The sequence below is a fragment of the Coregonus lavaretus genome (genome assembly GCF_964263955.1).
Source record: "Coregonus lavaretus genome assembly, contig: HAP1_SCAFFOLD_1039, whole genome shotgun sequence".
NCBI classification, from domain to species: domain Eukaryota; kingdom Metazoa; phylum Chordata; class Actinopteri; order Salmoniformes; family Salmonidae; genus Coregonus; species Coregonus lavaretus.
The window spans coordinates 4990-77078 of NW_028164876.1; the positions used below are offsets into that span (position 1 = coordinate 4990).

A 72089-nucleotide genomic window follows, 5' to 3' on the forward strand; every position below is an offset into this window, starting at 1 on the left:
TCATTCATTATTTTCACCATTGTTCTCATCCACACACTAAGGGGACTTCCTGACTTTTCCCCTGAGCAAATAAAATAAAATCCAACCAGCAACCATAACATGTCCACACTCATTCAAACATCATGGAGTGGTTTGTTGATTAAAAATGTTTGTTTAATTTAAACAGAATTGTCACATACAGAAAGGCACATAATACATGAGAACAAAATAACAGGTCAATCATATTATGATGCACTGAAGATGAATAAGAGTCTGTAATAAATCCAATCCATGTTCATTGCATGTACATTTTCAGGTGTATCAAAACAGAGAAACAAAGAATCTCGGTAATGCTTCATTTTACAACCCACTGTTTAGCAGGAACTGTAGTTACTTACAAATTAAAACGGTAATTACGTGATAATTGCATATAACACTTCGGTTTCGTTGAGATTCATTGAACCAAGCAAGTACCATCTAGGATTGCAAAATTCCGCTTCTGGAAAACCAGGGAATTTTGGTTAAGTGACCTGAATATTGTAACCCTAGCACCATATTAAACCGGGTTGTAAAAAAAAGCGATACCAGAATCCCATATTGTAAATAGTAAGCAGCAGGTAAACAACAACTAACCTGTCTGAGGTCAACACAAACAAACTAACTAGAGGTGAAAGGTTATTAAAACAAACAAACGTTAGATATGGTCCGTATTTGTAATGTGAAGTCCTCACACAGATACCAATTAAGATACTAGTCCTCATACCAGTCTCTCTCTCTCTCTCTCTCTCTCCGGTCCTCAGACTCATAATCACACATCAGTCCATAAAATAGACTACTTTCAAGGCTCATCTTGAAGCACGCCTGTACAATGTCCTCTGTCCACTGTGGAGTATGTAAGGCTGCTCAATGCTCAGTTGTTTCTCATTGTAATAGTGTAGCTGGGCCCTTCCATGAAATGAGCGCCTTATGCGTCCCTTTTAAGTAGGAATTGTGCACTAATATAGAATATTAAAATCCTGTTACATTAAATGAAGTGTGCTTTAATATAGACCACATGGAGAATTCAATAAAACTTGAAAATTCAGCATTTTCACGTCCCTCTGTCAACCCTGTGTCACTTCGAGGAAGATTTTAACCCACTTAATCCCAACATGTATCCAAGTTTCCACCATCATTTTAAAGCCCTAGTTATTTTGTTGCTTTGACAAAGTCATTTCTGAAGATTATTATTTATTTCGTGTGATTAGTGATTCATTTAGGTCTGTCCCTCATTTTAATGTCAACCCTGTTACGTGAACTGAACTCGTTTTAATATTGTGGAACTATTCCTTTTTTTAAATATTATTTTCAAAAGAAACATTGAACATCTAATTGTCAAATCATAGAGTAAAAGCAGGTGAGCTGGTTCTAGTATTTCTGGCCATTTTATGGTGTTTTGTGGTAGAAAACTGAGCGTGAAGCTTGCATTCAATTGCCACTCCCTGTTGGACACAACAAGCTTCCATTCCCCCTGGGATTTATGGCTGATTTAAGATGAAATCGTCAACCCTGTTATGGTCAACATTGTTACTTTATTTGACACTTAATAGGCACTATAGTCATTTTTTTTATTTAACCTCTTGAGATAGGAAAACTTTTTTTTCTTCTGAAGTTGAACAAGTGCTCTTTATGAGAGAATGCCAACATTTTGTGAAATCAATGTATTTATTTATTTTACCAAGTTACACTTCTCAAAAGGCACCGAATTTGTGGAATGACCCAGCTATCATAGAAAAAGTGTTTCTCAGTGGGATAGTCAAATAACCCTCATATCACAGTGTTGTAGATAGTCCAGTATTTCCTCTTGAAGGACTACAAACATCATCAATCAATAAATCGATCATCAATCAATCAATCAGTCCCTCCTCCTCTCTGAGAAATCCTTTCTCAATCACATTAATTATTACCATTGGAATTCTGTAAAACCGCAAAAATAAAATCCCATAAGATATTTGAGTATTGTAAGAGAATTGAAGAAGTGACACCGTGCATGTCTCTCTGCTGTTTCAGTGTGGTTGTGGGCTTTGAGGGCAGGTGAAAAATATTGCTTGATGTTTAAAGAGCGATAATCTGGTGGGAAAACAAAGCGATAACCACATTGGATTGATTTTGTCTCAGGCAGAAGAGACAGCTCATCTTATCACAAACCCTCAGTGGCCTTAGTGGGTATGAATTCATCAGGCAACCATAAATTGACATCCCCCCCCCCCCACCCCCCAACCTTCAGACAGCACCCCGTCACTTCTCTATCTAGACAGGTCAACAGATACAATTATGTTCTAAATAAAAACAACAACAAACAAGAAGTGGTAAAAAAATAACATACAACATATTGCACTTTTAAAAATGGATCCAATAAAAGAAGCAAACAAAACAAGTCAGTTTTAAACGATGACAAACATGTGACTGCAGGCAATAAGGAAGAAATGAGGAACGTCTGTCTGTAAGACATGAAACAAAGTCCATAGGGTACGTCCCAAATGGCACCTTCGCTATATGCATTACAGGCCCCATAGGGTCCTAGTCAAAAGTAGTGCACTATATAGGGAATAGGGTGCCGTTTGGGACACAGTCATAAAATAACATTAAAACAAGATGTCCGTGTGTGTGTGTGGTGTGGTGTGGTGTGTGTCCATGAAGACCCATGAACCTCTCCGACCATAAGACGACAGTGAGGCGACAGAACTGCGCGCTCTGATAATTATGTGCCATGACCAATCCACCAATCCCATCAGAGACTAGGGAGATTGAGATCCTATAGTATAATAAACAGTCAGTTAGTAACCATACTTTAACCAAGTCCCCTGTCTAAACCCATCAGGCTCTATCACACTTCTTCTGCACTGTGCACCTTCTGATCTTCATCACATAGAAATATACTGTTCTGACGGAGTTCTGACTGAGTCCGGAGATCATTTGTTGCCGTGTGCAATTGTGGACCGCATCATCCACTTCTGACCAATGGAAATCTTAAGAGTGAACAGGCAGTAGTCTCTCGTGATGGACTTAACATTGCGAGAACCAGCATTAATCAAGGATTACAACATTCTCAGCAGTCTGTTGTTATGATGTCTGTCCTTATGTGTTCTTGCACCTCACATTGACTTGATATTCAGTGTTATTCTGGGTGGTGAGATTAACCAGTCAGTGATCATGCTTTGACAGCTCCATTCTCCCCCACCAGGCAGGCACGAGGACCCACAGTGCACTGTAGAATCTCACCACTGTACGTTCTAATCACTTATAAATATACTATTTTGATGTTCTGCGCTCTGAGAACCGTCCGGAGATCATTTGTTGCAGTGTGTGGTTGTGGACAGCATTAGACTATTCTCCCCAATCAGGCTGACACCAGTACACTCTCCACAGCACACTGAAGATTCTCCCAGTTCTTCCAGAACAGCGCCAGCAGACACATGCCCAGGAAGGTGCCCATCACGTGGCGTCGGCTCCTCAGGAGGGGCGCGGCGAACTTGGCGGCCGTGGAGACGCACACGAGGATCACGGTGACGAGGGCGAGCATGATGTTGATGCTCTTACCCAGAAGCACCCTGGCGTCACTGGACTCGAGCTGGACAGTTTGTTGTTGCTGCTGCTGGAGCTCTAGTTTAGAGACTCGAGTCTGACATGACTCTAGAGCTTCCTGTAGAGGGAGAGAGAGAGAGAGAGATAGAGAGAGAGAGAGGGGGAGAGAGGGAGAGAGAGAGAGAGAGAGAGAGGGGGAGCGAGTGAGAGAGTGAGAGAGAGAGAGAGAGAGAGAGAGAGAGAGAGAGAGAGAGAGAGAGAGAGAGAGAGAGAGAGAGAGAGAGAGAGAGAGAGAGAGAGAGAGAGAGGGAGAGAGAGAGAGAGAGACAGAGAGAGAGAGAGAGAGAGAGAGAGGAGGGGGAGCGAGTGAGAGAGAGAGTGTGAGAGAGAGAGAGAGAGAGAGAGAGAGAGAGAGAAGAGAGAGAGAGAGAGAGAGAGAGAGAGAGAGAGAGAGAGAGAGAGAGAGAGAGAGAGAGAGAGAGAGAGGGAGCGAGAGAGAAAGAGAGAGGGAGCGAGAGAGAAAGAGAGAGGGAGCGAGAGAGAGTGAGAGAGAGAGAGAATGAAACAGTGGTCAATAAAGCCTGTCTAGCAAACATAGCCTTGGGTTTAAACAGAGGAGCAATGGGATTGGTTTCATATTAAAATTTATAAACCCCTTTAATATGACCAGTCCAGTTCTCCTTCTCCTAGAATAGATTACTACTTTATTGTTCATCTTGCAAAGGAAATTATTTTGCTCCCAAACCTCCTAGACACACTCATGACACATTTTGTGAGGAGGAGCACAGTGCAGAGGCTCTGCTGCAGTTTAGCCTTGCTCAAGGGCACAATGGTAGTTAAGTAAGTAGTAACTTGTCTCGGCCAGAATGGCCCATAACAATGGCCCATAACGCAGGAGCTGTTTCTGTAGTGGGAGGCAGCTTGATGTACAAGTACACCCCCTGGACAGGATGCTATCTATCGTTTATTACCAGACCTTGGTAAAGGATTGTATGTAGCAATTATCCAGGGTGAAAGTAGATGTCATTTCTTCCAGGTACGAGACCTCCTATGTGAAAAATGTTGGGCAGCCTAATCATAGAATGACATATAGAATCCCTATTTGACCTTTTGTGGCATAACCACAACCAGTCATGATGTTTTTATCTGATTGTCAAACCATCACTTCAAAAGGCTCCTGTAAGGCTGGCTGCCTGCGCACATTCGTCCACTCTAAAATAATTTGATGAATGAAAAGAGACATCTCCATGATTATCGCAAGCCCTCTCGTAGGCCCGGATGGCCACCCTCTCCTCCTCTCTCCTCCCCTCTCCTCCTCTCTCCTCCCCTCTCCTCCTCTCTCCTCCTCTCTCCTCATCCCCTCTTCTCCTCTCTCCTCCTCCTCCTCTCTCCTCCCCTCTCCTCCCTCTCCTCCTCCTCTCTCCTCTCCTCTCTCCTTCCCTCTCCTCCTCTCTCCTCCCCTCTCCTCCCCTCTCCTCCCCTCTCCTCCCTCTCCTCCTCCTCTCTCCTCTCCTCTCCTCTCCTCTCCTCTCCTCTCCTCTCCTCTCCTCTCCTCTCCTCTCCTCTCCTCTCCTCTCCTCTCCTCTCCTCCTCCTCTCTCCTCCCCTCTCCTCTCCTCTCCTCCTCTCCCCACCCCTCCTACAGTACCTGTATATCTCTGGCTCTCTCGTAGGCCTGGTAGGCTACTCTCTCCTCGATGCTTGCCAGCTCCTGTTTCAGGTCGGCTGTTTCCGCCTGGTGGAGCTCTGTCAGGTCATTCAGCTGGTCCTCCAACCGCTCATACCTACAAGGAAATAGAAGAAGAATTGGTAATTCACTCATACCTACCTGGAAATAGGAATGTATATACAATGGTGATTGGTCATTCACTCATACCTACCAGGATATACAAATGTATACACAATGGTGATTGGTCATTCACTGGCAATTTAGGTACATAGAGCCACTGAAGACAAGCAAAACAAAACAGCCAAATAAACAGCTTGGCAGATAGAGGCCTAACACCATCTGAAGGTGCTCAGCATGCCAGCCATGTTGTTCCTTTAATGGAGGTTCACAATGCTGTGTGTTCTGACCTGTAGCTCACCTCCTGTAACATTCCTATAACATTCCTACAACATTCCTATAACACTCTGTAATGTGATCCAATTGCTGCCATGTAAACATACCTGTATCTCTCCTCCTGTAACGTTTGGGTGATGAAGCCGTAGTCTTTCTTGAACTGGGTCCTTAGTGCCTCCATGTCCTCCTCCAGCTGCCCCTGGGCCTCCCTGATCTCCCTCGCCTCCTCCATGGTCAGGCCAAGCCTCCCCTGGCCGTCCCCAGCCTCCAGGCTCTGTCCAGGGGTCACTGCAGCCCCCAAACCCCCTTCTACGCCCAGGCCAACCCCAAGAGCCACGGTGTTCCCGTTGCTGTCCGCAGACAGGGATGTGCCAGAGGAACACTCGTCGTCGCTGGTGTACTTGGGGGTCGTTGTGGCTGCGGGGGTCACGGTCTTCCCATCCACTATGGTGGCACTGCCGCTCAGGCCCCGCCCAGCGCCTTCAGAGTGGAAGGAAGAGGGCGTATCCAGGGAGGTCTTGAGGTGGGCGATGTTGTCGGCACTGCCAAACTTGTTCCTGAAGAAGAAAATGAACTTTTATTATCTATCGTCAATGTATGGTGACATGATGAATCCATATCCACTAAGGCCACTGAGGGCTTGGTAAGACGGTAAGACAAGCTGTCTCTTCTGTCTGAGACCCAGAATCAATCCCAGGGGGTTATCACTTTGTTAGCTCTCACACACACGCACACACAGATGTCAATGTATGGTGGCCTGATAAATCTGTATCCCCACACACCACACACACACACACACACACACACACACACACACACACACACACACACACACACACACACACACACACACACACACACACACACACACACACACACACACGGTTGGGGCACATTGAAAGCATGCGGCAGCCCTGCATCAGTACCTAAGGAGGTTGGCAAAGTCCCGGGGCTTGCTGAAGAAGAACGGAGGTGAGAGTGAGACGCCGGGCCCCACAGTCTTGATCTTGTCCGTGGGATGTCGTCCACTACCACTGCTCACGTTGCTCATAGTGAGGCTCAGCCTGTCCTTGGAGGTGTCCTTGGGGCTGCTGTGGTGTTTGGAGCTGGCATCCTTCTCACTGCTGTCCTTCATCTTCTTATGATACTGCTCCAACTTCTTTTGCATGTTGGCAATGCTGTGGGTGAGGTCTTCATGTTTATTTGCATTTTAAAGTGCATTTTACACAGTGTCACAACACAATCCACAAAAAAAAGGGTATAAAATGTATGGTCGGGTATGGTTAAAAAAGAGGTATCGAGAAGCTGGGAATGTTTTCAAGTGTATTGGTGTGATTGCTTCTGCAAGACCACTGTAAGTATTCAACATACTTCTGACATATAGTTATTTAAGCAATAAGGCCTGAGGGGGTGTGATATATTGCACAACGCAACGCGGAGTGCCTGGATACAGCCCTTAGCCGTGGTATATTGGCCATATACCACAAACCCCAGAGGTGCCTTATTGCTATTATAAACTGGTTACCAACGTAATTAGAACAGTAAAAACACATGTTTTGTTGTAAGGTTCTGTATTTATTTTCTTAGTTCACCTTGTGTTCTTGAACGTAGCCCTGTTTCTTTGTGTTCTTGAACGTAGCCCTGTTTCTTTGTGTTCTTGAACGTAGTCCTGTTTCTTTGTGTTCTTGAACGTAGTCCTGTTTCTTTGTGTTCTTGAACGTAGCCCTGTTTCTTTGTGTTCTTGAACGTAGCCCTGTTTCTTTGTGTTCTTGAACGTAGCCCTGTTTCTTTGTGTTCTTGAACGTAGCCCTGTCTTTCATTTTTGTTCATTGATTTCACCTGTGTTAGTTACTCACCTGGTCTCATCAGCTCCTTATTTAGTTCAGTTCTTTCTGTTTGTGCCTTGTGAGGTATTGTTCGTTTTCACTCCACTAAGCCTTTTCCTAGCTCGTTTGTGAGCATCAGTTTCAGCCTTCAGTCCTAGTTTTGTTTCACCTGCCTGTTTGCCTGCCTGTGTATGACCATTGCCTGCCTGTGACCACGATTCCTGTCTTCTGCGAAGGTGAAATAAACACCTGCCGCGCTCTGCGCGTGAATCTACAACTTTTTCTTCCTGAGTATTCAGTACATTTGTCATACCCGTGGTATACGGTCTGATATACCACAGTTGTCAGCCAATCAGCATTCAAGGCTCGAACCACCCAGTTTATAATTGGATTTAAAGTGCATTTTACCCAAAGTCACAACAGCACTTCACAAAAAAACAAGGTTACAAAGAGGTATTATAAACTGCGTGGTTCGATCCCTGAATGCTGATTGGCTGAAATGATAAAACATCTATTTTTACGGTTCTAATTACATTGGTAACCAGTTTATAATAGCAAATCAAATCAAGTTTTATTGGTCACATACACGTGTTTAGCAGATGTTATTGCGGTTGTAGCGAAATGCTTGTGCTTCTAGTTTCGACAGTGCAGTAATATCTAACAAGTAATATCCAACAATTTCACAACACATACCCAATACACCCAAATCTAAGTAAGGAATTAATTAAGAATACATATATACATATATGGACGAGTGATGTCAGAGCGGCATGGACTAAGATGCAGTAGAATAGCATAGAATACAGTATATACATATGAGATGATTAATGCAAGATATGTCAACATTATTAAAGTGACTAAGATACCGTAGAATAGTATAGAATACAGTATATACATATGAGATGAGTAATGCAAGATATGTCAACATTATTAAAGTGGCTAGTGTTCCATTTCTTAAAGTGGCCAGTGATTTCTAGTCTATGTCTATAGGCAGCAGTCTCTAATGTGGTATATTGCCAATATACCATGGCTAAAGGCTGTATCCATAAGAACAGCCCTTAGCCGTGGTATATTGGCCATATCTCACACCCTTTCGGGCCTTACTGCTTAAATATAAAACAGTACCTGTGGGCTGACTTCTGGTTCTTCTTCTCAAACACCTGCTTGATGCGCCCCACCTGCATTTGTTTTACATTTACATAATTAGACATTTAGCAATCAGACGCTCTTATCCAGAGTGACTTGCGATCATCATAGGTAGGTTTAACAAACACTTATTGCAATCATCGCAAGTGAAACTTTCTTCAGTATAGCCACCATATGCAGCAAAATCAGTGCTAGCAAGAAATGAAAAGTGTTAAGTCAGGGGTAAGAAAAAGTTTAGTTATACACCTGCTGCTTGTCGGCACTGTTCACCAATTTCAGGTACTCGGCCACATTGTCGTCACGCGCCTCCTGCTCAATCTTCAACTCCTCAGTCACCTAAAATAAGATCATGGCTTTATTATCCCCAAAAGGACATTTTGTTATACATTAAGACATATCATGATAATCATATCAATACCAACAAGACAGTCAATGATAAAATAAATAAAGTCCATATGTGATTCATTGAGGATTCCTAATTTACCCGGAGGATCTTCTGCTGCAGGCTGTTGAGTCCGGGGGGCAGGGAGCGGTAGGAGGAGTCTAAGCTGCGGTGGGAGGAGTCTAGGTAGCGTTGGGAATCTGGGATGCCGCTCAGATCCAGATCTAGGTTGTTCTCTGAGCTGCCCCGACGCATCGACTCCGGAATGTTCAGGCTGTTCCCATCACCACTGCTCCGTTCCGCCTGGAGGGAACACGACCACAGAACCATCAGGCAGACAATCAATCAATCAATCCCTTTATAGTCACAAACTCCGCCAGACAGAGAAATGGATTTGGTAACACTTTACATAAAGTGGAGGACATTTGCCATAGAACCTTCAGTCAGACAGACAATCGAAGGAATACAATGTTACACAACACAACACATCTTTATTGATCCATTATACAGTGACAATGGAAGATGTTCTTCTTGCTGTCACAGTACCCAGCCCCACCACACAATGAATTTAGTAACACTTTACATAAGGTATACCTAATAAAGGATTCATAAAGGGTTTGTAAGTAGTTTATAAACTGGTAATTATGAGTTTATAAATCGTTTATGAATCTGCTTAAACCTGCCTGAACTACAGAACTGCAAGGCAATCAGACACTTCAGAACCAAAAGGATGTTTACTGGGAATGAGGAACTGTCTCACTCATGATACCAAACACAAAGGCTATTCCAAATATGTGTTCCAAATACCTATTTTCTGCGGGTGCGCTCTCTTTGTGTGTGAGTGTGTGTGTGTGTGTGTGTGTGTGAGTGTGTGTGTGTGTGTAAAGCCCTTATTTGGCACGTCTGTTATATTTTGGGACCCAGCTCCTAATTTGTTTACGCTGTAGCGTCCAGATGACAGGATGATGGCCATGTGTTATGATGATGAGAAACGGAGCCTGTACATCTAGGTCAAAGATAACGACCGAGTAAGAAACACATACACCCAGCAACACACTCAGAAAGTCCCCCCTACTGTACTAGACAGTAACCCATGCGTTTTCCTGTGCTGATACACCACTCACCTATGGCATCAACATGTTTCTCATGACCGCACCACACCACAGAAAACCTCTACTAGAAAGTAGCTAGTCATTGGTTTTACTGTAATGTACCATTTTCCTAAGGCATCAACACAATGTAATTATTTTCCTATGACATCAACACAATGTACTTATTTTCCTATGACATCAACACAATGTAATTATTTTCCTATGACATCAACTCATTGTTATTATTTGTCGATGTCATCAACACAATGTACATATTTTCCTATGACAACACAATGTACATATTTTCCTATGACAACACAATGTACATATTTTCCTATGACAACACAATGTACATATTTTCCTATGACAACACAATGTACATCTTTTCCTATGACAACACAATGTACATATTTTCCTATGACAACACAATGTACATATTTTCCTATGACAATATTGTATCCCCCATACAAATAACATTCTATTGGTAGCAAGAATTTTATATAATAATTTAAATTGAAAAATTCTAAGTTTTGAATCCGGCGTCGTTTTGTGTATCAGTTCATAAACACTATGCCGTGGAATCGGTGCGTCAAAAATCTCTTCCCAACTATTTTGCAATCTATATGGGACGGCTGTCAATCTTTTGGTCCTTAAATGAAACTGGTAAAACATTTTATTTATCACAATTTTCTTTAACCAATTATGTTCTTTAATGCAAGGCCTACAGACACGTTCCTTACTTTTTCCTCCTTCCACTTTCCTCTTCCATTTTTGCAGTAATGCTGCAATTATTTGGTTGTAAAACTCATTGTTATTATTTGTCTATGTCATCAAGTCAACTCATCCTTTTCAAGTTCCTGTGGCATCAAGTCAACTAATTCTTTTCAAATTCATATGGCATCAAAGTCAACTCATCCTTTTCAAGTTCCTGTGGCATCAAGTCAACTAATTCTTTTCAAATTCATATGGCATCAAGTCAACTCATCCTTTTCAAGTTCCTATGGCATCAAGTTAACTCATCCTTTTCAAGTTTCTATGACATGAACACATGCAATTCCCCTCACTGCTAGTAAGTGTTTTTTTTTGTTTTACTGTAATGCACTATTTTCCTATGGTGTCAGCACACACTTATCAGGCTGATCTAGTTGGAGTCTAAGTATTTTAGGGAAGTGAAACAGTGGTACTAATCAGATATTTACATACGATGCTGGCACTGGAAACTAAGAGCTAGAATCTACACCACAACTGACTAGAAACAAACATAGGCCTACATTTAAGAAATCGCTAAATCGCTCAATTAATATTGGTTGGGATTAGGGTTTTTGTTGCCAGCTTGTTGCCAGATTTGCAGTGTGCTGTTCACATGACCTTCACTAAAGTACAGCCTGTTACAGAGCTAACGAAGTTGAAGTGGACCATCTTTGCAAAACCTTGTGTGAGAATATTACATGATGTGTAAATATTAAACTTCATAATAAAAAATAAAAAATAAGCTTTAACACTTCTGTAAGTGTTAACTATTTTTAACGAAGGCCATGTGAGGTGAAATGGCGGAAACCATAGAATGATCCAGTTACAAGGAAAGTCAAACCTAACAGCAATCTGCTAATCCTTGATCAATGCGGGTTCACAACAGCACATACTCTTAGACTGACCTTTTGCAACACTGATTATGAAGGTGAACCCAGACATCATAGAACATATGACTGTAGGAGAGTGTTGTAACTTAACTAACCCTTGGTCAATGTACTTTAAATACAGCTTGTGTCCCAAATTACACCCTATGCCCTTTATAGTGCACTACTTTCACCAGGACCCACAAGAAGTAGAGCACTATAAAGGAAATATGATGCCATTTGGAACGACACGATGTGAGGTAAGGACAGATAGAACAACAACACAGACTTTTCCTTCATCAGTGAACTGCAACACAGTTGGCTGGTTCTCAGACCAGCAGGCAGGCTAACAATCACTAAACACGTGGTTTTGGGTGTGTGGTGGTGACCCAACCAGACTAACCAGTCTTTCAATCTTACATAACATTTCAACGCAAGGTTACGTATTGCATGATAAAGTTACATGGCAGCTACCCGCCTGCCTCATGACCGTCTGTCAGGTGAAACATTGAGAAGGTACGGGTTAGAGACAAGGCTACGTGTTTTACATTTTAGTCATTTAGCAGACGCTCTTATCCAGAGCGACGTACAGTTAGTGAGCGCATACATTTTTCATGGCAGCTACCCGCCTGCCTCATGACCGTCTGTCAGGTGAAACATTGAAAAGGTACGGGTTAGAGAAACAGGCTGGTTAAGTTGTTTTGACATACACACACACACACAAACAAAAAGACACACACACACACACACACACACACACACACACACAACCACACACACATTCAGATAGACACATTCAGCTCAATGCTTCCTCTTTTCATTCCTGTCACTGTCAGTACACGTATTTTGGTATTTTGTATCAAGCTCTTGGTAGCCTATATTTAGTAACACCAGATTGCTCAACCGCTGAACTTTGTGTTCATACAACATTTATAGTGCCACACAAGGGTTAGATGTGTTTTACAAGGCCACAACAAAAGCATACTAATACAAAAATTACTCCAGTCATCATTCACCAATCAGTTACTATTGGGCAAAACACAACCCAAAACACAACCCAAAACACAACCCAAACCAACTGCAAAAGCATCCAACGAGTTTGTAGAGTCACAAGCTTGACGTAGTCATTGCGTGCAAGAAATATGAGAAAAGATACTCAACCTTTGACTACTTTGATACACAATTTGTCCAAATACTTATGACTTCTTCACATGGGGGGACTAGATACACTATATATAGAAAAGTATGTGGACACCCCTTCAAAGGGTGGATTCAGCTATTTCAGCCACACCCGTTGCTGACAGGTGTATAAAATCGAGCCCACAGCCGTGCAATCGCCAAAGACAAACATTGGCAGTAGAATGACCTTACTGAAGAGCTCAGTGACATTCAACGTGGCACCGTCATAGGATGCCACCTTTCCACCAACAAGTCAGTTCGTCAGATTTCTTCCCTTCTAGAGCTGCCCTGGTCAACTGTAAGTGCTGTTATTGTGAAGTGGAAACGTCTGTGAGCAACAACGGCTCATCCGCAAAAGTGGTAGGCCACACAAGCTCACAGAACGGGACCGCCGAGTGCTGAAACACGTAGCGTGTAAAAATCGTCTGTCCTCGGTTGCAACACACTACTGAGTTCCAAACTGCCTCTGGAAGCAACGTCAGCACAAGAACTGTTCGTCGAGAGCTTCATGAAATGTTTTTCCAAGGCCGAGCAGCCGCACCCAAGCCTAAGATCACCAGGCGCAATGCCAAGTGTCAGCTGGAGTGGTATAAAGCTCGCCGCCATTGGACTCTGGAGCAGTGGAAATGCATTCTCTGGAGTAATGAATCTCGTTTTTACCATCTGGAAGTCCGACGGATGAATCTGGGTTTGGCAGATGCCAGGAGAACGCTACCTGCCCCAATGCATAGTGCCAACTCTAAAGGTTGGTGGAGGAGCAATAATGGTCTGGGGCTGTTTTTCATCGTTCGGGCTAGGCCCCTTAGCTCTAGTGAAGGAAAATCTTACAGCATACAATGAAATTCTAGACAATTCTGTGCTTACAACTTTGTGGCAACAGTTTGGGGAAGGCCATTTCCTGTTTCAGCATGACAATGCCCCCGTGCACAAAGCGAGGTCCATACAGAAATGGTTTGTCGAGATCGGTGTGGAAGAACTTGACTGGCCTGCACAGAGCCCTGATCTCAACCCCATCGAACACCTTTGGGATGAATTGGAATGCCGACTGCGAGCCAGGCCTAATTGCCCAACATCAGTGCCCGACCTCACTAATGCTCTTGCGGCTGAATGGAAGCAAGTCCACGCAGCAATGTTCCAACATCTACAGTGAGGGAAAAAAGTATTTGATCCCCTGCTGATTTTGTACGTTTGCCCACTGACAAAGACATGATCAGTCTATAATTTTAATGGTAGGTTTATTTGAACAGTGAGAGACAGAATAACATTTAAAAAATCCAGAAAAACGCATGTCAAAAATGTTATAAAATGATTTGCATTTTAATGAGGGAAATAAGTATTTGACCTCTCTGCAAAACATTACTTAGTATTTGGTGGCAAAACCCTTGTGGGCAATCACAGAGGTCAGACGTTTCTTGTAGTTGGCCACCAGGTTTGCACACATCTCAGGAGGGATTTTGTCCCACTCCTCTTTGCAGATCTTCTCCAAGTCATTAAGGTTTCGAGGCTGACGTTTGGCAACTCGAACCTTCAGCTCCCTCCACAGATTTTCTATGGGATTAAGGTCTGGAGACTGGCTAGGCCACTCCAGGACCTTAATGTGCTTCTTCTTGATCCACTCCTTTGTTGCCTTGGCCGTGTGTTTTGGGTCATTGTCATGCTGGAATACCCATCCACGACCCATTTTCAATGCCCTGGCTGAGGGAAGGAGGTTCTCACCCAAGATTTGACGGTACATGGCCCCGTCCATCGTCCCTTTGATGCGGTGAAGTTGTCCTGTCCCCTTAGCAGAAAAACACCCCCAAAGCATAATGTTTCCACCTCCATGTTTGATGGTGGGGATGGTGTTCTTGGGGTCATAGGCAGCATTCCTCCTCCTCCAAACACGGCGAGTTGAGTTGATGACAAAGAGCTCGATTTTGGTCTCATCTGACCACAACACTTTCACCCAGTTCTCCTCTGAATCATTCAGATGTTCATTGGCAAACTTCAGACGGCCCTGTATATGTGCTTTCTTGAGCAGGGGGACCTTGCGGGCGCTGCAGGATTTCAGTCCTTCACGGTGTAGTGTGTTACCAATTATTTTCTTGGTGACTATGGTCCCAGCTGCCTTGAGATCATTGACAAGATCCTCCCGTGTAGTTCTGGGCTGATTCCTCACCGTTCTTATGATCATTGTAACTCCACGAGGTGAGATCTTGCATGGAGCCCCAGACCGAGGGAGATTGACAGTTATTTTGTGTTTCTTCCATTTGCGAATAATCGCACCAACTGTTGTCACCTTCTCACCAAGCTGCTTGGCGATGGTCTTGTAGCCCATTCCAGCCTTGTGTAGGTCTACAATCTTGTCCCTGACATCCTTGGAGAGCTCTTTGGTCTTGGCCATGGTGGAGAGTTTGGAATCTGATTGATTGATTGCTTCTGTGGACAGGTGTCGTTTATACAGGTAACAAGCTGAGATTAGGAGCACTCCCTTTAAGAGTGTGCTCCTAATCTCAGCTCGTTACCTGTATAAAAGACACCTGGGAGCCAGAAATCTTTCTGATTGAGAGGGGGTCAAATACTTATTTCCCTCATTAAAATGCAAATCAATATATAACATTTTTGACATGCGTTTTTCTGGATTTTTGTTGTTGTTATTCTGTCTCTCACTGTTCAAATAAACCTACCATTAAAATTATAGACTGGTCATTTCTTTGTCAGTGGGCCAACTTACAAAATCAGCAGGGGATCAAATCCTTTTTTCCCTCACTGTAGTGGAAAGCCTTCCCAGAAGAGTGGAGGCTGTTATAGCAGCAAAAGGGGGACCAACTCCATATTAATGCCCATGATTTTGGAATGAGATGTTCGACAAGCAGGTGTCCACATACTTTTGGTCATGTACTGAACATAAAGTGCTTTAATTTCTAAACGGTCAAATAGATATGTATGAAAATACCCATAAATAAAAGGTGACATTCTGTACTGTCGCCTCATATGAAACATTTGATCTCAAAGCCAAAATGCTGGAGCATAGAGCCACAACATTTTAGCTTCATTGTCCAAATACACTGAGTGTACAAAACATTAGGAACACCCCACACTTTCCATGACATAGACTGACCAGGTGAATCCAGGTGAAAGCTATGATCCCTTATTGATGTCACCTGTTAAATCTAATTCAATCATTGTAGATGAAGGGGAGGAGACAGGCTAAAGAAGGATTTTTAAGCCTTGAGACAATTGAGACATGGATTGTGTATGTGTGCCATTCAGAGAGTGAATGGGCAAGACCAAATATTTAAGTGTCTTGAACGGGATATGGTAGTAGGTGCCAGGTGCACCAGTTTGAGTGTCAAGTACTGCAACGCTGATGGGTTTTTCACGCTCAACAGTTTCCTGTGTTTCAAGAATTGTCCATCACCCAAAGGACATCCAGCCAACTTGACACAGCTGTGGGAAGCATTGGAGTCAACATGGGCCAGCATCCCTGTGGAACGCTTGACACCTTGTAGAGTTGAGTCTGTTCTGAGGGCAAAAGGGGGTGCAAGGTGTTCCTAATGTTTTGTACACTCCGTGTGTATTGAGGGGAGTGTACAATATAGGCCTAAACAGGTATTGTTAGGATGTGGGTTGAACCATTGTGGTTTTACAGATACACCAAAACCACTGATACCTTAGTAGCCCTAGTTTGTTATATATGCATCTAATCAGGCTATATCTGCCATTCTATAGTCGCATGTTGCTACTGTATAATATATAGAAATACTGTGGAACAAGAGGCAGAACAGAACACCTCTTCACAACCACAACTATGCCCGTCTCTCTCTCTCCAGACTCCCTCTCTCAACATCTCTCTCTCGCTTTCCCTCTCCCTCGCTTTCTCCAGCCTCCCTCTCTCAACATCTCTCTCTCTCTCTCTCGCGCTTTCCCTCTCCCTCGCTCTCTCCAGCCTCCCTCTCTCAACATCTCTCTCTCTCTCCCTCGCTTTCTCCAACCTCTCACTGTGTGTCAAGCCTTGCTAAACAGAGGCCTCTTTCTCCTCAGAGAACAACCTATTGTCCAGCCTCCAGCCTCTGCCTGGGACTGGACTGCGGTCCAACGGACCAGCTAATGCATATGGATCCTCTGTCTTGAATCAGTCATTGTGAGTGTCCTGAATCCTGACATATGGGCCCTGGGAGGGACGAGTCTAATCTTAATGTAATATCTAAGATGGCGCCTATGTGGCAACCCCAACAAAACACTGTATTTTAATCCTTCGGAAACTCAAAATGGTCCACTCTGTCAGACGCCGAGAGAGAAGCTGGTCATGTCCTCTTTGTTGAGGAAGTGCAGAGAAGTGTGTGTAATCCTTCTACCCCCCCCCCACAAAAAAATAAAATAAAATAAAATAAATTTGTAAAGTGGTTATCCCACTGGCTATAGGGTGATTGCACCAATTTGTAAGTCGCTCTGGTTAAGAGCGTCTGCTAAATGACGTAAATGTGCCCTTGAGCAAGGCACTTAACCCTAATTGCTCCTGTAAGTCGCTCTGGATAAGAGCGTCTGCTAAATGACTAAAATGTAAATGTAAATGTAAATGTAATGTCTGGTCCGATTACCAGAGGTGTATTTGAGTTCAGAGAGCAACACAAACACCTGTTGTCTGTTTCAGCCTCAGAGTTACCCAGAACGCATTGCATGTTAGTCTGACTCTGGCACCACTGGAAAACGCTTGAGGCAACAGTTCTTCGATTTCATGCCTCTGGTTCGAAAACAAATCGTTTAGGCTATTTTAAGTTTATATTAAAGCTGCTATTGGGGTTATAGTACTGAATGATATGGGACGTAGAAACATAAATAGACGAATTGATGGGGAGAGGTTTGGTGCTCGGATGACCGCTATATCGACGACGTTAACGCTTACGGTATAGCCTGCAGCTGAGGCGAAGCCCGAGTGGGTCAGAAAGAATACTAGGTTCCTCATCTGAAAAACGAAATGAGTACGTTAACATTTACTGCTCCTTGTCACGCTAGAACTTATGCTGCTGTTCATCTCACGTTTCCACTTTCCGTTTTACAATCTGTACTTTCCTCTGGATAAGAGGCTCTTCTACCTGAATCAAAGCTAATAAGAAAGTGCACTGACTGTACTTTCAAGTTGCTGTGGAGATGCCCTAATTTTCACTTGAGCTGTGCGGGCATATAGCCTATACTCTTGGGAGGCAGAGGCCAGAGGGAAAGGAAGGAGGGTGTGGAGTGGGGTTCATATGGTCAGGTGCTCCTGGCTGAGGACTCCTGGCCCAACTGAGGGAGGGGCTGGCCATGACTGAGGGAGGGGCTGGCCATGGCTGAGGGAGGGGCTGGCCATGGCTGAGTGAGGGGCTGGCCATGGCTGAGGGAGGGGCTGGCCATGGCTGAGGGAGGGGCTGGCCATGGCTGAGTGAGGGGCAGGCCATGGCTGAGGGAGGGGCTGGCCATGGCTGAGGGAGGGGCTGGCCATGGCTGAGGCAGGGGCTGGCCATGGCTGAGGGAGGGGCTGGCCATGGCTGAGTGAGGGGCAGGCCATGGCTGAGGGAGGGGCTGGCCATGGCTGAGGGAGGGGCTGGCCATGGCTGAGGGAGGGGCTGGCCATGGCTGAGGCAGGGGCTGGCCATAGATGACGTTACTCTAACCCTGTCGGCTCCAGCACGAGGGCTCTGGATTCACAGTGTTTAGCAGGCAATTAAAGTGATTAAAGTTTAATCATAATTCCGGTCCTTAACAATGGTGTCTCAAACTTCAATATGTCATGTTAGGTAGGTTTATTGTTTATTAGCTGGAGGGTGTGGCAATATCAAACTCAACCTGCCTGGTCACACACACACACACACACACACACACACACACACACACACTTCAATCTGAGTCATCCATCCTGAGTTCTTCAGTTCAGTGTGTCAGTCAAAAGAGATTGACAACCCACCCCACCCCACCCCACCCCACACCAACACAACACAACCCACCCCACCCAACCCCAACACAACCCACCCCAACAAAACCCACCCTAACACAACCCACCCCAACACTACCCACCCCACCCCAACACTACCAACCCCAACACTACCCACCCCAACACTACCCACCTCAACACTACCCACCCCAACACAACCCACCCCAACACTACCCACCCCAACACTACCCACCCCAACACTATCCACCCCAACACAACCCACCCCAACACTACCCACCCCACCCCAACACTACCCACCCCAACACTACCCACCCCAACACTACCCTTCCCACCCCAACACTACCCACCCCAACACTACCCACCCCAACACTACCCACCTCAACACTACCCACCCCAACACTACCCACCCCAACACTACCCACCTCAACACTACCCACCCCAACACTACCCACCCAAACACTACCCACCCCAACACAACCCACCCCAACACTACCCACCCCAACACTACCCACCTCAACACTACCCACCCCACCCCAACACTACCCACCCCAACACTACCCACCCCAACACAACCCACCCCAACACCGCTTGCCGTGCGGTAGCAGAGAGAACAATCTATGACTAGGGTGGCTGGAGTCTTTGACAATTTTTAGGGCCTTCCTCTGTCACCGCCTGGTATAGAGGTCCTGGATGGCAGGAAGCTTGGCCCCAGTGATGTACTGGGCCGTACGCACTACCCTCTGTAGCGCCTTGCAGTTGGATGCCGAGCAGTTGCCATACCAGGCGGTGATGCAACCAGTCAGGATGCTCTCGATGGTGCAGCTGTATAACTTTTTGAGGATCTGAGGACCCACGTCAAATCTTTTCAGTCTCCTGAGGGGGAATAGGTGGTGTCGTGCCCTCTTCACGACTGTCTTGGTGTGTTTGGACCATGATAGTTTGTTGGTGATGTGGACACCAACGAACTTGAAGCTCTCGACCTGCTCCACTACAGCCCTGTCGATGTGAATAGGAGCATGCTCGGCCCTCCTTTTCCTATAGTCCACAATCATCTCCTTTGTCTTGATCACCTTGAGGGAGAGGTTATTTTCCTGGCACCACACTGCCATGTCTCTGACTTCCTCCCTATAGGCTGTCTCATCGTTGTCGGTGATCAGGCCTCTCACTGTTGTGTCGTCGGGAAACTTTATGATGGTGTTGGAGTCGTGCTTGGCCACGGAGTCGTGGGTGAACAGGGAGTACAGGAGGGGACTAAGCATGCACCCCCCAGGATCCAGTTACAGGGGGAGGTGTTTAGTCCCAGGGTTCATAGCTTAGTGATGAGCTTTGAGGGCACTATGGTGTTGAATGCTGTAGTCAATGAACAGCGTTCTCATGTGGACCCCAGGGTGCTCTTCCTGTCTACCTGCTCCCCTCCTGTCTCACCCTCTCCATGGTCTCCTCCTGTCTCACCCTCTCCATGGTCTCCTCCTCCTGTCTCACCCTCTCCATGGTCTCCTCCTGTCTCACCCTCTCCATGGTCTCCTCCTGTCTCACCCTCTCCATGGTCTCCTCCTGTCTCACCCTCTCCATGGTCTCCTCCTGTCTCACCCTCTCCATGGTCTCCTCCTGTCTCACCCTCTACATGGTCTCCTCCTGTCTCACCCTCTCCATGGTCTCCTCCTGTCTCACCCTCTCCATGGTCTCCTCCTGTCTCACCCTCTACATCAGGGGTGTCAAACGTCCGGCCCGCGGGCTGGATCAAGCCCGCAAACGGGTTTAATCCGGCCCGCGAGATGATTTAAAAATAAAAAAACATTTTTTTTATTTTTTTTATGTGAAGTATAAAAATGCGCTGCAATTTTTCAATAAAATAAACTGCTGTTCCAATTGCGTCCACTGGATGGCGCAATAGCAATTGTGTTAAGCAAGCAAACTGTTTATACCGGGGCAGAGCAAGTAGGTCAAGCACGTGCAGCCAATGAGCTACTTTGTTTTGCCCGCGATATTTATTACGGCTTCTACTTTTAACATTATGTGCTTTGGCACCCTCATTGCCCCAATATGTCTCTGTCAAAAAATAGAAAAGTGGACGCAGAGTGCAGAGTGTTCCAAGAAAAATGGTCATCCTATTAATTCACGGAATTGAATGGGAAAGCTGTATGTTTGGTGTGTTCAGAGCATGATGCAGTGCTGAAAGAATATAACCTTCGTCGCCACTATGTGAGTCTTCATGCCGACAAATATGACAACTTTCAAGGACAGCGGAGATGAGAGAAGGTGAATGAACTGTTGGCGGGTCTGAAGAAACAGCAGTCTGTGTTTACTCACAGCCGAGACATCAGTGACGCTGCAGTGAAAGCTAGCTACCTCATTGCTAATGAAATCGCAGTGGCTTCAAAACCATTTAGTGAGGGTGAATTTGTAAAAACAGGCATGATGAAGGCAGCGGAGATTTTGTGCCCTGAAAAGCCGCAGGCTTTTGCAAATATCAGCCTGACAAGAAACACAGTTGCAGACAGGATTTCCGATCTTTCAGTGGATTTGGACAGCCAGTTGAAGCAAAAAGTAAAGTCATTTATTGCGTTTTCGGTTGCAATTGATGAAAGCACGGACATTACAGATGTTGCACAACTGGCCATTTTCATCCGCGGAGTTGATGACACATTGACCGTCACCGAGGAGTTCGTGGAGTTGGTGCCGATGACAGATACAACGACAGCAGCTGATATTTTTATCGCACTCGTCGGCGCGCTGGACAGGGTCGGAGTGGACTGGTCCCGCGCTGTCAGCCTGGCTACAGATGGTGCGCCCTCAATGATCGGGAAAAAAGCAGGCGTTGTGACAAAGTTCAGAGAGAAAGTGCAATCTGCAAATGGAGGACGTGATTTTTTGACTTTTCACTGTATTTTGCACCAGGAGGCTTTGTGTTGCAAGTCATTAAAGATGGATAACGTCATGAAGGTGGTCATCCAAACTGTTAATTTCATCCGATCCAGAAGCCTGAATCACCGTCAGTTTGACAGCCTTCTCAGAGAGAAAGACCACATCTATGGCCTGCCATACCACACTGAGGTAAGATGGTTAAGCCGAGGTGCTGTGCTGAGGCGTTTCTTTGATTTACGAGAAGAAATTGAACAGTTCATGGAAGAAAAGGGCAAACCAGTGTTAGAATTTCATTCCGCAGAATGGATGCAGGACCTTGCATTTATGGTGGATGTTACAGAGCACCTGAATAACTTGAACAAACAGCTGCAAGGGCGCAACAAAGTTGTCACGCAGTATTATGACAGCATACATTCTTTCAAGTTGAAGCTGTCATTGTGGGAGACGCAACTTGCCGGTGGTGATGCAGCTCACTTCCCCTGTCTGAAAAATGTGTGCGCGACCCAACATGTGGCAGACATGAAGCGGTTCAAAGATAAAATAACGGGACTGTTACGGGAGTTTGAGCAACGCTTTCAGATTTATGTTTATATGTTTTTATGTTGATATGCTATTGTTTTTAATTGTTTTTATTTTATTTGTATATTTAACCTATTCTTGACTCTGTGGTTCTTGCACTTGTTTGGGGAACAGGATTTCATTATTTTTATCTACATTTCTGCCTGAGAAATGACACCCTGATATAGTTCTGTGATCTGTGATATACTTCTGTGAATCACTGAGGCATTGTGTGTGTTTGTGTGTTCTTTGTCCTCAGAACTTTCAAATAACTTGAGGTGTTTTATGATTAATAGTGATGTTGTGCTTTTGGACACTGTCCTCAGGCTCCAGCTTTATGTTTATATGTTTTTATGTTGATGTGCTATTGTTTTTAATTGATTTTATTTTATTTGTATATTTAACCTATTCTTGACTCTGTGGTTCTTGCACTTGTTTGGGGAACAGGATTTCATTATTTTTATCTACATTTCTGCCTGAGAAATAACACCCTGATATAGTTCTGTGATCTGTGATATACCTCTGTGAATCACTGAGGCATTGTGTGTTTGTGTGTTCTTTGTCCTCAGAACTTTCAAATAACTTGAGGTGTTTTATGATTAATAGTGATGTTGTGCTTTTGGACACTGTCCTCAGGCTCCAGCTTTATGTTGTATGTTGATCGTATTAAAACAAAGAAAACAATCTGAAGTTGTTGTTTTTAAGTTATATATACCATGATTTTTCCGGTCCGGCCCACTTGGGAATAGATTTTCCTCCATGTGGCCCCTGAGCTAAAATGAGTTTGACACCCCTGCTCTACATGGTCTCCTCCTGTCTCACCCTCTACATGGTCTCCTCCTCCTGTCTCACCCTCTCCATGGTCTCCTCCTGTCTCACCCTCTCCATGGTCTCCTCCTGTCTCACCCTCTACATGGTCTCCTCCTCCTGTCTCACCCTCTCCATGGTCTCCTCCTGTCTCACCCTCTCCATGGTCTCCTCCTGTCTCACCCTCTACATGGTCTCCTCCTGTCTCACCCTCTACATGGTCTCCTCCTCCTGTCTCACCCTCTCCATGGTCTCCTCCTGTCTCACCCTCTCCATGGTCTCCTCCTGTCTCACCCTCTCCATGGTCTCCTCCTGTCTCACCCTCTACATGGTCTCCTCCTCCTGTCTCACCCTCTCCATGGTCTCCTCCTGTCTCACCCTCTCCCTGGTCTGAACAGGGAAAGGCTGTAATAGGGGTCAATGAACAAGCATGTAGAAAAGGGGTGTCAAACTAATTATACCCCGGGGGCATTCAGTCTTCCATGAGGTCCGAAGGGCTGCACTGAAAATTGGTTAGATTTCCTCGCCGTCAAAATGTGCCAAAAAATTGTTAGTTTTCGATGCTCCCAGACTTTCTAGCTTTCATTTCTGTGATTATTAGCGAGCTGGACACAATCAAGAAACTGTACGAATGTAGGTCCATTATCATTTCTAAACAGTTTCGATTTGGTTTTAGTAATTTTAAAGTATTTTTTTTTTTACCCAAACCACCCGCGGAACGTATTGGACCCCTTCACAGGCCGGATCCGGCCCGCGGGCCGTATGTTTCACACCCCTGATATAGAACCAACCAACAACTAACATCCCCTGCCAGACAACTTGTTGTTTGGCTATAGACAGGACCAATAGAGCACTCTGTACTAATAGAAGATATTGCTCTAATATCGGATCAATGATCTGAGTTATAATCCAATTTCATGTAATAACTAACATTAACTAATATTAAGCATTCCTCATGAAGCTGGTTGAGAGAATGCCAAGAGTGTGCAAAGCTGTCATCAAGGCAAAGGGTGGCTACTTTGAAGAATATAAAATATATTTTGATTTGTTTAACACTTTTTTGGTTACTACATGATTCCATATGTGTTATTTCATCGTTTTGATGTATTCACTATTATTCTTGTCACGCCCTGGCTCTGGGGACACTGTTATGTTGAGCCAGGGTGTGTATTCTATGTTTGTATTTCTATGTTGGCCTGAGTGACTCCCAATCAGAGGCAACGAGTGTCAGCTGGTTGTCTCTGATTGGGAGCCATATTTAACTGTCTGTCTTTCACTTTGTGTTTGTGGTTTCTTGTTCGTGTTGGTTTGTGTTTAAACCGTAGACGTCACGTTTTCGTTTGTTGTTTTGATCGTGTGATCATTAAATAAATATAAATATGTTCACCTTCAACGCTGCGCATTGGTCTCTCCCTGACGATCGTGACAGAAGAAACCACCAAAACCGGACCAAGCAGCGTGTCCAGGAGCCATCGCTAGCAGATCTCCGTGGCAACCTCGACTGGGTCAAGCCTAGTGAGGAGCAGAGAGGGTGGACTTGGGAACAGTTGAGGAAGAGCTTCGACTGGGTCAAGCCCATTGAGGAGCTGAATAGCGGGAGTTGGAGACAGAGGAGCGAGAGTTGGGCGAAAACGATAGAGGCCTGGCCCACGGGGAGGAGAGACCCCCAGAAAATTTTTAGGGGGGGGCTCACGACGTCGGGGCAGCAGGAGGCCGCGATAGAGCGGTCCAGCGGGTTGGCAGAGGAGGCCGCCAGGTTACGGGGGCCACTGGTCGAAGAGGGGATGGAAGGTGGAGAGGCACGGCGAGAGGTACTGGGGTGTGTTACCAGTCCGGTCCGACCCGTTCCAGATCCCGGTGTAGGGCCAGTGGTGTGTGTCCCCAGTACGGTCCGGTCTGTTCCTGCTCCCCGCACCAAGTCTGTGGTGCGTTTCGTCAGCCCTGTCCGGCCCGTTCCTGCTCTCCGCACCAAGTCTGTGGTGCGCGTCGCCAGTCCAGTCCGGCCCATTCCTGCTCCCCGCACCAAGTCTGTGGTGCGTCTCGTCAGCCCGGCTCGGCCCGTTCCTGCTCCCCGCACCAAGTCAGTGGTGCGCTTCGTCAGCCCGGCTCGGCCCATTCCTGCTCCCCGCACCAAGTCTGTGGTGCGTTTCGTCAGCCCGGCTCGGCCCGTTCCTGCTCCCCGCACCAAGTCAGTGGTGCGCTTCGTCAGCCCGGCTCGGCCCATTCCTGCTCCCCGCACCAAGTCTGTGGTGCGTTTCGTCAGCCCGGCTCGGCCCATTCCTGCTCCCCGCACCAAGTCTGTGGTGCGTTTCGTCAGCCCTGTCCGGCCCGTTCCTGCTCTCCGCACCAAGTCTGTGGTGCGCGTCGCCAGCCCAGTCCGGCCCATTCCTGCTCCCCGCACCATGTCTGTGGTGCGTTTCGTCAGCCCTGTCCGGCCCGCTCCTGCTCCCCACACCAAGCCAGTGGTGTGCGTCGTCAGTCCAGCTCCGGCCAGCGGGGCCAGACCGGACCAGGGGTACTTTGGGGGGTTGGAGAGGGAGTGAGGATCAGGCCCGGAGCCGGATCCGCCGCCAAGGCGGAGTGCCCACCCGGTCCCTCCCCTGTGGTATTTAGTTGGCGCGGTCGGAGTCCGCGCCTTTAGGGGGGGGTACTGTCACGCCCTGGCTCTGGGGACACTGTTATGTTGAGCCAGGGTGTGTATTCTATGTTTGTATTTCTATGTTGGCCTGAGTGACTCCCAATCAGAGGCAACGAGTGTCAGCTGGTTGTCTCTGATTGGGAGCCATATTTAACTGTCTGTCTTTCACTTTGTGTTTGTGGTTTCTTGTTCGTGTTGGTTTGTGTTTAAACCGTAGACGTCACGTTTTCGTTTGTTGTTTTGATCGTGTGATCATTAAATAAATATAAATATGTTCACCTTCAACGCTGCGCATTGGTCTCTCCCTGACGATCGTGACAATTCTACAATGTAGAAAATAGTAAAAATAAAGAAAAACCCTTGAATGAGTAGGTGTGTCCAAACCTTTGACTGGTACTGTATATTAGAATCTGCCTAAATGTAAACACTTCCAGTTGTTATGCCTTTCCAACCTTGCACCCAAAAAGGACTATGGAGTTTAGCACACCGATTCTTGATTACATCAATGGAAGCACAACTCCAAACCTGGAATCAGTCAACAAGCGACGTTTGAAATGTGTTCTACCCTCTTGTGGCTTTGAGTCTCTAGCGACTCCTTGACAAGAGCGTAGAACACATTTCAAACTTAGCTTGTTGAATTGAATTTCATTTATTTGGGTAAAAACATATACAGCAAGAAGTACACTGTATTCCCAGAGGATAACACTTGTTTCCAAAGTGGTCCTCAATGGTAAATAACTATGAGTTATGTAATAAATAGTGTGAATAAGCCATATACTAGGGGTGTTAAATTGATAAATAAGGGACAGACATTTTAACATATTGAGCTGTGTGATAAATATTGAGTAGTGTGTGGTTAGGTAGCTAGATGGGAAGGGAAGGATTAAGGCAGATGAACCCTGAACCCAGGGAATGTTTTAGTCAAATACACACACATACATTTTCTTAAGCAAGCAGGAAGCTATGGGCCTTTGTTGTTAAAAGGAAGTACATTCTGCAAGACCACACAATAGACACAGGCCACCTTATCTGTTCTAACCATCATAACAACCTTAATGGAAGCACGTGATTTTTTGATTCATTGCAAGTGTGTAAAGGTAGGACAGGGACAGGGATGGAATTGCAATGCAAATAAGACAACACCTCTAAGATAAAGATGAATCTCTCTCTCTCTCTCTCTCTCTCTGAGATAGAACAAAACAGCCATTCAGTTCACACCACTGCAGAGAAGAAGACACACACACTATGAGAGAGAAGAAGGATCCTGTGGCGCTTTATTGGTATTCCTTCCAGGCAGCTGGTCAGTATGATCCTCATGGAGACAGACACACCACTCTCCCCCGTTGCTAGAAACATCCCTTTAGCTAGCCTCAGTGGAACGAGGGAGAGGGGGAAGGAGAGAGAGAGAGACAGAAACACCCTCTGCCCTGCCGCTAGAGACATTCCTTTAGCTAGCCTCAGTGAAACGAGGGAGAGGGGGAAGGAGAGAGAGAGAGAGCCACACACTACACTCCCCTGCCACTAGAGACATCCCGCTAACTAGCGATGGGGAAAAAACATCAATATAATTTTGGACGATATTATATTGATACTTTGACTCAAAGTATCGATTTGGCAGGTAGCGTTAGCTCGTGCTAGTCGGCTGTACCTGCACCAAAACTCTGGTATTTGTCATCCTATAGCTTGTTCTCCATCTTCTTTTTAAAAATAGTTAGCCAACATGTTTTAAGCACTTTTATTTCCATGACTATTATGGCTGTCTTGTCTCTCTGCAGCAGACATATAGTGAGCAATATGTTTGGAACATCAAATTGAATTATAATCACAATATCAAATACATATTGTATTGGCACCTAAGTAACTTGATGATATTGTTAAGTGAGGTCCCTGGCAATTCCCAGCCCTACATCTCGTTAACCTCAGAGCAGTGGACCAGGGAACAAGAAAGAGGGTGGGAGAAGGGAAGAGAGAGGGAGAGAAAAAGAGAGAGAGAGAGAGGGGTAGTGCGAGAGAGAGAGAGGGGGGGGGGGGTAGTGCAAGAGAGAGAGAGAGAGGGGGGGGGTAGTGTGAGCGAGAGAGAGAGAGAGAGGGGGGGGCGGGGGTAGTGCAAGAGAGAGAGAGAGAGAGAGGGGGGGGGTAGTGCGAGAGAGAGAGAGAGAGAGGGGGGGTAGTGCGAGAGAGAGAGAGAGAGAGAGAGAGGGGGGGGGGGGTAGTGCAAGAGAGAGAGAGAGGGGGGGGTAGTGCGAGAGAGAGAGAGGCATTCACAAGAACAGTTCTGAATGTTGTCAGACTGCATCCCCCATCCCCTCCTCTTCCCCTCCTCCTCTTCCTCATCTGCATCTCACAGTTGTCCTTCTAGTCCCTCTAGTCTCAGAGTCATTACAAAACACCTTGCAGAGTGTAGAGGTCCAACATGAATAACTCAATCCACACAATAAAAGAGCAAAACTGCACTTGTGTGCAGTTAACATTGTGTAACACACATGGGACGTGGACTAGGCCTAACTAAGGAATGCAGAGACAGAGAGAGACAGATAAGTTCAAACTTAGAAGTTTCCTAACAGCTAATGACAGACACATTCTGAATGACTTGAGCCCTTTTCCCATTATCTCAGACAGACAACCTGGTTCAGGAACTAATCAATAGCCTATTAACAATACAAATGTAGGGTGACCTTTCAACACATAGCCCTGCTCTCCCCTGTGGACTGACTGAGCACAGAGTGGAATCTCTTTTAGACCTAGTTTAATACTGCTATCTCTAATAGACTAAATGAAGTGAAGGGGTGAACTCTGAAAATGGCCTCCTCATTTTCCAAACGTGCTGGTCTACATATAGGGCCTACGTGCAGTAACAATAGAAAAAGAGTGAGTGGAATTCCACTTTTTTTTTTTTTTTTTTAAGGGAAAAGGGGATGAATGCTGCATTGAGACCAGAAAATGAAGAGTCATCGTATAGACTAGACCTAGGCCTCGAGCCATGTGTATCATATAGACTAGACCTAGGCCTCGAGCCATGTGTATCGTATAGGCTAGACCTAGGCCATTTTTTTGTCATTTAGCAGACGCTCTTATCCAGAGCGACTTGCAGTTAGTGAGTGCATACATTTTCATACTGGCCCCCCGTGGGAAACGAACCCACAACCCTGGCATTGCAAGCGCCATGCTCTACCAACTGAGCTACACGGGACTGTTTCAGTTCTGCCCACAAATGTTCTATAGGATTGAGGTCAGGGCTTTGTGATGGCCACTCCAAAGTAAAGAGCCAAAGCTGTAAGGTTTGGCATTATGAAGTTACGCAAACATGCACACTTTGTCAAATAGCCAAAAATACGGTGAGCAAAAAAAGCTGAGTTCAAGTTGGGATAGCTACAGTCCATAAATATTCTGAGAAAGGTATGTACTGTAGACCTAAATCTGTTAAAAGACTAGAGACACAACTGTAAGGAGGTTGTGGAAGCAGGGATACGCTGCAGGAAAGTAAAATGAAGCAGTACTGCAGTTTACAGCACGAGCTAAAGCAGTGTTGCATCACAGCTGGGACCCTGATTCCCCCTCCTGCATCTAGTTAAGTTCATAATGGAGATTTAAGGGAAAAGTGCACAGTCCTTTTTCTACAGCAAGAAGGAAGGAAAGAAGGAAAGCAAGTTTCAAGTTTTAATGCGCACAAGTACAGTGAAATGCCTTTCTTGCAAGCCCTAATCCCAACGATGCAGTAATCAATGTAGAACAAAAACATGGGAGGAATACAAAATAATAAATAATACAGGTGTGGAAGAGGAAATGAGATGTGTTATCTTCTATGACCTGAAGAAGACACAGGTCGTCCTGTTCCTCGTCTTGTCTGTAAGGTTGCTCTGTTCCCTGATATGCAATATAACCAGTCTGTTCTAGAGCTGTTTATAAACTGCACCGTTCTAACTTTCTGTGAAACAATCTTTCATGGTTCCTGTTATTCCAGGATGTGTGGGGGAGTGGACATGTTCCTGGTATGATTAGTCTTTCTCTGGTTCTACTAATCTACCTGTTGTGGCAAGCAGAAGTTTCCTTGAATGCATGATCGTAATAAAGCTTTTGTATATTGAGATCGGACTGCCTCCTGAGTGGGTTTTCCACTACACAGGGTTTGTTCCAATACCATATTTACAATGTGCAGGGATACTGGAGTGGTAGGGGTAGATATGTATAGGGGTAAGGTGACTAGGCATCAGGATATATGATAGACAGAGTAGCAGCAGCGTATATGATGATTGTATGTGAGTGTGTGTGCATGTTATGTGTGTGTGAGAAAAGTAAGTGAGTGTGTGTGTGTGTGTGTGTGTGTGTGTGTGTGTGTGTGTGTGTGTGTGTGTGTGTGTGTGTGTGTGTGTGTGTGTGTGTGTGTGTGTGTGTGTGGAGTCCTGTGAGTGTGCATAAAGACAGAATAAAAAATAATGCACAAATATAAATACAATTCAAGGCTCAACTCAGATAGACTGTGTAGCCATTTTGTTAGCTATTTAGCAGTCTTATTGCTTGGGGATAGAAGCTGTTCAGGAGCCTGTTGGTGTCAGACTTGATGCACTGGTACTGCTTGCCGCGCGGAAGCAGAGAGAACAGTCTATGGCTTGGGTGGCTGGAGTAAGCATGAATGAAGTGTAAGTTACTTAAAGGAAGAAGTAAGAACCAGTCCGACAGCTTGTGAATGTAAAACCTTGACAAGTATGGTATAGGTGTAGGTCTAGTGCATTATAAAGTGTTGTGAAAACCTGACTAGTGTAGATTAAGTGCAGACATTTCATTATCTGCAGAAAGAAGGAAGGTGAGCATAAATGTAGGGTAAAGAAGTAAAGAGAAGAAGAAGAAGAAGAAGAAGAAGAAGAAGAAGAAGAAGAAGAAGAAGAAGAAGAAGAAGAAGAAGAAGAAGAAGAAGAAGAAAAAGAAAAAGAAAAAGAAAAAGAAGAAGAAGAAGAAGAAGAAGAAGAAGAAGAAGAAGAAAGACCTGTCAGACAACTTACGAATGTGAAACCTTAATCAGCGTCATTATCAAGAAGTATAACCGCTAGTAGAGTTATGACGTCTTAATATGTTGAGCTCTTAATCAGTGGGGGATTATCAAGGTTCATTATAAAGTGACATAACCACAGTTTGAGTTATAGACCTAACCTTTCACAATGTTCAGCTGTATTGCATCCTGGTTAAAAGTTGTCCGACTGGCAAGAACAGGAAAGATAAGTAGGCTACAAGGTTATTAGAGTAAACAAAAACTGAAACAAAAATATATAAATTGGAAAAACGATTTAGTAAACTGAAATCAAAAAACAAGTTAAAACTAAAACTATACTGAAACTATTATCTTTGACTGCAAAAATAAAATAAAAACCTCATAAATTATGTTTAGTTTTAGTTTTTCTTCCTTCTAAACTTCTGGGGAAAATCTAATGGGGTTTTCAAGCTGTTTTTTAATGGGGTTTTCGAGCTTCTGAATCTGGCGGGTAAATGCTGCCAGTAGATTGCTATGTTTCAAATAGGCCTAGCTTGTGCATCACTAACACTAGCTATCACTAGCTAACAATGAAGAAATCCGAGGGCGAGCATGGAGCGTGACTGGGCCAAGCTAGAACAGCTTGTGATGTTGCTGGAACCGTTCGCAAACTCCCACCAACCAACTTCAAAGTGACAGCCAGTCGCTGTCTGATGTGGTGCCATGCCTTCTCCACCTTGAGGCACACTTGCAGTCAACTACGGTTGCAAAACAGTTGGCACAGATCCTCCTGAAGTCACTGCGTGAGCGCTTCGCATGCATACTTAAATCCTCTGGCAGTAAACTTCGATCCAACCCCTGCAGCAGCTTGCCTGATGGACCCAAGTGTGTCTCTGGCACTTCGATCCACAGAGATGGAACCACTGATGAGGGAAGCAGAGTATTTTGTACTTCAGCAAATCAGAGAGTACAGCCGTGTAGCAGAAGGTCCCCAGCACGATGCCAGCACGTTGAATCCAGCAAGAATCTCGACCACAGAAATATAGCTTCCTCGCATAGAAGATTGTGTCTGATGTCACTGTCAATTGGAAGGGTCAACCTGGCAGGGTATTAAGTGCCCTGTGTGAGCTGCGGAAATACCTAGAAGAGGTAAAAGGGGTATGTTTACAGAGTCACTTCTCCAGTTCTGGCAGGCAAGGATGGCTGTTTGTTCTAATCTGTTCCCTTTGGCACCGGATCTGGTGTCTAGCCCTGCATCCCAAGACTTCCTGGAGAAATTATTCAGCCTGTCATCAGGCTTGAGAAACACTATTTGAAGGGGTTAGTCAGTGACACATGTTTAATATTATATAAACATAACAAACATAACATAACTTAATTTGTTGTTTCTTCCTCTGTCTGTCAGATAAAGGTAAAGGTACTTGATTCTTCTTACATCTACTACTAAAGTTTAAAAAAATATTTGGATTGGTGTAAACATGGGCAAGAGTTTCCTTCCACCATATTTGTTGCACCAGTCTAGGTGTTTATCCTTTAAGTCACATTAGGATTGTTTTAATATTTTAACCTAACCAAACCTATGTCCTGAGCATGGAGTTGTATGGAGCCCCCTAGTGGCCAAAAGCCTGTGTTAGCATGGGCAGCGCCATTGAGGGCTTTCGCCATTATGATTTAATCAAGTGGGCGGGACTTCCAACTTCATTGGCTAAACCCTCCTGATGTCCCAGTTGGCATGACCTGATGACCCAGTTGGAGTCGTGACAGCCTGGTCATCAGGAGGGATCAGCCAATTAATTTTACTTGTGAAGAAAAAAATAAGAGTATTTCAAGATGGAGACTGCCCATGCTCTCACAGACGCCATCATGACACAGATACAGAGATGTTTTGTCTATCAACGTATGTATAACTGACCATCAGTGGCAAGAAGTGACATCCCAAAAACACATAAATGGCTCCTAGCCTCCCACGCATATGCTACTTTCTGTCCCTAACACTAAAAGTGAAACTAAGAAATATAAAACCGAAATATAAATGTTTTTATCGAACTGAAACTAAATAAAACATTGTAAATCATGTCTGTTAACAAACTGAAACTAAGCTAAATAAACATCTAAAAACTAATAGAAATAAAACTAATATGAAATCACAAAACTATTGTAACCTTGGTAGGCTACGTATTAAAACATGTACAGTACCAGTCAAAAGTTTGGACACGCCTACTCATTCAAGAGTTTTTCTTTATTTTTACTATTTTCTACATTGTAGAATAGTAGTGAAGACATCAAAACTATGAAATAACAAATATGGAATCATGTAGTAACCAAAAAAAGTGTTAAACAAATCAAAATATATGTTATATTTGAGTTTCTTCAAAGTAGCCATCCTTTGCCTTGATGACAGCTTTGCACACTCTTGGCATTCTCTCAACCAGCTTCATGAGGTAGTCACCTGGAATGAAATTCAATTAACAGGTGTGCCTTGTTAAAAGTTCATTTGTGGAATTTCTTTCATTCTTAATGCGTTTGAGCCAATCAGTTGTGTTGTGACAAGGTAGGGGGGGTATACAGAAGATAGCACTATTTGTTAAAAGACCCAAGTCCATATTATGGCAAGAACAGCTCAAATAAGCAAAGAGAAACGACAGTCCATAATTACTTTAAGACATGAAGATCAGTCAATATGGAACATTTCAAGAACTTTGAAAGTTTCTTCAAGTGCAGTCGCAAAAACCATCAAGCGCTATGATGAAACTGTCTCTCATGATGACCGCCACAGGAATGGAAGACCCAGAGTTACCTCTACTGCAGAGGATAAGTTCATTAGAGTTACCTGCCTCAGAAATTGCAGCCCAAATAAATGCTTCACAGAGTTCAAGTAACAGACACATCTCAACATCAACTGTTCAGAGGAGACTGCGTGAATCAGGCCTTCATGGTCGAATTGCTGCAAAGAAACCACTACTAACGGACACCAATAAGAAGAAGAGACTTGCTTGGGCCAAGAAACACGAGCAATGGACATTAGACCGGTGGAAATCTGTCCTTTGGTCTGCAGTCCAAATGTGAGATTTTTGGTTCCAACCGCCATGACTTTGTGAGACGCATTTTAGGTGAACGGATGATCTCCGCATGTGTAGTTCCCAACGTGAAGCATGGAGGAGGAGGTGTGATGGTGTGGGGGTGCTTTGCTGGTGACACTGTCTGTGATTTATTTAGAATTCAAGGCACACTTAACCAGCATGGCTACCACAGCATTCTGCAGCGATACGCCATCCCATCTGGTTTGGGCTTAGTGGGACTATCATTTGTTTTCCAACAGGACAATTACCCAACACACCTCCAGGCTGTGTAAGGGCTATTTGACCAAGAAGGAGAGTGATGGAGTGCTGCATCAGATGACCTGGCCTCCACAATCACACAACCTCTAACCAATTGAGATGGTTTGGGATGAGTTGGACCTCAGAGTGAAGAAAAAGCAGCCAACAAGTGCTCAGCATATGTGGGAACTCCATCAAGACTGTTGGAAAAGCATTCCCGGTGAAGCTGGTTGAGGGAATGCCAAGAGAGTGCAAAGCTGTCATCAAGGCAAAGGGTGGCTACTTTGAAGAATCATGGTTACCACATGATTCCATATGTGTTATTTCATACTTTTGATGTTTTCACTATTATTCTACAAGGTAGAAAATAGTAAAAAATAAAGAAAAACCCTTGAATGAATAGGTGTGTCCAAACTTTTGACAGGTACTGTATATCAATGCAGATACTTTATTTGCCTATAAAGTATATCAAGCATAAGCCTACAGTTGAATTGCAGCCCAGTGCAATACATTAAAGGACGCTGGTGTTAGAAGTGGGATCAGCGATATGTAGCTATAATTGAGGTGAGAATTGTAAAAACTGACAAGATGAACCATGCAGATGTTAATTTTATAACTCATATTGCAAAGGAGAGGTGAGGCAGTGAGTGCAGTAATCAAGGAACTTGGACTTGACACTTTTAACAACCAGGTCAAGACATCACTCAGGTTCAAACATGATAAAGAGCCTGGAAATAACCAGTCAGTCTTCACAAACAACCACGGGACACACTGTGCTCCAGGCAGGAGGAAACACTGCGTGTGCGTGTGTGTATATGTGTGTGTGTGTGTATGTGGCCTATAAGAGAAAACCAGTTTTGTTTTAGATTTGCATGATGGCCTAGTAGGAACACTTATCAACAATGACTTCCTTAATTGTGCCACTCTCTGACGTATACATCCATTTAAACGCATCTTGAAACATACGGTTGTTTTATACTCTTAACTGGAAATAAGGTGTAAACTATCAATACATTTAGCAAGTGCTTAAGTCGTTTACATGATGTGCACAAGTCCATGTTATTCAATAGGACCCTGGGGGGATTTCGTAATAACTTACTTGTACAGCTGTAACATTGTAATAACATGGAATGAGCTAACTCTCTCCAGCTGTGAGACATATTTAAAACATATTTATCTGAGTCCTAACATGTCTATCCAGCTGTCATTTGGAACAGCATCCATTGTAAGAGATCAGAACAGAACAGGAGGACAGAGAACGGAACAGAGAAGAGAGAACAGAACATTGCTGTTGACACCCGGAGAAGGGATTTTTTTTTTTTTTTTTTACTGTTAAAAAATAAAATCACAGTTAAATACAATTTTCTTATTTGCTCAAATATCAACCAACATGTATTAGGCAATTCTGAATGTCATGATTGTGTTACGAAAATCAGTTAAAATATGAACTGGGCTGTAAAGAGTAGAAGGCTTTAGGAAAACACCTCTAAATTGCCCTCTAAAATGTCATGAACACAAGCAATTGTACACAATGTCGCCTACATGCTAGAGTTGAGTCTCAATACGCTAAAATAGCTGACCAATTAATGCGCGCAAAAGCCTACATAAGAAATGAATGACCCTGTGAGTAAAACCAGATTTGATCCGATTTGAACGAAAACTGGGACACAGCAGGTGTTCGCATATGACGGCTTTCGCTGCATTATGATGACGATACAGTACAATGCCTCCAATGTTTGAGCAGGGTAGGCTATGTGGAGTAGAAGACATAAAGGGGAAATAATGAAAAAGTCGTTATTACCATTTCGTTCCGGCTGTTAAGGTATTTTTCGACCTCTGATAAACTTCTCACTGCTGTGTCGGAGCTGGGCATAATCATCGAGTTGGTCTCGCGGTTGGGTTTAGTTATTTGGGTCGGTGTAGTGTTCCGTTCACAGCGTTTCATTATTTGTAGTCTCCCACCATCCATGTCGACCAACCCTTCACACAGACTGGTATGACTACTCTCTCTCTCTCCAAACCCGAAAATACAAAACAATGTGCACTCAGACTCCGCCCACCTTAAGGTCTGCGGAGCCGGAGGAGGAGGTTAACTCTATCGTTCTATCGTGGGAGAGACTTTAAGGACGCAGCCGACGCTTGAACCGACTGGCCAAAACCTACTAAACTGACCTTTACCTTAACCAAACCCTTGCCTAATAAATTCTGAAATGAAATATCGGTTTGGGCGTCATGTGTGTCCTCATAGCCTTTTCCTTCTATCGTTCCACCCTCCACCATACCGGAGAGAGAGAGACTTGAGCAGTCTGCAAACGTCTCAGCCTATCATAATCCTATCACTACTCCGACCATTCCAAACATGTTAAACAACAGAAACTGATGACACCATAATAAATTGATGAAAATCTGAAAGAACAAAAGTAGGCTGCCACAGTAGTCTCTCTCTCTCTCTCTCTCTCTCTCTCACACACACACACACACACACCTTATCTAACCCATTCCCTTTGGAGCCAGTATTAAACCAAACAGAGCTAGCCCTCAAACCAATTAAGGACTAGAAACAAACAGGACAGTGGCTTGAGTGTCTACTCTTTGCTCAAAGAGATCCACCCTACCAGGACCAGAGGCCATGGGATTGGGAACAGGCCAGCCATTCTAGTCTTGGCCAAGTCCAACAAGCCTTTTTTATTTATGTATTCATGTAGGGTGTTTAGTGTTTACGACAAGTCTAATCCGCCCAACTCTGGGTTCTCCAACTGTGAAACGGTGAAAATATATAAATTAGCTTTGAAGGTGTTGGAAGGCTTCCTACCTGAATAGAATACCTTATCTGTAGTCCACACAGGCGTGTTGTTGTTGTTGTAATCCTTCCTCTCTTGACACTCTATTCCCTTTATAGCGCACTACTTTATAACATTTACATTACATTTACGTCATTTAGCAGACGCTCTTATCCAGAGCGACTTACATGAGCAATTAGGGTTAAGTGCCTTGCTCAAGGGCACATCGGCAGATTTTTCACCTAGTCGGCTCGGGGATTAGAACCAGCGACCTTTCGATTACTGGCACAACGCTCTTAGCCACTAAGCTACCAGAGCCCTTGTCAAAAGTTGTGCATTATATAGGGAAAAGGGTGCCATTTGGTTCAATGCAAAAAAAAATGTCTTATGAGTGAGTGGTCACCAGAATCGACACAGACCGAGAACAGGGCCCATACTCACAAAGAGTCCGAGTGCTGATATAGGATCAGTATTGATTACATGGACAGGGAGGACCTGGTCCTAGATCAGCAGTTCTACTCTGAGATTATTTTTTTGAATACGGCCGTAGCGCAGCATGAGAAAAGGGGCAATTGATTGATAATATGATAGGGGCCTTGCAGAATGGGTAGAATCAGACATGAGGATATTGGATCCCTGGCTACCTGACAATGGAATCTAAAAACAGAAGCCAGCAACGTATTCACTAGGTCATCAAGTTTTAATGTGCTTACCAAAGTTTCATTAGTAGGACACGTTCACCAGGTGGCTACAGCAAAGCAGGGATTAGGTCTACAGTCAGTGTGTGTAGACAGAGTTATAGTGACACACACACACAGGGGTGTGTAGGGGGTATTGTGTGTGTGTGTGTGTGTGTGTGTGTCACTGCTATCCTCTGATAAAATATTGATCGACAAATACGACTAACTGTAAGTCTATGCCCTCCCTTTCACTGACGCTTCTTCCACCTTAGACATTAGACTGATAATAAACACCAGAAGAAGAAGCCATCAGATACACATTTTGCATTATTGAAAAGATTCAAGGTACAGATATGGAAATAATCTGTGGTGGATAACAGACAAGCTATAATAATATCAGTGTTTCCCCTATATGCACTTTTAAAATTGTGGCCGCCACTGCAAAACATTTATAATAACAATGATGCACCAGGAAGACCGCATCTACCAGAAATAGCCTCTGGGACTCTGGGAGGGAGACTGCATTGTGTGTAAATAATTGCCCCTTTTCTGATCCTCACATATGTTTTTTTCTCTCGCAAATATATATATATATACATACATATAAATACATATACATACATATATATACACATATCCTTTAAAAATATATATTTCCCTTTATTACTTTCCAACCCCACCAAGTAGTGAACAACAATGCTTAGGCCTCTACTTCCAGCTTATACATACTATATACATTTTATGGACACAGTCAATTTTACAATAATTATATTTTGTTTGTTTTTACTCATGAACTTCCTGAACCTCTCCGATCATTTTCATGACGTCCATCCGGTTTGCTTCTATATGCCATATCTTTCTAACTGTGCTCTTTCACAAAAGCTCTCAACCTATATACTTATTATGGACACAGTATGCTTTACATTAGTTATCTTGTTGTTATTCGTTTTTGTTAGTTTTTATTAGTCCCATCCTTCAACTCCATTCAAAACCTCCCATCTATCTCTCAACACCATCCATATTGGATTTCTATTCGCCATATATCTTTCAACTGTACTGTGATGAGAGAACATTGATGCAGATTGGGTGACCTTCCCAATTTATCGAAACAGTGGGTACGCAACATTAGTCCAGCAGCATGATCAATAGAAATTGCAATTCTCATTCCGTGTATCACCTACTAAAACTGTACGAAATTAAACAATATCACTTCTGTCAAATTCTATTACAATTTAAATGCTTATAGCCTTTGAGCTGGAGTCTTTTAGCTGCTATATATAGCCTATATAAAGCTGCTTATCGACAGATCTCTTAGCCATAACCTTATAGCCTCTCAGAATGCAAGCAGGTGTATGGGTTGGACAGGCTAATGGGACACTTGATGATGTAACCATTTAGCTGAGAGCATGCGTTTACCTCCAATTCACCTCATCTACAGATCAATATCAGGACAATTCCACGGAAACAGAATGACGCAGACTCAGATTTTTCATTTAACAAAATGTATGTCAAACAAAAAACAATGATTGCAAAGTTAAACAAACCATCTCCATGCACAAGGATGACTTAAGAATTTCCACTGAAAAATGTTCACAAAAACACATTTACTTGAAAAACTGTGCAGATGCAAAGTTTGGTAACAGAATGACGGCAAAAACAGAGCAAACTGTCATTCTGTTACCAAACTTTGCATCTGCACCATTAATATGGAGTTGGTCCACCATTTGCTGCTATAACAGCCTCCACACTTCTGGGAAGGCTTTCCACTAGATGTTGGAACATTGCTGTGGGGACTTGCTTCCATTCAGCCACAAGATCATTAGTCAGGTCGGACACTGATGTTGGGCGATTAGGCCTGGCTCAAAGTCGGCGTTCCAATTTATCCCAAAGGTGTTCGATGGGGTTGAGGTCAGGGCTCTGTGCAGGCCAGTCAAGTTCTTCCACACTGATCTTGACAAACCATTTCTGTATGGACCTCGCTTTGTGCACGGGAGCATTGTCATGCTGAAACAGGAAAGGGCCTTCCCCAAACTGTTGCCACAAAGTTGGAAGCACAGAATCGTCCAGAATGTCATTGTATGCTGTAACGTTGATTTCCCTTCACTGGAAATAAGGGGCCTAGCCCGAACCATGAAAAACTGCCCCAGATCATTATTCCTCCTCCACCAAACTTTACAGTTGGCACTATGAATTCGGGCAGGTAGTGTTCTCCTGGCATCTGCCAAACCCAGATTCGTCAATCATACTGCCAGATGGTGAAGCGTGATTCATCACTCCAGCGAACGCGTTTCCACTGCTCCAGAGTCCAATGGCGGTGAGCTTTATTCCACTCCAACTGACGCTTGGCATTGCTCATGGTGATCTTATGCTTGTGTGCGGCTGCTCGGCCATGGAAACCCATTTCACGAAGCTCCCGACTAACAGTTCTTGTGCTGACGTTGCTCCCAGAGGCAGTTTGGAACTTGGTAGTAAGTGTTGCAACCGAGGACAGACGATTTTTACACGCTACACGCTTCAGCACTCGGCGGTCCCGTTCTGTGAGCTTGTGTGGCCTACCACTTTGCGGCTGAGCTGTTGTTGCTCCTAGACGTTTCCACTTCACAATAACAGCACTTACAGTTGACCGGGGCAGCTCTAGCAGGGCAGAAATGTGACGAACTGACTTGTTGGAAAGGTGGCATACTATGACGGTGCCACGTTGAAAGTCACTGAACTCTTCAGTAAGTCGATTCTACTGCCAATGTTTGTCTATGGAGATTGCATGGCGGTGTGCTCGATTTTATACACCTGTCAGCAACGGGTGTGCCTGAAATAGCCGAATCCACTAATCTGAAGGGGTGTCCACATACTTTTCTATATACTGTATCTTGCATCGCTCAAGTGACGCCATAATACCATTCCCAAATGTAGTAATCATAAAAGTCAACACCTAATTGAAAGGTGCAATTTATTTATGGATTGATTCTAAAATAAATGTGATTGATTGACCATTGAAAGTTGTAATTTTATTTTCAAATGACTTCACAATTGTTTTAGCAACTACATTTACATGTCCAAAAGCTGGAATTCTTGTAATAACAAGCTATTGTCTACGATAGCTTTTTCTTCACTTCTTTCTATATACATATTTATATATACACATACATGATTCTATGAGTTCCACATGTTGCATATTCCATATGTTCCATGTTCTAGAAGAGTCGACTCATGATGCAAGCCTGTTCCTTCGGACTGGCAAACATCCTATACCATCTAAAAAGGTTAGAACCTTAATACACTGACCAAATATCATCATCATCATCATGACAAACCAATTCAGATTGTGAAAGTTTCTCAAATCTTTACTAAATAAAAAAAAGCGCAAGTTGAAAGCAGATGAGGGGGCTGTTGAAAAAAGCAAACGGCTCCTCTGTCCGTTCATTCATCAAAATACAAACAAAATCAGGATCACAAAATGAAAGGATTGAAGAAAAGATAAGAATAAAATAATGCTGTACACATTAATAAAAAAAAGCACAATCTAGGATGCTTGACTGATTCAAAGTTCATTTCGTGAATGGACAACGGTAGGCAAGCCAGCTGTAACCTCTGGGTGTGTGGACTAAATTGTCTTCTGAGCTATGGTATATTCAGGGGAGACAAAGAGGAGGATTGTTTCAGCACTGAAGAAGTCGTCATCAGATTCCATTGAGAAAACCTTCAGATTCTGTTGAATGCAACCAAACTGGGTCCTGTTCAGTTGGCACCAAACGGAAAGAAAAATGTCAGAAACAGAGCAACAACAAAAAAAACAGGGAGGTACTGCCTGAACTTGTCCAATAAAATAAATGCTATTTTTCATTGTCCGTTGCAAAACGTTTTGCTAACAGTGTGCCCTAATGAACACGCCCCTGCAGTTTTACCCCCCCCTAAGAATGTTAACGTTTCCATGGCCGTTTGCCTAAAATGGCCTGCAGGTGATGTTTCCATGTTGACCTTGTGATGATGGTGGCTGCCGTGGTGACCAGGGTCGGAGTGGGGTAAGGTCAGAGGTCAGACGCCAGTGGCCACCTGGCTGTTGTAGTCGGTGGACTCCATCTTGAGGATGTAAGGGATGATGCTGTCTATCTGCACGTTGCCGATGAGGCCAGTGAAGAACAGCTCCTCTGTCACCGCTGCACTCATCAGCCGCAGGGCAGGGAGACGCAGCAGCAGCTTGGATAACCTGAGGGGAAAGAGGGAGGGAGGGAGGGCTGTTATGAATGGACAATATATCCTTGTAAATTACATGCCAATAAAGCATTTGAATTTGACAATTTAATTGAGAAGAGGAGAGATGGAAAATAGTGGAAATGTGAGACAGGAAGAGAGAGCGATACACAGAGAGAGAGAGCGATACACAGAGAGAGAGAGCGATACACAGAGAGAGAGAGCGATACACAGAGAGCGATACACAGAGAGCGATACACAGAGAGCGATACACAGAGAGCGATACACAGAGAGAGAGAGCGATACACAGAGAGAGAGCGATACACAGAGAGAGAGAGCGATACACAGAGAGAGAGAGCGATACACAGAGAGCGATACACAGAGAGCGATACACAGAGAGCGATACACAGAGAGAGAGAGCGATACACAGAGAGCGATACACAGAGAGAGAGAGCGATACACAGAGAGAGAGAGCGATACACAGAGAGAGAGAGCGCGATACAGAGAGCGATAGAAAGAGAGAGCGAGCGATACACAGAGAAGCGATACAGAGCGAGAGAGCATGATACAAAGAGATGTAGTGATGCATAATGAGATGATCTAGTGAGATGTAGTGATGCATAATGAGATGTAGTGATGCATAATGAGATGTTATAATGAGATGTAGTGATGCATTATGAGATGTTATAATGAGATGTAGTGATGCATAATGAGATGTAGTGATGCATAATGAGATGTTATAATGAGATGTAGTGATGCATAATGAGATGTAGTGATGCATAATGAGATGTAGTGATGCATAATGAGATGTTATAGTGCGATGTAGTGATGCATTATGAGATGTTATAATGAGATGTAGTGATGCATTATGAGATGTTATAATGAGATGTAGTGGTGCATTATGAGATGTTATAATGAGATGTAGTGATGCATAATGAGATGCTATAATGAGATGTAGTGATGCATAATGAGATGTAGTGATGCATAATGAGATGTTATAATGAGATGTAGTTATGCATAATGAGATGTAGTGATGCATAATGAGATGTTATAATGAGATGTAGTTATGCATAATGAGATGTTATATTAAGATGTAGTCATGCATAATGAGATGTTATATTAAGATGTAGTCATGCATAACGAGATGTTACTGACCGATACGAGTCTTCAGGGTAGGTCCGAGTTACATAGTCCTGTAACTCCATGTAGGCCTTCTCCTGGAAACGCTGGATCTGTAGGGTGTTGTCTATACCTGGGTGGTCTATACACACACACACACACACACACACACACACACACACACACACACACACACACACACACACACACGTCCGTTAAACAAAAGGAAATGTGGTCTACAGCAAAGAGACACACAGAATCAGTTACCAAACACCTGTCCCTGACTGTGTGCGTGTTTCCATTTCTCCGCTATTATAGTTGTCCATTATAGTTGACGTCCATTATAGTTCTCGTCCATTATAGTTCTTGTCCATTATAGTTGACGTCCATTATAGTTCTCGTCCAATATAGTTGACGTCCATTATAGTTATCTTCCAATATAGTTGACGTCCATTATAGTTATCTTCCAATATAGTTGACGTCCATTATTAGTTGTCTATTATATTTATCAGTGGGCGTTTTCATATCAAACATTTCTTGGCAAAGACACACAGAACAATTAAATTCAACAAAAGGAAAGGGTGCAACTCTATTGTATTCATAAGAACTCTCCCTTTATGTACACAGCTAACCTATAGGGACCGTGTTCCGGTTCGGAGACCTGAGCGTACTTTCCTTTGTTTAAATAGTTTGCTGACAATCTGGGAACTTTTGTCTGAAGAGCAGCACCTGGCTACACTAAGACTAAAAAACAGAAAACTTGAGCATGCATAACCATTCACCCCCCCAAAGTCAATACTTTGTAGAGCCACCTTTTGCAGCTGCAATTCTCTTGGGGTATTCTCTCTAGCCACTAGGATTTTTGCCCATTCTTCAAGGCAAAACTGCTCCAGCTCCTACAAGTTGGATGGGTTCCGCTGGTGAACAGCAATCTTTCAGTCATACCATACTCACACATGGCTTTTGGCAAACACCAAACGTGTTTTTTCTTTAAGCAATGGCTTTTTTCTGGCCACTCTTCCGTAAAGCCCAGCACTGTGGAGTGTACGGCTTAAAGTGGTCCTATGGACAGATACTCCAATCTCTGCTGTGGAGCTTTGCAGCTCCTTCAGGGTTATCTTTGGTGTCTTTGTTGCCTCTCGGATTAATGCCCTCCTTGCCTGGTCCGTGAGTTTTGGTGGGTGGCCCTCTCTTGGCAGGTTTGTTGTGGTGCCATATTCTTTCCATTTTTTAATAATGGATTTAATGCTGCTCTGTCGGATGCTCAAAGTTTCGGATATATTTTTATAACCCAACCCTGATCTGTACTTCTCCACAACTTTGTCCCTGACCTGTTTGGAGAACTCCTTGGTCTTCATGGTGCCGCTTGCTTGGTGGTGCCCCTTGCTTAGTGGCGTTGCAGACTCTGGGGCCTTTCAAAACAGGTGTATATATACACTGAGATCATGTGACACTTAAATAACTAATTATGTGACTTCTGAAGGTAATTGGTTGCACCAGATCTTATTTAGGGGCTTCATAGCAAAGGGGGTGAATAAATATGCACGCACCACTTTTCCGTTATTTATTTATTTGAATTTTTTGAAACAAGTTATTTTTTTTCATTTCACTTCACCAATTTGGACTATTTTGTGTATGTCCATTACATGAAATCCAAATAAAAGTATATTTAAATTACAGGTTGTAATGCAACAAAATAGGACAAACGCCAAGGGGGATGAATACTTTTGCAAGGCACTGTACGTCACATCACACATCGACATCCTTCCTTTTCTCTTCCATCAGCACTTCCCCATCATTTACACATAATGAAACTTAAAAATTACCCCAATCCCCCAACCAGTACTGAAGAGAACTATGGCTTGGAGGTAGGCATACTCCTAGGTTACAGAACTGTAAAAAACGAATGCACCCCGTTTCCTTCTCTTCTCGCTCTCCCTCCTTGCTGACAGCACCCAGCTACACTAAGAAGGTGTGAAAGTACAGAGGCACCTTTTCTTTAGTTTTTCCATCAGACACCAGCGCAAGAGGAAGCAGCCAACAGTCATGGTCATCTTGACTCATCTTTCTCGGAGTGTGATAGAAATCTACCCAGTCCGCATGTTGTCTCAGCGGTCCTTTAAAACCATCCAGAACCTCCCAGCTGGCCACATACACAACCACACCAGAACCGCACCGCCGCGAGACTGGTCACCTTAATAAGCTGCAGGGACACATACTTTTTTTGATCCACAGAACAAGTCGTCATGTTACTGCATAAGTGTCACCGTGTGCATGTTTAGACCAATGGTCGCGTTCCAGACAATCTTTAAAGCAGTCGCACTGTATCATATTGATGCGGTTACTGACATGTTAAACACTTGGCCAAGCCCGGGTGGGCGGTGTGAGATGATTTGGTGCACGGTCGTTTTGCAGACGCTCTGGAACGTGGCCAATGATATCAGTGAGTTGCATCATTCTTTCATGAAAATAACCCATAATGAACCTCAGAAGCTCCTCTCTTCTCCCCCACTCACATTTACATTTTAGTCATTTAGCAGACGCTCTTATTCAGAGCGACTTACAGGAGCAATTAGGGTTTAAGTGCCTTGCTTAAAGGGCACATCGACAGATTTTTCACCTAGTCGGCTCGGAGATTAGAACCAGCGACCTTTCGGTTACTGGCACAACGCTCTTACCCACTAAGCTACCTGCCACTCCCGTCCCCTACTCACCAGGGCTGAAGAGGATGATGGCTTTGAGGTAGGCATATTCATAGGAGTCAGGGGACAGCTTGGCCATGCTGTTACAGAACTCCTGCATCCTCCAGATGTGTTCCATCACCAGCTTCACTCTCTCTGGGGACAGCTTCTCTGTAGGGACCAAGATGAGAGTTAACTAAATATGAGAATACATGCCGCTTTGTAGACACTTTTTTTTTTTGTTGTTGTTGCGATTCATCTTTTATTTAGCGATAATAATCGTCAGCAAACATAAATACAAAATGAAGTTACAACCCCCCCGTCCTCCCCCCAATCCCAATCCCACCCCACCGAGGACCTAAAAGCATCTGCTGGCAATTATTGTGATTAATATGTTTTCATTTTTACCATCACCTCCTGTACCATCTTGTAGGCTGGTCTGAAGGTGGTTGATGATGGCAGCCAGGATGGTGGCAACATTCATGACATTGGAGCACTGAGCCAGACCCAGAGCAAACAGCTCGTTCCAACACGCCTTCATCAGGTTAATGTCGTTATCCTGACCACTGGGAGAGAGAAATAAAGAGGATTTATTAGATAAATAAATATATATTTAATATGATAATGTATGATTTAGCATTTTATTTGATAATTTAATGGAATTGATACAATCCCAGTGGATACACTATTTTAAAATCATTCAGGATAACATATTATAAAATTTATCTGCATTTTGATTCACTGGCTTTGGTCAGTAGGCAGGATATACAGGCCAGCTTACAAATACATTAGATACCTGAATGTAGATTTATAGAAACACAGCGGTACGCATGTAGCTAGGTACTCACCCCAAGGCTTGGAAGGCAGGTATGGAGCGTGCCCAGTGCATGGACAGGAAGAGGAGCCGCGAGGCTGACTCACAGATGTAGTTCACATTGAGGTACTCAGGCATGGGCAAAGGCATCATCAGCTAGAGAGAGAGAAAGAGAAAAAGAGAGAGAGAGAAAAAGAGAGAGAGAGCGAGAGCGAGAAAAAGAGAGAGAAAGAGAGACAGAGAGAGAGAGACAGAGAGAGAGAGAGAAAAAGAAAGAGAGAGACAGAGAGAGAGAGAGAGAGACAGAGAGAGAGACAGTGAGAGAGAGAGACAGAGACAGAGAGAGAGAGAGATTTGAGCAGTTTATAAACACCATTATCCTATCACTACTCCAACCATTCCAAACATGTTAAACAAGAGGTTGAGTGAGAGAGAGAGACGTCATGACTTGAGGGAGAACAAATGGGCCTAGATATCATTAGAGACAAGTCTGAAAGGTGATTACTTTATTAATCCTGGCTTAGTCCCTCTTGAATCACTCTTTTTATGACACACTGAGAATAAGTCTACCTTTCTTCAAGATAATGAACTTTCAATCAGGTGTTATGGGTAAGCCCCTGTTCCTTTGAGAGGGGCTGTGTCCCAACTGGCTCTATTCCCTTTATAGTGCACTACTTTTGACCCGGGCCAATTGGGCTCTGGTCAAAAGTAGTGCACTATATAGGGAATAGGGTGCCATTTGGGATGCAATCCGGGTGTTACGGGCGATGGCCCAAGACCCTCACCTTGAAGGGGACGTGGCTGTCTGAGAGTAGAGGCCCCTGCAGCTCCACCACCGGGCCAGACTGGTCTCCTGACATCAGCTGCATGGTGGCCTCCAGAGAGTCTCCTGCTGAGCCGTCCCCAGGGTTCATTGCCTTGGCCAGTGTGTCAAAAGCTCTGGGGAGGTGGGGCAGACACAATGGACAGGTCAGTTCACGAACTAGGATCCTTAATCCCTAAGAGGGCTCCACCATCTCATATAGTCTTTTCCGGGAACATGATTGGTCCAAACCCATCTCCTCGCCTACTTCCCAACCGTTCCCTCCCCTCAGACGTTCTTCTTCAATACATTTTGAGAAGGAGGTGAGGAGAGAGAGATGAAGATGAGATGAATGGATAAAAGAACATATCTTATCATTCTGCTGTTCCAAGTGATGAACAAACAGTGCCTAAGAGAAAACAAGCTTGACAGTAAGGTTACTACGATGGCAAATCTCAAACCAGCGAGTCTTGCGCAACCTAATTAAGCATGCGCACACACACACAACTCCAGCAAGTCAACAAACTAGGAACCTTTAAAGGCCAATTCCACCACTTTCCAACCTTGCGTTCATTAGCTCCAGCACAATACCAGCGTCTACATCTGTGAAAACTGCGCATTTCTACATTTTGTAGGAAAAAAATATTAAAAGTTAAAAAGGTTCTACCCAATGAGTTAAAACATTTTTTAAAAGTGATTTTCAAACACTATGAGATTTGCGGTGATGTGGGGAGCAAGAAAATACCCTCCCTCTGGTTAAAACTCATGGCAGGTTTTGAGTTTAAAAAAAATCAACTTCATCCTATGCTGTGATGTCACAGAGAATCATTTTTTATGACCTTTCTTCTTAACCACAAATCATAGAAACACGCTGTTTTCACACACACACACATATATACATATATACATATATATATACATATACACATAGACACTGGTTTGGTGCTGGAGATAATGAATATGAGCTTTGATTGTCATGGCCATAGAGATTCTATTAAAATTACTAGATGGGCTATGTCATAAACCCAAAAGTTCCATAATGGGACCAAAATGGCAGCCATCTTGTTCAGGGAGAAATCCAAAACCAGTCTAATTAGAATGTATGTCAGTAGAGGCATAGGTGATGCATTTCCTGCTTTCACTTATGCAGGAAAATAAAACACAGGTATGTGAGGTATTAGAAATGGTGTAATGGAATTATAGTCAACCTAAAATATTGTCAATAAATTATAAATATAGTTTATACAGGTTTTATATAATAGCCTCTAAAATATATGTAAACAGACCACAAATGTCTCAGATTTTGTTTTCTTGGAATGCTGAGAGTGCTATTATATGATACAATATCATTACTTGTTGCATTTACAACTTGTCTAAGTCCTATCATCAACTGATTTGAGACAGTGTATGGCTGTGGATTGACTGCATTGTTTGAATGTAATGTTGGCATATTGGCAGTTAATTTGAAAAATTGATGGGATCATTCCTCTAAAACTGTCTGGCTTGCTAGCTAACAAACATACAGTGCAGATAAATTATTCACATTCGTTGTTTTACAAAATATCTTATCACAGCACTGGCAAACCATGGTTGACCAACTCCCTGACCAACATGGCTGACCTTTATCCCACCATAAGAAGGTTCATGTCCATTCTAGTATTCTAATTCTATGGTCATGGCTTTCATTTTGAAAAGCTGAGGTTCAGCAGAAAGTGATGAAGACATACTCTTGGATGGGAAAATCACAAACCTGGGAGTAATCTAATTAACCAAGGCAGGAACACAAGAACCACATGGCCCTTGGCTCGAAAGATTCAATTTGAGCCCCATGATATACAGAACCCCTAAGATCCTTCTGATACACTCAGAACATCTAATACACCTATTGGTTAAAAAGATCAGTAAGGCTATTAGCCAATAAATGTAGCATAATGATCTTACACATTTTACTGTCCAATAGCTGTATTGGGTCATTGACCTTTTAGGCTATATTAACATTTTATAAAAAAAGTGTATCATAAAAATAAATAATCCTGTATGAAAGCTCTCCTCACCGGGTGATGTCACTGGCAGTCTGTTCGTCTCCTTGGAGATCCGTCATGGAGCTGTCTCCATTGCTAAGGGTGTCGTCCGCGCCCATCAGGTCATTGCCGTCGGTAACGTCGTTCATCTCCCGGGCCTTGTTCAGGTGGGCCAGTGACGTCACTACGTTGGCCAGCGTGCTCAGGTCGCCCTGACACGGGTCATTCTACGGAGGAGCACAAGGGACAATCAAGCACCATTATTAATAAATCGGAAAAAATCTCAATCCTCATCTCTAAGGTTATTACAGACTGGTATAATTGCTACTTTATCCATTTCAGCTTCATGATTTTACGATTTAATTGCTGGATGTTGTAAATGTCGCCCTGACAAGGCAGATCATTCTACAGAGGGGCACAGAGGATATTGTCCATCACACATGTTGTAAAAAACAAACAAAAAAACAAAAACAAAAAAACATATGTTGTATTAGAGACTGTGTAGGAGGTTCTTGAGGGAGCCAGGTCAGAATGACATATCAGCAACAGAATGCTATATTCTAAAGAATGTTCTGTAGAATCTGTTTCGGAAATGTTGCAAATAACACAGATGCCAATGAACAATGCACACAAAGCTATCTATTAATGAATGTTAATTACGTGATCTTTATTGACAATGGCAACTTTGTTATTTGCACACGTTTTCAGATCAGATTTTAAAAGAACATCTTCTTGATAATATACCATCCCTTAGCACAGTATTTCCCAACCCTGGTCCTCCAGTTCCCCCAACAGTATTTCCCAACCCTGGTCCTCCAGTATCCCCAACAGTGTTTCCCAACCCTGGTCCTCCAGTATCCCCAACTGTGTTTCCCAACCCTGGTCCTCCAGTATCCCCAACAGTACACCGTTTTGTTGTAGCCCTGGTCAAGCACACCTCATTCAACTCAATGAGGGCTTGATGATTAGTTGACAAGTTGAATCAGGTGTACTTGTCCAGGGTTACAATAAACATGTGTACTGTTGGGGGTACTGGACGACCAGGGTTGGGAAACACAGCCTCAGCAATTACCAAATGAAAGCAAGCCATCTGTTGTGTGGTGCAGTTACTCACCGATTCAGGGGACGTGGGGACCAGGATGGTGTTCTCTAGCTTGGGGAAAGGCTGCTGGATGTTCAGGAGCATGCTCGACTCCAGCAAACTGGTTGACCTGCAAACACAAACACACTTCAATTCTTCCATCCAATCACAGAGATCTCAAATGGCAGTACAATTTTTTTTTGTCATTTAGCAGACACTCTTATCCAGAGCGACTTACAGTTAGTGAGTGCATACATTTTTTTTTTCATACTGGCCCCCCGTGGGAAACGAACCCACAACCCTGGCGTTGCAAGCGCCATGCTCTACCAACTGAGCTACACGGGACCTACAGTTGGTTAGTGAAACCAGGTGGTCCTCATTCCTTTTACGCTGTCCACATCTGCACTGATCTGAAGGGAAACAATCTGATCAGGTGAACCCCAGTCTAATCATGATCTACTACCACCAGATTGGTTTTCACCTGTCAAGTATTTTCCAAATCAGAGCACATGAAGGGGAGGAGAGACCTATTATGAACGATTTACACTGTGGTTAGAGTCTAGAGCAGAGGTCCCCAACTACATTCAGCCGCGGGTCGATTTCTCCTTGAGCGGATGGTCGGGGGACCGGAACATAATTACAAATAATGTGTACACTGCAAATTGACCGCAAGAAGCCCAAACAGATATAATATTTGACTAAAGCATAATCATTTCAAACGTTGTTTTTTGGCTCAGAAAATAACCCTTGCAAATAACTCTTGCATCAGGGCCTAAAATTAACATCCGCCACCTGCCAAACGCGGGTAGATTTTGGCATTGGCGGTAAAGAATGTCTAATTCACCAGCCACGTTGGCGTGGTAACACTCTGGGCTCTGCAGTGCAAGCGTTTAATAAAAATAGTCAATTATGGGTACAAGTGAGAGTTGTGATTTATAGCAAAATAAATGCTGCAGTAGCTGTTTTCAAAGTATTTCTGACATTTTGTTTCATATCTGGTAAAGCACAAAGAAATCTGAATTCTAACATTATAGCTATCCCACCTCGCGCAGCAACACTGCCTGTCTGGGGGGCAGTGAGCACTGTGAGTGCTGAAAGATTTGTTTTTCTTGGCTAATTACATTGTTTTGTTCACAAGCTAGGTTGCTTTTCAATGTTTGAGTTTGCTCCCACTGCTAGCTAAAACAGACATCATTGGCCTCTATGAATGACGTTCTAACGGGTACACATGACTCAAGTGGCCTTGTTACCAAGGTAACCTTAAAGGGGCAGCTAAACATTTTTGTCTGATATTTTTGTTAAAACACTCAGGTCACAGAATATTAAATTAAATCTAGCAATATACCACATTACTTCTTACTAGTAATACATTTCTTGTTTTAGAAACATTACTAAGCATGATCATCCATTTTCTTGTGTTTCTTTGTGTAATTATGGCAAAACATATTTTGGCAGGTAAAACATTGTAGTGGCTGGTAGATTTGTTATCTACCTGCCACAGTGGCTGTTATAAAACATGTTTTTGTTTTAGGCCCTGCCTGGCATAGAGAATGATAGAGGACTCTTCTTTTTATCTGTCTGTGAGCACACAGGCAGCGCCAATTTAGGCCATCTCCATTTTGAAGTAGCCAATGTTCTTCTTCTACTACTTCTACGAGTTGGTAAATAAACAAAGCATGCATACTGCCACCTGGAGTGTGTTGTATGAACAGGTATAAAGCCAAAGCTGGCCATTTACTGCCACCTGCAGTTATGGAATGTTGGCTCACGAGTTAAAATTAATTGTCTGATCCCTCCTGATGACCTGGGCCCCGTTTTTCAAAAGTTATCCATCTGGATTTCGCCAATAGGATTAAATGCATAGAAATAGAATGAATAGAACAGACTAATCATTGACTTGAATGGGGACACGCGTTCTACTCATTCTATGCACTTAATCCTATCCGATAGGCAAAATCCAGATAAATAACTTTTGAAAAACTGTGCCCTAGATGGAATTATCTCATAAACAATGGCGATGCATCCCACACAGAGCTAATGGAGGAGTATGCGCTACGTGCGTTTTGAGGCCGTGTTTGGTATGACCTCATGCGCTTATATTCAACCCAACTTCCTAATTGAAATGTATTGAGTTGGCTCTGTCATTTTATACTGCGTTGCTCAGTGTGAATGGGGCCCTTAAACCAGCTGCAGTAGCTGTAGTACCTGGCTTCTCTCCTTGCAGTACCTGGCTGTCTCCTTCTAGTACCTGGCTGTCTCCTTCTAGTACCTGGCTGTCTCCTTGCAGTACCTGGCTGACTCCTTGCAGTACCTGGCTGACTCCTTGCAGTACCTGGCTGACTCCTTGCAGTACCTGGCTGACTCCTTCTAGTACCTGGCTGACTCCTTCTAGTACCTGGCTGACTCCTTGCAGTACCTGGCTGACTCCTTGCAGTACCTGGCTGACTCCTTGCAGTACCTGGCTGACTCCTTGCAGTACCTGGCTGACTCCTTGCAGTACCTGGCTGACTCCTTGCAGTACCTGGCTGACTCCTTGCAGTACCTGGCTGACTCCTTGTAGTACCTGGCTGTCTCCTTGTAGTACCTGGCTGACTCCTTGTAGTACCTGGCTGACTCCTTGTAGTACCTGGCTGTCTCCTTGTCGGTGACGAAAGTGGGCATGGCAGCCAGAGGACTACACAGGTTCTTCCTGATGTAGATCTTCTCTGTAGACGCAGCACAGTTGATTGACTTCTCTCTAGAGACCTCCACCGGCTTCCTCTCACACTGAACAGCTACACAGAGAGAGAAGGGAGGGAGGGGTACACAGTTAAACCCTTCATCTGTTAATGTGCATTCTGGTTCAGAGATGGACTACATTGCAGTCAGACTGCGCAGAATCACTCATTTACAAATCACTTTCCATCCCAAATAACTACTCATTATGTGATCAAGATTCTGCACCTCAACCTTGCCCAAACGGATCCCCTCAAACATGTTGTCTAATAAGCAACTCAGGGCGTTGTGGAATACTGCAGATGTTGACACAAATAGAGGCGACATGATTCCTTGATTTACATGCTAGAGAAGCATGTTTGTTCAACATGATATATTCCTATGTGAACGTCAGTAAGTGATTTGGGGCAGGTCCTCACAGTCCTGTTTCATGCCCAGGACCATGCAGCGCTGCAGTCTGCAGTACTGGCAGCGGTTCCTGTGGTGCTTGTTGATGACACACTCTCCGGACCCCCGGCATGTATAAATCAGGTTCTTCCTGATGCTGCGCTTGAAGAATCCCTTACAGCCCTCACAGCTCACCGCGCCGTAGTGACGGCCTGGGGAAGGAGAAGGTGGGGGGGAGGGAACAGGGTCAGTCACACAAGGAGAAAAAGAGGGTGTGTGTGCGTGCTTGTACAAGTTCAACTGCATTTCCTTCCTACCTGAGGCTCTGTCTCCACACACCACACAGTACTCCACCACGGGCTTGGCAAGTGCCTGGTCTGACCCGTCTGTCACAAACTGGAAATACAACACACAAAAAACAAAACAGGCATTCATATCAGATGTCAAAGGTACTTTTAGGGCCTGTTTCCCTGACACAGATGAATCATAGTCCTGGACTAAATGCACTGCTAGTGCCATCTAGAGCGCTGCCTAATATGAATTTGAAAAGGGGTAACCCGATCCCTCAGCTGTATACCAAAACAAAATGGCGGGGCTGCAAGTTTGCAGAAAAAGTAATTCCAGATCGTAGCTTTAATCTGCGCTAAGGGAACCAGCCCTGTGACTAACAGCAATAGTCTAAGTATGTACAAAGTAAGACAAGACCAGGGGTGTCAAACTCATTCCATGGAGGGCCTAGTGTCTGCTGTCCAATTAAAACCTCTCTACACATGGGTATCGGACTATATGGATAGGGCTACATTGAAATGTTTCTTCTTTTTTATATTCTACAAAACTTTTTTTGGGGGCCTTGTTTTTTTCCTTTGTTTTTTATACAACAAAAACATAAATAGACAACATTTACATACATTTCCACAAACATGAATGACATCACACTTGCTCAGACCCACATGTTCCCACTGTATCCACACCCAATGTTGTTTCTAATGCTTGTAGGACTCTGCCCCATATGACTTCAGATTGTGTTATGTTGCTTTTATTTATTTATTTTACCAGGTAAGTTGACTTGAGAACACATTCTAATGTACAGCAACGACCTGGGGAATAGTTACAGGGGAGGATGAATGAGCCAATTGGAAGATGTTTGTCTACCAACGGAGCCCGTGTGGCACTTGCAACGCCAGGGTTGTGGGTTCGGTTCCCACGGGGGACCAGCACGAACAAATATGAAAATGTATGCACTCACTACTGTAAGTCGCTCTGGATAAGAGCATCTGCTAAATGACGTAAATGTAAAAATGTAAATGTCTGTAGATAAGATTTTTTCAATATTTAAATAATAAAAGCATTTGATTCTTCCATTCTCTTAACGTTAGAGTATCATTTAACTTCTAGTATTACATTGAAATGTTTCTTACAGAAGAAATAAGAAAAGCATAAGAAAAGTAGCAATTGAAAGTGAAGAGATTGGAGATGATGGGAAAATGATTATACCAAAAGGTGGGGACAACAGTTCAACTGACAGGACTGAATCCAAACATTACACTGTTCAACTGACAGGACTGAATCCAAACATTACACTGTTCAACTGACAGGACTGAATCCAAACATTACACTGTTCAACTGACAGGACTGAATCCAAACATTCCACTGTTCAACTGACAGGACTGAATCCAAACATTCCACTGTTCAACTGACAGGACTGAATCCAAACATTCCACTGTTCAACTGACAGGACTGAATCCAAACATTCCACTGTTCAACTGACAGGACTGAATTCAAACATTACACTGTTCAACTGACAGGACTGAATCCAAACATTCCACTGTTCAACTGACAGGACTGAATCCAAAACATTCCACTGTTCAACTGACAGGACTGAATCCAAACATTCCACTGTTCAACTGACAGGACTGAATCCAAACATTCCACTGTTCAACTGACAGGACTGAATCCAAACATTCCACTGTTCAACTGACAGGACTGAATCCAAACATTCCACTGTTCAACTGACAGGACTGAATCCAAACATTCCACTGTTCAACTGACAGGACTGAATCCAAACATTCCGATGTTGATTTTGTGCATTTTACTTTTACTCTACTTTTCGCCGCATTTGATGATAACGAAATCTGAAAATACTCCGGAAACGTTCAGTAACATGATAAGAATATTCCTGGGAAATGTGGGGTAGGGGCAACATAAGAGAAAAACAATGACATGGGTTTGAGGGAGATTAGTAACTGGTGTCTCTAAGTGGCCACACACACACACACACACACACACACACACACACACACACACACACACACACACACACACACACACACACACACCTCTCCAAAGTGTGCACAGTCCCTTCATAATTTCAATGCACTTTTATTATTTAAATTAGAGTCTTCAACTATAAGATTTTTTTATTTTTAGCTCACCTAGTTGTGGCGTTAAGGAACTAGAGCAAGCACACTTGTAGTTGTTTAGTTTGGAACACAACCCTGCATCCCCGCCATCACATAATGACTGTTTACGCAATCCAAAAACGGTCCATTATAAATCCCAATCTGGGTCATGTGGGCATCATTTGAAAGCGTGTTCTATTGCCAACATGACTAGCTAAGTTATAAAATCCAATCTTACAGTGTTAGGCTTTCATAGGGCAATTCAGAGAAAGATAATTTTGGTGCGCATAGAAAGGAGACATGTGTGCATTCAGGTGCATGTTCCACGGAAATGTTTCTTCACAATAGACAAACATAGGCTCATTCTGTATGACTCATAATACCCATAAAACCTAGCGGTCAAACAAGGAAATGGTTCCACCATTCATTTTTCCCATAGGAGATTTTAGAAACACTTAAAATAAGGGCTGTGTTTTGTGTAGGCTTACCCTGGCGTGACGTTTTGATAACCGTGTAAATCTCTCTAGGACAAGGTGATTTTTATCAAGGTATTTACCCCCCCAAAAATGAAATGCTAATTAGCCGCTAGTGTTGCTATCACAAAAAACTACAAATGCCATGAGGATCTGGACGAGACTGCCAAATTGAGGCAAAGGTAAGAATCTCTTGATTAACTATCTAATTTGAGCTAAATTTACTAATGAATAAATTGGCTAAATTTCTTTAAATTGACAATTCTGTGAACTGTCTTGTGCAAGTATTAAATTGACACAATACCTATTAGCAAAGGTGTCAGCTAGAGATGACGTGCAAGAGCTTGCAGGGATTTGTAGTCTTGCATGATGTCTATTTTGATGCTAATTAGCATTTTCAAATCTGAGCGTAAATAAAGCTGAATATATTGATAAAAGTCACCTTGTCCAAGACAGATTTACATGGTTATCAAAACATCACACCAGGGTAAGCCTATACAAAACACAACCCTTATTTTAAGTGTTTCCAAAACACCCTATGGGAAAAATGAATGGTGGAAAAACGATTGGAATCCTTTCCCTGTTTGACCGCTAGGTTTAATGGGTATTATGACACCTCCACTGTGGGGCTCTATGACGCCATGTCATCTTGTAACTCTACATCAAACAGTGATCATAAACATTGACACTGTGTATGACATGAGTTTTATAATATGGAAATGTGAAGTGCACATTTGGGCTCACGGGTGTTTGGCTTGCTTGTATGACATCAAAGCGATATTTATTTATTATATTCCTCAATGTCTCATCTTTCAAAATACATGGAGTCCTCTTAATTTACAGCATTTCCCTCACTGACAACAACACATGTGCAAAAGTTGCCCCTTACCAGGAGGGATGGGGGAAACTTCTTGTCGCATGCGGTGCTCTAGTTCAGACCGGCTGTCAGACAAAACCCAGACAGAGCTGTAACACGCAGAGCCAGAGCACTGACGTCATGTATAGCATCTTATTGTACAGCCGCTGCGGTCCAATTCAGGCGCTTATCAGTGCCCAAATCTGCAATTTTCAACCCGTATTCGGGTACGAGCGTAAAGGGCTACGACTTAAACAACCAGGTGAGTTCCTAACTAGTCAGTGACATTAATTGATCAATCAAGTACAAGGGACTTGTCAAAGGCTGTAGAAACTGCCCTCCATGGACTAGACTATCACTGGTGGTGCAGGCTGAGGCCTCTACCTGGATCTGCTGGCCAGCCAGGTCAGGAGAGGCAAACAGCAGCTGGTTGACCCCTGAACCGTCCGGGGCCGCCAGGATCACCTTGCCCGGGGACGAGGCCTCTTGCTTGGCTAGGATTACCTTGCCTGGCGTAGAGTAGTCTGCGTTAGCCAGGATAAACTGCTGCTTGCCACCAGAACCCTGCTCCAATGCCGTCACGATCTGGATCTTCTGGCCCGTCGACTGGTCCGTCACGATCTGGAAGGGAAGGGGAGGAGCCAAGTCAAATGAGAATCACAGAAATTAAATAAAAACACCACCAAGTAATATTGGGTTAGGATACTGTCTGAAGCTAATGTGCTCTGTTCAAGGATCAGGGGTTGGAACCAAAATCCATTTTTCATTCTGAACAGAAACACTATTTTTTTTTGTTCCGTTCCACTGTTCTGACCAGCTAAATAAAGTTCTGAACCAGTTCGAAACCAAAATCAATTACTTCACCAATCAGTGCGAATAGAGCAGGCAAGCTAGTTGTTTACATGCGTGATGGACAGACAAGTGTAACCTATGGCGCAAGACGCGACTGACATTTTGCGGGTGGGGAGAGCGAGAGAGGGTTGAGGAGGCTTGAAATACTGGGCATCTTGTTATGACATTATCTAAATTAGGTCCACATAATTACACCTAGGAGGAGCGGCTTCTATGGAGGAATGTCCTTTGAACTAGGTAGCTAACAAGCTTGCGGGTGCAGAGCGGCACCAGAATTTAAAATACATCTTACCTTACCAGATACTGGAATACGTTTTTGAGTGACAAAGGGAGGGCTTTGCATAGGCGCTCTGTTTTGCGTTTTTATGTGAGACTAGAAAAATGCCTGGAACGTAAAATAACGTTATTAACCGGTTCCCATGCTTTTAAAATGACGGTTCTGTTCCAGAACAGTATGGATCACTCTCGTTCCAGGTTCCGTTTCTGTTCCTTGAAAATGTCCATTATTATAGATAGATCTGTTCCCTGAACCGGTTCCAACCCCTGGTTAGGATACTGTCTGAAGCTAATATGCTCTGTTAAGGGTTGTCGAATGCTGAAGATAAACAGTATTCTGTTTATAGTGTCTTGTACCGTACCTTTCTAATGGAATCCAACCCTGAAGCTATTAGTTTTGCTATTTGCTAACCTTGAAGTCATATGAAGCTACTAGCCATGCATATGTTGACTCATAAAAGCCTTGACCTAGGGAGAAGAGATGCCATAGGAGTCTCCAGCCATGTCTCAGGGTCCCCGGTCCATTCCATTACCTGGATACGGTGTCCCATCATGCCACCATCAGCTGAGACCAGCTGAATCCTCTGAGTGTGTCCGTCCATGATGTCTGCTGCTCACATCAAAGCCCCATGAGGCACATCAAACTGCAGTAGAGGGAAGGAATGTTTCACACAGTTAGTCGTTACTCAAGGGTATGCATTCATAATCAATGATAAATATGTTGTGATCTGAGCAAGGTCTCAGTAGAGTCAAGGGTGAGAAAATCTGCATTGAAAGCTTTTTTTGTGCCCTGACATTAAAATGTGACAGTGAAACATGTTGAGGTGCCCATGTCCTAACTTCAGCTAGTTATCTACCTAGCTATAAAGAGTCAAATACAGGAAGCTACCTAGGAAGTTCATGGCTTATAATAATAATAACAATAATATAATATGCCATTTAGCAGACGCTTTTATCCAAAGCGACTTACAGTCATGCGTGCATACATTTTTACGTATGGGTGGTCCCGGGGACCGAACCCACTACCCTGGCGTTACAAGCACCATGCTCTACCAATTGAGCTACAGAGGACCACAATGTGGCTTCTTATGTGAGCAAACAGGATTGAGTTAAAGTAAATGCTGGGCAGCTAGCTAACTTTTGGGAGATGCAGGGTTATATGAGCAACCTGGTATATTATTGACATGTTAACTTGCTAACGTTAGTTAGCTAGCTAGTTACCTGTGGCGCACACCGTGCATGCAATGTCGCACGGCCTAGCGTGCTAAGTTAACGTTAGCTAGCTTCTGCATTTTTGGCCTTCTACGCCAAGTTGAGAAATATCACACAAAATGTAGCTTGTTGTACATAAATAGCCATGGTTGTAAGCACAACAAATACGCTCTGGTATAGTAGTTAATTAAAATCGATGCGGAAGATAAAGGTATTTATTTTCCTGTGGGTGAAAGGTCAACATTGAAGGGTTAAAGAACATTAGGGTTCAAGGCCCATAGAAGAACGCAGCGAGCGGCGGGACTACAGCGTTTGGCAACAAGGCTCAGATCGCACACATTTAGCTACAGAACATACATTTGCAACGACTTAACGTTATTGTTAGTCCGTCACAAAGCAACATTTAGCTAACTAGTTGTGTTCATACTTACAAACATTAGTTCCGGAAATCGAACCACCTAATTCGCGCTAGCTCGAAGATAGCTACTTAGCATCTGTTCACAGGAACACTCGCTACATAGCGAACACGTTTTAGCCAATAACTGGCACACGAATAGCGATTGTTTGATTTAATGACGTTTAGTCCCAAATAACACCGAGTATCCGTGTGGTTTTGATATAATCTCCTTACTTGCCGGTTTTGGTGCACTGTCTTGGTCCGGAACCGTTAGCTAAGGCTGCTAGCTACGTTAGCCAGTTAGCTAATGGCAGTTTCCCGTTAGGCTGCTGGCTTGGCATATGTATTCTTCCTCCTTGTGATACATGACGGAGCTGACCAACGCATCGTTTGATGTGAGCTTTTCGTGCACAATCCAGTTATCTTACCTGTTATTGTGCGGTTTTCTCGTATTGTGTGTCGATGTTTAATAAATTAATGTTATTTTTCTGTCTGCTGCAGCTTCAGGGAGGGTCAGAGTTCGTGACCTTTTTCCTCAAAACACGTTGTGATGCTCACGCGCAATAGCTTGCACACACGGTGCACGGTTAGACGGAAGGTCCGTGCTATCCAATGATGTGTATAAACCATGGATGACTGACAGGGGGCGCTGTATGATACGCGGTTCAATGTCAGCTGATTTATCTCACATGACGTACAGTTTCGGCTCACTGACCAGATTGCTAAAGGGAGAGGAAGCGAACGTTGGGGAAGGAAGATGAGGTGGAATCTGAATACAATGGCGGTAGAATCAAGGAGAATTGGAGTATTGTTCAAAATAATGGAAAACGGAGCAAAGTAGGGTACAGTGATGAGAATGACCCTTTATATCTAGTAGGAGGACGGTTTGTTAAAAAGGAGCAGCTGAGCAGAGTACCAATCTTGAAGAAACCATTTGAGTTATCTAAACTGGTGGATAGAGTGATGGGTAAAGTGAAGGCTGTGAGGATCACCAGAGTCTGGCTTGTTTAGATTTGTTGTGATTCTGCGGATCAGAAGGAACGTGTGTGTCTTAATCGATTTGATAAGTTTGAAGTGTTATGTGTGTGTCTCTTCGGAAACAGGGCACCCCTCAAGGGGGTTACATCTGGCGTTCGTGGGAAGTTGATTTGGAAGAGATTAAAAATATTCCTGGAGTGATTGAAACACGTCGGATGAATCGAGTGGTGAATGGGGGAAAAAGTGAAGAGTTTATCTGTTCTTTTGTTTTTTGAAATGGAGTCTCTCCCTAATGAAGTGCGGTTAGGGTATATTAACTACAGAGTTCGAGCATTTATCCCAAGACCAATGCAGTGTGGACATTGTAAAGCTTTTGGTCATGTAGAAAGTGTTTGCAGAAGGGAGAAGCCGAGATGTAGTACTCCTGAGTGGGGCAGTGGTCTAAGGCACTGCATCGCAGTGCTAACTGTGCCACTAGAGATCCTGGTTCGAATCCAGGCTCTTTCGCAGCCGGCCGCGACCGGGAGACTCATGGGCGGCGCACAATTGGCCCAGCGTCGTCCAGGGTAGGGGAGGGAATGGCCGGCAGGGATGTAGCTCAGTTGATAGAGCATGGCGTTTGCAACGCCAGGGTTGTGGGTTCGATTCCCACGGGGGGCCAGTATAAAAAAAAATATATTCACTAACTGTAAGTCGCTCTGGATAAGAGCGTCTGCTAAATGACTAAAATGTAAATGTACAAGATGTGGAAAAGATAATGTGTTATAAAAGTGAAGAAAATGTGACATGTAATTGTGGTGGGAATCATGAAGCCACGTCTTCTGAATGCCCCACAAGGGTAAAGGGAATGAGGTGGTCAAAGTCAGGGTTTGAATGTTACACCAGAAGAGTCCATGGTAGTGGATAGGCCTTCACTGCAGGCTGCAGGGGTTGTCTTACAACAAGAGGGTCCTGACATTTTTTAAAGGTTAAAATGGTGGACTTTATCGCAATGGTGATAAATGGCACTGCCAAGGTGGAGAAAAGATCTAGGAAGATATAAATCATTGTGATTGCGGCGGAGCGGTTCCTGGAGCTGAAAGATTTCACAGCAAAGGCATTACATGGAATATTAGCAAAAGCCTGAGAAGGGAGACGTGGAGAACTAAAAGAAGGAAGAAGTGGGAGTTTTGTTTGCTTTGGCAATGTGCTATTTTTATTAGGGTGGATTGTTAGTATCACTAAAGTATGGATTTTATTTATTTTTTGGTTTCAAACCGTCCAGTTGGTGGCGGCAATACAACTTTTGGATGTAGTCTGCCATAAAACCCACAGAAGAAGAAGGGGGCGCTGTATTGAAGCCATCTTGGTGGTACTCAATTGTAAAAGATTTTGGAAGCTATAGAAAGGCATTTATTGATGTCTACTTCTAAATTGTATTATGTGAGCTAAACGAAAATGAAAAAATAACATTTTCCTTTAAGTATTTTTTTTAGAATACTAATGTTACTGTCCCCACTACAACAACAACAAATACTTAAATACATTTGAACTTACAATATCAATACGTTGTTATGCCATTGGTCATGCTTGCAGATGGGTGAGATCACAAATGTCAATTCTAACCAGTCTGATATTGGCATGTAAGTGGTAGGTCATGTTCTGAAATACTGTATATGTGTACGAGTTCACTATGTACATATCCTGATGTGTGTGTGATATATATATGTGTGTGTATGTGTATATATGTATGTGTGTGTATATACACTGCCGTTCTTAAGTTTGGGGTCACTTAGAAATGTCCTTGTTTTCAAAAGAAAAGCAATTTTTTTTGTCCATTAAAATAACATCAAATTGATCAGAAATACAGTGTAGACATTGTTAATGTTGTAAATGGCTATTGTAGCTGGAAACGGCTGATTTTTGTATGGAATATCTACATAGGCATACAGAGGCCCATTATCAGCAACCATCAGTCCTGTGTTCCATACATTAGTGTCTAGTTTGAGAAACAAGAAGCCATATCTCAGACTGGCCAATAAAAATAAAAGATTAAGATGGGCAGTCTGAGATATGGCTTTTTCTTTGCAACTCTGCCTAGAAGGTCAGCATCCCGGAGTCGCCTCTTCACTGTTGACGTTGAGACTGGTGTTTTGCGGGTACTATTTAATGAAGCTGTTTAATAAATTAATGTTATTTTTCTGTCTGCTGCAGCTTCAGGGAGGGTCAGAGTTCGTGACCTTTTTCCTCAAAACACGTTGTGATGCTCACGCGCAATAGCTTGCACACACGGGCACGGTTAGACGGAAGGTCCGTGCTATCCAATGATGTGTATAAACCATGGATGACTGACAGGGGGCGCTGTATGATACGCGGTGCAATGTCAGCTGATTTATCTCACATGACGTACAGTTTCGGCTCACTGACCAGATTGCTAGAGGGAGAGGAAGCGAACGTTGGGGAAGGAAGATGAAGTAGAATCTGAATACAATGGTGGTAGAATCAAGGAGTATTGTTCAAAATAATGGAAAACGGAGCAAAGTAGGGTACAGTGATAAATGACCCTTCGTATCAAGTAGGAGGACGGTTTGTTAAAAAGGAGCAGCTGAGCAGAGTACCAATCTTAAAGAAACCATTTGAGTTATCTAAACTGGTGGATAGAGTGATGGGTAAAGTGAAGGCTGTGAGGATCACTAGAGGCTGGCTTGTTTAGATTTTTTGTGATTCTGCGGATCAGAAGGAACGTGTGTGTCTTAATCGATTTGATAAGTTTTAAGTGTTGTGTGTGTGTGTGTGTCTCTTCGGAACAGGGCACCCCTCAAGGGGGTTACATCTGGCGTTCGTGGGAAGTTGATTTGGAAGAGATGAGAAATATTCCTGGAGTGATTATAACACGTCGGATGAATCGAGTGGTGAAAAAGTGGGAGTTTTGTTTGCTTTGGCAATGTACTATTTTGATTGAAGGTCCTCAAGAACACAAACTGAGCAATCAGGGGAGAAGGGCCTTGGTCAGGGAGGGGACCAAGAACCCAATGGTCAATCTGACAGAGCTCCAGAGTTCCTCTGTGGAGATGGGAGAACCTTCCAGAAGGACAACCATCTCTGCAGCACTCCACCAATCAGGCCTTTATGGTAGAGTGGCCACTCCTCAGTAAAAGGCACATGACAGCCCGCTTGGAGTTTGCCAAAAGGCACCTAAAGGACTCTCAGACCATGAGAAACAAGATTATCTGGTCTGATGAAACCAAGATTGAACTCTTTGGCCTGAATGCCAAGCGTCACGTCTGGAGGAAACCTGGCACCATCCCTACGGTGCAGCATCATGCTGTGGGGATGTTTTTCAGCGGCAGGGACTGGGAGACTAGTCAAGATGGAGGGAAAGATGAAAGGAGAACCCCAGCAGGTAGAGAATGGTGATGGCGAGGATGATGGGGGCAAGCAGAGGAGAGACATAGATGAGACAGATATTTCACCGGATGTATACGTGTGAAGCATCCAGTTGGCGTTTCCACTCACTACCAAAGACGGTGGTGAGAGGAAGTGGGAGAAGATGGAGTGAGATGGTTTTTGGCTGACATTTTTCAAAATTTTCTCATCGATGAAACATTTGACCTCCATACAGTTTTCTGTTTCCAAAATTAGAATCTGTAACAAACAGAGTAGGCATTCCCTAACGGAAATATGCAAATAAAGCCCAGTTGCCGGCAAGTGACGAATCACAAATCTACAGCCATCAACATACTGTTGTCCTGCACATCTCATGTGCTTCCTTGTGTCTATCGTCAGAATAAACACCAACAACTGGGCTCGCTGGCTGGACAGTCCTTTCTTTAAAAACACAAGGCAAGAGAGTTACGAAGTAAGATCACAGCTGTTACACTGGTACCGAGACCAGTCTTCTTGTCTTCGCTGGACAGGTGTTACACTATCACGAATCCTTGGGACATCCCTACCCCATGTTCATGGCTAGAAGGGATCCAGGTTTTGTCAAATTTACATCAGATTTGACCTTTCATACAGTGGAGGCTCCTCAGAGGAGGAAGGGGAGGACCATCCTAAGTGAATTTAAAAAAATAGAAACTGAAACATAATAAAACAAATATTTGTTAGATAAAACTATACTAAATATATTCACGTCACCAAATAATTGATTACAACACACTGTTTTGCAATGGTCTACAGTAGCCTCAGCACTCTCTGGGGTAGCACCATGGTGTAGCCGGAGGACAGCTAGTTTCCGTCCTCCTCTGGGTACATTGACTTCAATATAAAACCTAGGAGGCTCATGGTTCTCACTAGAGGTCTTCATGGATCCACCTGTACCCAAGACCCGATCCGGGACCTGAGCGTGTCCAGATCCAGAATTCTAAATATGTGTCACGGGTCTGGGTTGGATCTGATATGATTGTCTTGGGTATGTGAAATTTTAACTGACTTGTCTGAAAGGGCCCGTACAGACCCGAATGCAACTGACAGAATTAAATGTTAAAGGAGAAGGATAGGCTACAACGACCAAGAGCCAACAGGTAGGCAGGTTGCTACTTAATATTCTGAATGGAGTTGTTATTTGTAACTGTAGGATGACAAAGCGCACAGAAGCCTCAGTTAGCCTAGCTAGCTGCTTAACTAGCTTCTCCCGGTTTGATGCAGTCCAACAGGTACTACGTAATTATATTCGATGATAAATAAAATATCCTAGCTATGGCAGCTATTAGTCTACTATAGCACGAGTTGGCTTTGTCGGTTGCTGTCTCTCATCTCTCCCTCCCTCCATCCCATGTCACTCGCTCACAGTACGACCTCTCACGCTTTATCAGCTCCGGTTAATAAAGTAGCTTAAAAAAAATACTTTCCTGCTGCTTCTCTCACTCTGATTGGACCGGGTCTGGATCCGACCAGGTCTATATGGAACGGGTCTAGTTGTCCTCGGGTCCGTTCAGAACGGGTCTCTATATTTTTATTTATTTATTCATCCATATCGGGTCCAGGTGGGATAGCCCCAGGTCCATTTAGGAACGAGTCCAACTTTATGGACCCGTGAAGACCTATAGTTATCACCCCCTTCAATAGACTTACACAGTAATTATGACGACTTCCAGAGGATGTCCTCCAACCTATCAGAGCTCTTGCAGTATGAACTGACATGTTGTCCACCCAATCAAAGGATCAGATAATTAATCTAGTACTGAAAGCATAAGCTACAGCTAGCTAGCACTGCAGTGAGTAGTTGACTCAAATTAATTTCTTCAAAAATAAAGGAGATGCAAGACGGAGCGAGCGAGCGAGCTATATTTCGTTGTATTCTTTTCACTTTCACTTACTCAGCTAGCGAATGCAGATAGCTAGTTTAGCCTACTCAAACAGAGAGGGATGCTATGTTAGCTAGCTGGCTAAGGCTATCCAACACTGGAACTCTTCCAAGTCAAGGTAAGCTTTTGGTTTGATTAATTTATTACCTCCGGGCCCCACCAGTGTAACTGTTAAACTGCTTGCTGTACACTGTACTGCATGATTGTAGCGGGTTTACTAACGCGTTAGTTTTAGTAGCTATGTTGACTATGACTTTAGCTAATTATGGTGACAACGATGTAGGCTGTGTGTAGCGGTTATGGTATGAAGTCTTGGCTTGGAAAAGTTTTTTGTGCCTGGTCACAGACAGCTGTTGTGTTGTGCACTGAAGTCCACAAGCAAAGGAAAAAGGTGAGAGGACGACAACTGTTCAAAGTAATGGGCAATCATAGAGATTATTCAGACCTTGATATTAATCACTTAGGCCACCAACTGCAGTATCCTTCCCACATTTTGAGATCTCTGAGATTTTCTTTAAACCAATCAAATAGCCTAGTTTGAACCGTCGGAAAAAACAAGACAGGAATTCTGTCCCAGGCCCACAATTCTGTCCCATTCTAGCCTACTGTTTTTCTTTTTTGGGGGGTGGGGTAGATCAGCTTGTATAATGCAGATAGATTGTAACTTCCATCAATGTAATTTTCTGCATCACTTCCAATCCCCCATATGGTTTTTTTCTCTCGCAAATATATATATATATATACAGTGGGGAAAAAAAGTATTTAGTCAGCCACCAATTGTGCAAGTTCTCCCACTTAAAAAGATGAGAGAGGCCTGTAATTTTCATCATAGGTACACGTCAACTATGACAGACAAAATGAGAAAAAGATATCCAGAAAATCACAATGTAGGATTTTTAATGAATTTATTTGCAAATTATGGTGGAAAATAAGTATTTGGTCAATAACAAAAGTTTCGCAATACTTTGTTATATACCCTTTGTTGGCAATGACACAGGTCAAACGTTTTCTGTAAGTCTTCACAAGGTTTTCACACACTGTTGCTGGTATTTTGGCCCATTCCTCCGTGCAGATCTTCTCTAGAGCAGTGATGTTTTGGGGCTGTCGCTGGGCAACACAGACTTTCAACTCCCTCCAAAGATTTTCTATGGGGTTGAGATCTGGAGACTGGCTAGGCCACTCCAGGACCTTGAAATGCTTCTTACGAATCCACTCCTTCATTGCCCGGGCGGTGTGTTTGGGATCATTGTCATGCTGAAAGACCCAGTCACGTTTCATCTTCAATGCCCTTGCTGATGGAAGGAGGTTTTCACTCAAAATCTCACGATACATGGACCCATTCATTCTTTCCTTTACACGGATCAGTCGTCCTGGTCCCTTTGCAGAAAAACAGCCCCAAAGCATGATGTTTCCACCCCCATGCTTCACAGTAGGTATGGTGTTCTTTGGATGCAACTCAGCATTCTTTGTCCTCCAAACACGACGAGTTGAGTTTTTACCAAAAAGTTATATTTTGGTTTCATTTGACCATATGACATTCTCCCAATCCTCTTCTGGATCATCCAAATGCACTCTAGCAAACTTCAGACGGGCCTGGACATGTACTGGCTTAAGCAGGGGGACACGTCTGGCACTGCAGGATTTGAGTCCCTGGCGGCATAGTGTGTTACTGATGGTAGGCTTTGTTACTTTGGTCCCAGCTCTCTGCAGGTCATTCACTAGGTCCCCCCGTGTGGTTCTGGGATTTTTGCTCACCGTTCTTGTGATCATTTTGACCCCACGGGGTGAGATCTTGCGTGGAGTCCCAGATCGAGGGAGATTATCAGTGGTCTTGTATGTCTTCCATTTCCTAATAATTGCTCCCACAGTTGATTTCTTCAAACCAAGCTGCTTACCTATTTCGGATTCAGTCTTCCCAGCCTGGTGCAGGTCTACAATTTTGTTTCTGGTGTCCTTTGACAGCTCTTTGGTCTTGGCCATAGTGGAGTTTGGAGTGTGACTGTTTGAGGTTGTGGACAGGTGTCTTTTATACTGATAACAAGTTCAAACAGGTGCCATTAATACAGGTAACGAGTGGAGGACAGAGGAGCCTCTTAAAGAAGAAGTTACAGGTATGTGAGAGCCAGAAATCTTGCTTGTTTGTAGGTGACGAAATACTTATTTTCCACCATAATTTGCAAATAAATTCATTAAAAATCCTACAATGTGATTTTCTGGATTTTTTCTCCTCAATTTGTCTGTCATAGTTGACGTGTACCTATGATGAAAATTACAGGCCTCTCTCATCTTTTTAAGTGGGAGAACTTGCACAATTGGTGGCTGACTAAATACTTTTTTTCGCCACTGTATACAGTGGGGAGAACAAGTATTTGATACACTGCCGATTTTGCAGGTTTTCCTACTTACAAAGCATTTAGAGGTCTGTAATTTTTATCATAGGTACACTTCAACTGTGAGAGACGGAATATAAAACAAAAATCCAGAAAATCACATTGTATGATTTTTAAGTAATTAATTTGCATTTTATTGCATGACATAAGTATTTGATCACCTACCAACCAGTAAGAATTCCGGCTCTCACAGACCTGTTAGTTTTTCTTTAAGAAGCCCTCCTGTTCTCCACTCATTACCTGTATTAACTGCACCTGTTTGAACTCGTTACCTGTATAAAAGACACCTGTCCACGCACTCAATCAAACAGACTCCAACCTCTCCACAATGGCCAAGACCAGAGAGCTGTGTAAGGACATCAGGGATAAAATCGTAGACCTGCACAAGGCTGGGATGGGCTACAGGACAATAGGCAAGCAGCTTGGTGAGAAAGCAACAACTGTTGGCGCAATTATTAGAAAATGGAAGAAGTTCAAGATGACGGTCAATCACCCTCGGTCTGGGGCTCCATGCAAGATCTCACTTCGTGGGGCATCAATGATCATGAGGAAGGTGAGGGATCAGCCCAGAACTACACGGCAGGACCTGGTCAATGACCTGAAGAGAGCTGGGACCACAGTCTCAAAGAAAACCATTAGTAACACACTACGCCGTCATGGATTAAAGTCCTGCAGTGCACACAAGGTCCCCCTGCTCAAGCCAGCGCATGTCCAGGCCTGTCTGAAGTTTGCCAATGACCATCTGGATGATCCAGAGGAGGAATGGGAGAAGGTCATGTGGTCTGATGAGACAAAAATAGAGCTTTTTGGTCTAAACTCCACTCGCCGTGTTTGGAGGAAGAAGGAGGATGAGTACAACCCCAAGAATACCATCCCAACCGTGAAGCATGGAGGTGGAAACATCATTCTTTGGAGATGCTTTTCTGCAAAGGGGACAGGACGACTGCACCGTATTGAGGGGAGGATGGATGGGGCCATGTATCGCGAGATCTTGGCCAACAACCTCCTTCCCTCAGTAAGAGCATTGAAGATGGATCGTGGCTGGGTCTTCCAGCATGACAACGACCCGAAACACACAGCCAGGGCAACTAAGGTGTGGCTCCGTAAGAAGCATCTCAAGGTCCTGGAGTGGCCTAGCCAGTCTCCAGACCTGAACCCAATAGAAAATCTTTGGAGGGAGCTGAAAGTCCGTATTGCCCAGCGACAGCCCCGAAACCTGAAGGATCTGGAGACGGTCTGTATGGAGGAGTGGGCCAAAATCCCTGCTGCAGTGTGTGCAAACCTGGTCAAGACCTACAGGAAACGTATGATCTCTGTAATTGCAAACAAAGGTTTCTGTACCAAATATTAAGTTCTGCTTTTCTGATGTATCAAATACTTATGTCATGCAATAAAATGCAAATTAATTACTTAAAAATCATACAATGTGATTTTCTGGATTTTTGTTTTAGATTCAGTCTCTCACAGTTGAAGTGTACCTATTATAAAAATTACAGACCTCTACATGCTTTGTAAGTAGGAAAACCTGCAAAATCGGCAGTGTATCAAATACTTGTTCTCCCCACTGTATATATGTGTGTATATAGACCTGACTGCCCTTGACCAGCACAAAAACATCCTGCGGCGTACTGCATTAGCATCGAATATCCCAGAGTATATCAATGATTTCTAATGGTAGGATGAAAACAGAGTACATCAATGATTTCTAATGGTAGGATGAAAACAGAGTATATCAATCTATTCTAATGGTAGGATGAAAACAACAGAGTATATCAATAATTTCTAATGGTAGGATGAAAACAACAAGTCATGTCGATGTCTGGCAATGGATATAGATCTCATTCCGTCAGTAGAGGATGCCTGGTTATTCTTTAAAAGTAATTTCCTCTCAATCTTAAATAAACATGCCCCATTCAAAAAATACAGAACTAAGAACAGATATAGCCCCTGGTTCTCCTCAGACTTGACTGCCCTTGACCAGCACAAGCATCAAATAGCCCCCGCGATATGCAACTTTTCAGGGAAGTTAGGAACCAATATACACAAGCAGTTAGGAAAGCAAAGGCTAGCTTTTTCAAACAGAAATTTGCATCCTGTAGCACTAACTCCAAAAAGTTTTGGGACACTGTAAAGTCCATGAAGAATAAGAGCACCTCCTCCCAGCTGCCCACTGCACTGAGGCTAGGAAACACTATCACCACCGATAAATCTACAATAATCGAGAATTTCAACAAGCATTTTGCTACGGCTGGCCATGCTTTCCACCTGGCTACCCCGGCCACCAGCTCTGCAACTTGCCCATGCCCCCCCCCCCCCCCCCACCCCCACCCCCACCCCCACCCCCCACTTCGCCTTCACACAAATTCAGACAGCTGATCTGGACCCCTACAAATAATAATAATAGGCCATTTAGCAGACGCTTTTATCCAAAGCGACTTACAGTCATGTGTGCATAAATTTTTACGTATGGGTGGTCCCGGGGATCGAACCCACTACCCTGGCGTTACAAGCGTCGTGCTCTACCAGCTGAGCTACAGAGGTCCACATCTGGGCTAAACAATCATCTAGACAATCATCTAGACAATCATCTAGACAAATCATCTGGGCTAGACAATCTGGACCCTTTCTTTCTAAAATTAGCAGCCGAAATTGTCGCAACCCCTATTACTAGCCTGTTCAACCTCTCTTTCGTAACGTCTGAGATCCCCAGTAATTGGAAAGCTGCCGCGGTCATCCGCCCCTTCAAAGGGGGTGACACGCTAGATCCAAAGTGTTACAGACCTATATCCATCCTGCCCTGCCTTTCGAAAGTTTTTGAAAGCCAAGTTAACAAACAGATCACCGACCATTTCGAATCCCACCGTACCTTCTCCGCTATGCAATCCGGTTTCTGAGCTGGTCATGGATGCACCTCAGCCATGCTCAAGATCCTAAACAATATTATAACCGCGATCGATAATAGACAGTACTGTGCAGCCGTCTTCATCGACCTGGCCAAGGCTTTCGACTCTGTCAACCACCGCATTCTTATTGGCAGACTAAATAGCCTTGGTTTCTCAAATGACTGTCTTACCAACTACTTCTCAGATAGAGTTCATTGTGTCAAATCGGAGGGCCTGTTGTCTGGACCTATGGCAGTCTCTATGGGGGTGCCACAGGGTTCAAATCTCGGGCCGACTCTTTTCTCTGTGTATATCAATGATGTCGCTCTTGCTGCTGGTGACTCTCAGATCCACCTCTACGCAGACGACACCATTTTGTATACATCTGGCCCTTCATTGGACACTGTGTTAACAAACGAGCTTCAATGCCATACAACACTCCTTCCGTAGCCTCCAACTGCTCTTAAACACTAGTAAAACTAAATGCATGCTCTTCAATCGAACGCTGCTGGCACCCGCCCACCCGACTAGAATCACTACTCTCGTCGGGACTGACCTAGAGTATGTGGACAACTACAAATACCTAGGTGTCTGGTTAGACTGTAAACTATCCTTCCAGACTCACATTAAGCATCTCCAATCCAAAGTAAAATCTAGAATCGGCTTCCTATTTCGCAACAAAGCCTCTTTCACTCATGCTGCCAAACATGCCCTCATTAAACTGACTATCCTACCGATCCTTGACTTCGGCGATGTCATTTACAAAATAGCCTCCAACACTCTACTCAGCAAATTGGATGTAGTCTATCACAGTGCCATCCGTTTTGTCACCAAAGCCCCATATACTACCCACCACTGTGACCTGTACGCTCTTGATGGCTGGTCCTCACTACATGTTCGTTGTCAAACCCACTG

The 72089-nt window shown here is 43.8% G+C and overlaps 2 protein-coding genes across 11 annotated transcripts; both read right to left on the reverse strand.

Annotated features, from left to right (window-relative positions):
- Positions 1 to 1624: 1624 nt before the first annotated feature.
- Positions 1625 to 35899, reverse strand: LOC311116500 (transmembrane and coiled-coil domain protein 3-like). The gene is made up of 8 exons (XM_084191588.1): positions 35705 to 35899; positions 9061 to 9261; positions 8823 to 8912; positions 8556 to 8608; positions 6531 to 6782; positions 5712 to 6161; positions 5191 to 5326; positions 1625 to 3661 (listed from the first exon to the last, which is right to left on the reverse strand). Exons 1-8 carry the CDS (start codon positions 35870 to 35872, stop codon positions 3359 to 3361), a joined length of 1653 nt encoding a protein of 550 aa, XP_084047714.1. The 5' UTR covers positions 35873 to 35899; the 3' UTR covers positions 1625 to 3358.
- A 4454-nt stretch (positions 35900 to 40353) lies between these two features.
- On the reverse strand, positions 40354 to 60221 carry LOC311116499 (nuclear receptor subfamily 2 group C member 1-like). 10 transcript variants are annotated; one of them, XM_084191578.1, is made up of 14 exons: positions 60065 to 60221; positions 58561 to 58671; positions 57284 to 57520; positions 53489 to 53567; positions 53204 to 53383; positions 52675 to 52843; positions 50103 to 50199; positions 49022 to 49215; positions 46951 to 47104; positions 46200 to 46321; positions 45760 to 45917; positions 45385 to 45522; positions 42707 to 42812; positions 40354 to 41567 (listed from the first exon to the last, which is right to left on the reverse strand). In XM_084191578.1, exons 2-14 carry the CDS (start codon positions 58627 to 58629, stop codon positions 41396 to 41398), a joined length of 1875 nt encoding a protein of 624 aa, XP_084047704.1. In that variant the 5' UTR covers positions 58630 to 58671; positions 60065 to 60221; the 3' UTR covers positions 40354 to 41395. The 10 variants fall into 10 exon arrangements, with proteins under 10 accessions (XP_084047704.1, XP_084047710.1, XP_084047712.1 ...); XM_084191584.1 differs by having other exon boundaries at positions 52696 to 52843; positions 60065 to 60217; XM_084191586.1 differs by having other exon boundaries at positions 52696 to 52843; positions 59875 to 60188.
- Between the last annotated feature and the right edge of the window lie 11868 nt (positions 60222 to 72089).

What these genes read in the sequence shown, in the direction of transcription:
- LOC311116500 (XM_084191588.1), bottom strand. Translation starts at nt 35,872, where the DNA reads ATGGATGGTGGGAGACTACAAATAATGAAACGCTGTGAACGGAACACT. An exon ending in TGCAGCAGAAGATCCTCCGG is followed by an intron (nt 8,913 to 9,060) that starts GTAAATTAGGAA and finishes ATCTTATTTTAG; the next exon opens with GTGACTGAGGAGTTGAAGAT. An exon ending in ACAGTGCCGACAAGCAGCAG is followed by an intron (nt 8,609 to 8,822) that starts GTGTATAACTAA and finishes AAACAAATGCAG; the next exon opens with GTGGGGCGCATCAAGCAGGT.
- LOC311116499 (XM_084191578.1), bottom strand. Translation starts at nt 58,629, where the DNA reads ATGGACGGACACACTCAGAGGATTCAGCTGGTCTCAGCTGATGGTGGC. An exon ending in CCTGGGCATGAAACAGGACT is followed by an intron (nt 52,844 to 53,203) that starts GTGAGGACCTGC and finishes CTCTCTGTGTAG; the next exon opens with CTGTTCAGTGTGAGAGGAAG. An exon ending in AGATGGTACAGGAGGTGATG is followed by an intron (nt 45,523 to 45,759) that starts GTAAAAATGAAA and finishes TGGTCCCTACAG; the next exon opens with AGAAGCTGTCCCCAGAGAGA.